Source organism: Cryptomeria japonica, chromosome 11 (assembly GCF_030272615.1).
Source record: "Cryptomeria japonica chromosome 11, Sugi_1.0, whole genome shotgun sequence".
Taxonomy (NCBI): domain Eukaryota; kingdom Viridiplantae; phylum Streptophyta; class Pinopsida; order Cupressales; family Cupressaceae; genus Cryptomeria; species Cryptomeria japonica.
The window spans coordinates 638,032,674-638,104,762 of record NC_081415.1 but is presented as its reverse complement, the minus strand read 5'-3'; the positions used below and the strand labels follow the sequence as shown (position 1 = coordinate 638,104,762).

General features: G+C 36.3%; 2 protein-coding genes across 2 annotated transcripts; one reads left to right on the top strand and one right to left on the bottom strand.

Moving 5' to 3' along the window:
• Positions 1 to 12,952: 12,952 nt before the first annotated feature.
• LOC131063119 (momilactone A synthase-like) lies at positions 12,953 to 13,612 on the bottom strand. The gene has a single exon (XM_057996886.2). The coding sequence runs from the start codon at positions 13,610 to 13,612 to the stop codon at positions 12,953 to 12,955; it is 660 nt and encodes a 219-aa protein (XP_057852869.2).
• A 9,020-nt stretch (positions 13,613 to 22,632) lies between these two features.
• Positions 22,633 to 28,879, top strand: LOC131063176 (putative leucine-rich repeat receptor-like serine/threonine-protein kinase At2g24130). The gene is made up of 2 exons (XM_057996961.2): positions 22,633 to 24,360; positions 28,413 to 28,879. Exons 1-2 carry the CDS (start codon positions 23,817 to 23,819, stop codon positions 28,790 to 28,792), a joined length of 924 nt encoding a protein of 307 aa, XP_057852944.2. The 5' UTR covers positions 22,633 to 23,816; the 3' UTR covers positions 28,793 to 28,879.
• The last annotated feature ends 43,210 nt before the right edge of the window (positions 28,880 to 72,089 follow it).

Sequence of the window (72,089 nt, the reverse complement as noted above, 5' to 3'; positions counted from 1 at the left end):
GGTCGACCATCAATATGATAAGTGCTTCATGAAAACTCCTAGTTGGCCTCCATATAACTATTTTAATTAATTTCTCCCATTCTTCTAGAAATTTATATTTATTTATGCCTTAGACAATAATGAATTAATAAATTTCCATAACATCCATCTTACAATCTCAAAAGGGCGAACCAATTAATGGCCTTTGACCATTGCAATTTTTTCTTCTTGGACTGATAAATTTTATTGTGGCATCCATAACACCTTTCTTGTCATCAATGAGAATAAACTTACTAACAATCTCTTGCACACCTTTGACATCGATGTCAACAATCATGAAAATTCCTTCTTGACATCAATGAAAACATTTGTAATGAGGAATGCTAAAGGAATAGTACCAAGGGATGAAAACTTTGAAAATATGAATAAAAAACACATGGATAAAATTGAATAATTTTTTAAATGGGCTCTACGAGCGATGGGAGAGAATTTTTTGGGGATGGTGCAAGGGATGAAGGTGTTTAGATGCAAGAGAAGGAAAGGGGTCTTGTGGCTCAAGGAACCTTCTTGTTGCCAGACGAGGATATGTTTTGTGTGAATAGTTTTCTTCTCTTCCTTGAGATCTTTGGAGGTTTGGGTGTTGGGAGTGGGGCCTCCATGGATGCTCCCCCTATGCAAAATTCCAGTGTGAATATAGGTGATTATGGGTCCTATCTTCCCTCGTTGGAGAGTGCAGAAAAATCTCCCTAGAGTAGTTGGAAGGACTTGATTAACAATTGTCGTTGCATTCCTATGGATGGGGTCTTCGTGAAGCGCTTTGACAAGGGCACTTTCTTGAATATAAAAGATCCCTCTCTTAACCCGTTCATTGGCTAAAATGGTACCTCTTTGGTTGGCAAGTTTTTGGGAAGAAGGTCGAAGATTTCTATGGTGAGGAAGTGGATGTCCGCAAAGTAGCTGTTGAAGGGAAATCTCTCAGTTTTTGTGCTTCCCAAAGGTATGTTCTACTTATCCTTCTATCTTTAGGAATATTTCTTCTGTATATTCACTTTTGGGCCATACTTATTTGGTAAGCAAAAACTCCTTTTGTGCAAATGACATCCGAGTTTTGACAAAGCATCTTGAATGGGCCATTCCCACCTGGGTCTATCTCCTAGGCCCTCATCTTTAATTATGGGATGAAGAGATCATTGTGGGTATTTCCAACTCCTTTATTTATTTTATTTATGTGGACTTTGTTACAAAGAACAACACTGTTGACAATTTTCAATCATTCGGTAAGGGTTAACGACAGTTTGGGTTGTCACTGATGGCAACTCACCTCCAGGTGTAGATATTGTCTATTCGGATTTATTGATTTATCATTTTGGGTCAGTCGGTATTCACCACACTCAATCGGTATTCACTTTGCTTCACAACCGATTAAGTCCTAATCCCGATAATATGTATTTGGCACCCAGTTAAGGATAGGACCCGACTAAGAGATCTTGTGGCCTCGTTAATATCTTTCAAGGAATTTTTGGTAACGTGTGAAGGCCGACATGATCATCAGAATTATGTATGAAATACCTTGTGATCCGGCAGCCGACAGGATTATAATCTTCATTGAAGAGGACATGGTAAAAAGTTAGAAGGGTATTTAAGGTGATCCTTTCAGCGATGGATATAACAGGGATTTGGAATGCAATTTTGATAGCGAATTAATCAGTGATCGATGGTATGCTTTTTGGTCAGCGAAAGGAAGCTTTTGTGTGCAATTTCACGTGCACAATCTAAACCGGTAGAAGAATAGGGCATAACAGAGCATCAACAAATCGGTACACAGTGAGGGTTAACAGAGATTAAACCGGAACTTATCCAACATGGTTAGATGCATCTTATGAGTTCATTTTTACATGTAATCACTTTGTAATACTGTGTAAGTTAGTGATACTTCTATTTGAGTAGTGAGCTCTAGGTTGTTGGCCTAATTTCATGTCCAATCCCCTCAATGTAATATTTGTATACCTTGATCAAGTATATAGATATTGTGGGTGTCAGCCCCAATGTGGTTTTTCCCTTTGCAGGGTTTTCTACATATAAATATTGGTATTATGGTGTTGCTTCTTTATGTGTTATTTGGTTTATGCAGTTTAACTTTATTTACTGTTAATCGGTTCAGAAGAAATCAATTCAAAATTAATAGCACTGGTAGAACACTAATACACCCCCCCTTCTCTCAGTGTTTTTGGATTCCAACAATTGGTATCAGAGCTAGCTCCTCGGAATAAGTTTTAACCACTTGAGGAAGATCCAAAATTTGGAATCAATGGAAACCAGTCTGCAACAACAACTTGAACTTTCTCTCGAGGATCTTGATAATGAGCAGATGGAAAATAGTAAACTAAAGAATGAACGAATGCAAGCCAAGGAACACATCATTTCGTTGCAAGGAAAGATTTCAGTTGTTCAAGCTAAGAGGAAGGAACTCTGTGATCAATTGCAAAATCAGAATAGTGATGAGGAAGATGCTATAAAGGATCAATGCCAGAAACTCACTCAAGAGAACACTATCTTGAAGAATGAGATGCAAGCCCTAACCATGAGAATGTTCAAGGAGATTGAAGAAAGAAAGAAGAATGAAGAAAGCCTAGCTCAAGCATTAAAGGAAATATTTGATGAATGCAACAAACTAACACATGAGAATGAAATGTTGAAACTTGAGTTGATCCAGGACCCTGAAACAATGAACAGGAACTTGAGAGATAGATTATAATCATGAGAGATGACTTAGTCACTGCAAATGAGTACAAGGACAAATTCAAAGCCAGCTCTGCAAAAATAATCATGCCAACAACCGAAACCAAAAATCACCGGTAAGACAACCTAATGCTCACAAATTCAATGGTACATGCTTTATTTGTAATAAATATGGTCATATAGAAAGTCAATGCAAAAATAGGAATAATCAGAACAATGCATCATTCATCGGTCTTGGAAATGTAAGATATCATACATGTAGCAAATTTGGTCATATGGCTAACCAATGGAGATCAAAAGGAAATCAAGGAAATCAAGGAAATCAAGGATTTAACAAAGCAATTCAGAAGAACAATATTGTCTGTTATGCATGCAACAAGATTCGACATATTGCTAAATATTGCAAAAGTAAGAACCCACTGGTAACTAATGGAAATGCACATGAGAAAGGAAAGGAAAAGGTGGAATACATCAGAAAACAACATGAGAAAATATGGGTAAGAAGATCGGATACACAACTGATAGAACACCCGATAGAGCCATTAGATCCTGCACCAGAAGTAGGAACAACCGGTAATTAAGGCGCTCTGCCTTAGGGGTAGGCAAATCATTGAAGATCATGCAAATACCCTAAATTAGATCTATAGTTCGAGAATTCTGATTGTGGATGGGTACTCAGACAATTTCAAGTGTTTACTAGAACCTACTGACAGACTATGTCACTTGGTCAAACTTACCGACAACATTTATGACAATAGAAAATTAGGGTTAACGGCGATAAAAGGGGAAAAGTTAAGTTGTTTTCTTCACACAATGATCGAGCATTCAAAAGACCGATTTCTAGAGTATTCAATTGTCCAAGGTGATTTGTGCAAGAATTTTATCTCAAAAGCATTTTCATCTTCCAACAGTATCTTGAGGTATTTACCATTTGCAAAAAGCCTAGTCGCGACACTTCTTTGAGGTGGATGATTTCTCTGAGAGGTTTCTAAAGGTTATCCCCAACTTAATCACCCAAGAAGACAAGATGTCCTTGGAATGCAAAGTTTCTGATGAGGAAGTTACAGTAGAAACTTTCTTCATAGGTTTGTTCAAATTTCTAGGTCCTAATGGATTTCCCCCTTTCTTTTTATAGGAGTTTTAGGAAATTGTGGAAAAGGATGTCACTTTGGATACTCATAAGTTCTTTTCCTCTTCAAGCATCCTTAAAGAAATTAACCATACTCATATAGTGACAATATTGAAAAAAATTGGAGCTAATGCTATGTGTTATTTTAGACCTATTAGCCTTTGTAATACCCTCTATAAGATCATTTCCAAAATTATTGTGAATAGAATCAAGCCTATGTTGAACAAACTGATCCATGAACATAAAAAAGGCTTTTCTCTAGGCCGTCAAATCTCTAATGTTGTTCTTATGGTTCATGAATCCCTTCACTCTATGGATAATAGTAAGAAAGAATACATGCTCTTGAAACCAAACATTTCCAAAGCATAAGATAAGGTCTCTTGGCCCTTACTCTTGAAGGTCTTAAATAGATTTGGATTTGATGGTAAAGCTCTAAAACTATTAAAGATATATTTCAGCACACCTATGTTCTTGGTTTTAGTCAACGAATCCCCTCAAGGCTATTTTGCTTCTTCAAGTGGTCTCAGAAATGAGGAGCCTTTGTCTTCCTACCTCTTCGTCCTCATGGTTAATGTTCTGGGTATATACATTGATAATGGTATCCTTCATGGATCATTAAAACTCATCAAGCCATCCACTACCTTTTGGTTATTTCCCATCAACAATTTTTTAATGACACCCTTTTGCTTGGTAATGCTTTTGTGGCTGAGGCCAAAGGCTAGTTCTTTATCTTGTTTGGCTATGCATCTACTTCGGAACAAGTTATCAACCTTAGTAAGAGAAATATTTTCTTTATGAATGTTCCTCTTCCTATTCAGAATTGTATTGCCGAGGTATTGAATTATCAGATTTCCTCCCTTCCTGCTTCATATTTGGGATTACTTCTCACTGAGCAAGCAAAGTTGATAACTCAATTTTTTCAAGCTTGCTCGAGAGAATCTAAAAAATGCTGGTAGGTTAGAAAGGGTTCCTTCTCAATAATGTAGGAAATCTTCAACTCCTTAGAGCCTCCCTCCATAGTACCTCGATGTATCTCATCCTTTTGTTCCATATCTTGGTTTCTTGGGTGAATAAATTGGATCAAATTCAAAGGAAATTCCTTTGGTTTGATGTGGAACTTAAAAAAAGTATCTCTTTGGTGGATTAGGACACAATTTTTTCTAGTCAAAAAAATGGTGGTCTTGGCATCAGAGATTCTAAATCCATTAATCTCAGTTTAATTGCTAAAATTGGGCAGAAACTCTCTAAAAGAAAAGAAGTCTAGAAGAATGTGATGTTGAGAAAATATATCAATGGTGGCAATAGTTTGTCCTTCCTTTTTCACGATGAACTCTCAAGAGGTTCATACATTTGGAACAACATGATCAAATCAAAAAATATGCTTCAAAAAGGTTTTCTTTGGCAGGTTGGTAATGTGAGGCACATAATATTTTGGAAAGACCCTTGGGTTTTAGCTTCCCCCTTGGAGTTCCACCTTATTTGCTTGGTTGTGGATAATGCTTTGGTTGATAAATTTGCGGCCTTTTTGGTTGACTACTAGGTTCTTGGTACCTTTTCACCTATCTGGAGCTTCTTCATGAAGGATTTCATTCCCCACCTTAGAAAAATTGTTGTTGAACTTCTTAGGATTATCAACCCTTTGAGATGTTTTAGAGAGGAGGTTATCTTTAACTTATTCTAGGCCCCCTCTAAGGATGGGCATTACATTATCAAATCTGACTTTGAGGTCATTTCTCCTTCTCCTCAACCCTCTTTTAATTGACCTTGTCGTTGTGGAACTCTAAAGCTACCCCTAAGATGATCTACTTTTTTTGGTGGAAGGTCTTCCACAGGATGCTCCTAACTATTGTTAATTTCTCTAGAAGAGGGGGTTCTATTTGGTGAATAGATGTGTTCGGTGTGAAGAGGTTGAGGAAAGCATTGACCATCTATTTTTTCATTGTACATATGTATTCCTTGTATGTTAGACATAAGATCACTAGTATTTTTTTGATCCTTTAGGTGTGGCACCAGTGCCCTAACTCGGCCTCTAGATAGCTTGGACTCTGCCTTCCTTTAATCCCCTCATCTGAGAGCTCTGCTGGCAAGCCTTCCTCCATACTAGGTGGTGTTTATCGAAATAACGTAATAACAAACTCTTCAGAGATCACAAGTCTCCATGGTTGACCCTAACCAAAGTGATTATTAATAAGGTGAAGCAGAACATGAAAGCCTTCAACAAATTTAGGCATTCACATCCCCCTCTCACTTCGATTGGTATGTGGCTAAAAACTGGGAACTGATGGACATTTTATCCATTATTACTTACCCTCCAATGGAGTTTAAAAATAACATTAAATGGTTTCCTCCCCCGACCTTGGTTAGTTGAAGTTAAATTTTGATGTGTCCTTGAAAGGGAACCCGGGTTGGGTGGGAAGGGGTGATGTCATTAGGGACTTGGGCAGCAAAGTGGTGCAGCTTATGTGGAAAATCTCAATACTCAAACCTCTAGCATGGCAAAGCTGATGGCAGATTTTAATGGCATCTCCATTTCCAATAATAAAGGTAGGAGGTTAATCACAAAAGGGGACTCCAGGAACATAATCATGATGTTACAAGACTTAGCCAAACTTGGGTGACAAGTGGTGGATACCATTTCAAAATGTCACGGTGTCACTGCCACATTGGATTAGGTGGTGTTTCAACACATCCTCAAAGAGGGAAGTAGGATAGCTGACAAGTTAGCCAACCAGGGCCCCTTCTCTAAGGGGATTAAATTTTGGAGGGATCCTTACAATTTACATACTAAAATACATACAATTATTAATGAGGATAATAAAATCTATGAGTCCTAAAGTTTTGAAAATCACCTTTTTGCTTTGGATTCTATCCATGGTGTACTTTTGTCATATCTTGAGGTGTACTTCTATCCACAGTGTCCAAAACGGTGTCAAAAGGGATGACCTACCTGGTATCTGGAAGACTACTATTGATGAAGTTCATTACCTTGGACTGACATTTTGAGTGGTTTCACTCCCAACTATTTTCAATGCTCAATCGCTTAAGTTATGGAGTTAAGATGAACTTTCTCTTATGAATTTTCTCCTCCATATCCCAGTTTGTGGTAGTGGCTAAGTCTAAGGGTACCCTCCCCTTGCACCAAGGTCTCATTCTACGACTTTATAACTTCAATTTGGGTTTAACCCCAACTAGTGGTTTGACCACAAATCATTGTCTCTGTGTTGAGTTACTGGTTAATCTAGCTGAGGACAATGCCTCCCCTAAAACCCTTAAGTTTCCCACCTAAGTTAACTCTTCTCGATCTTCTAAATCAAAAATTCCTCTGGATCCCCCTATTGGTGAATGCTCTATTTAGAAGCCAATTATTGTTGAAGAGGGTTCAAAGGAGACAAATTCTTCATGGTCTATTGGGTTTGATTGGACCTTGGATAATTTGGTGAGTAAAGCAACTACCCATCCCCCCCCCCCCCCCATTCGCCATATGACTCCCCTAATTCTTCTCCCTGGAGTGCTCTGATCAAGGAGGAATTTCCCCTCTTTGCAACCAAAGTGAACGAACTTTGTGAAGGATTTAATAAGCATGAGCCTACTATCCCCCAACTTCTATGATAATTTGAAGTGGTAAAAAAGAAAATTAATAGACTTGAAGCTATTGCTGATGTAGATGCTAGAGCCTTGAGTTGAGTTGCCGATGATAGGGAACATGGAGCTTAGATGGTGGTGGGAAAATTTGCTACTATGATTAAAAAGTGGGAAGCATTAGACAATTCTATGAAGGAGCTCAATGAGAAAGTTAGCCATAAAAAGAACATGAAGGATTTAGCACAGGTGGTGGAGGTGCTGCATGAAAGATAGGACTCTATGAAGAGGAAATGGGAGAGTATGTTTTCTCAAAACATGGAGATAACTAAGAGGAATTTTGTTTCTCTTCAAGCAATTCAAGATGAAATTGTGAGGAGGTGTGCCCAAAAAAGGAGACATTTGGAGTCTTCCACTACTACGAGGCTTGAAGCGTCTGTGTCTAAGGTGAAAGCCACACCGAACTCCCTAACTATCTCCTCAGGGAAAGGTTCAAATAGAAAGCTCTCCCTTTAGAGAAGGGAAAATATATTTGTGAGAATAGGAAGTTGGTGTTCTCTCCCACCAAGTAAGCCATTTTTTTGTGCTTTTGGTGGGAGAGTGTTGTGTTTTTTTTTTTATTAGTCTGTGTCTGGTTGTTCTATTTTTTGGGTTTTGTTGAAGCTTGCTTGGTTAAGCTCTTTTGTTGAAGTATACTTTCTGTCTTATGTTCTCACCCCTCATGAGCCCTTGGTTTTTATTGCTTGCTTGGTGTGGTTATGTAAAGGTTTGAGCCTCTCCTAGTTTAATATATGAAGAGCACATGGATAAATTTTAACAAGAACTCAAGTGGGTTCTCAATATTATGGGAAAAGTACATAGGCATGAACATCTTCAAAAGTTTGAAAGGCCAACAAACACATAAAATACCAAAAATAACCTAGACTTCATACTTTTTTATGGATTTTTTAGTCTTCTGATAACCTTAGGGACCCATTTAGGATGTCTCATATTAATTATAGACAATGGATCAAACATGACTAAAACACACAAAATGGAAGGACACAAGAAAAAATGATTTAAGTTAGAAATTTGAGTTTAAACACTTCCCAAGGATTGAACATGATAAATGAATAAAACTGGAAGTCTTTAAATATGAGGTTATACCAATAAAGCACCCAAACATGTACCAATTTAACTTAGGATGAGAAAAGAATAGGTAGGAGTCAGTGAAAATTTTAATTTTAATTTTAGGAGGTTAGATCTATGGGCATAGGATTGATATTACATGTACAAGATCGATATATTTTATGAAATTCTAATAATAGATGAGTACAAACTTCATTGATTTTTCCAACATTACGAATTGTGATTCTAAGAAATCATTCAAAACTTAAGATCAAACAACATACACCTATTTTTTAGCCATTATAGTCAAATAACTATATTTGTTTCTATTATTTTTAAGATTATAAAACATTGTTATATAAAAGATACAATAAATATAAAGTGTTTCAGAAAATATGTGAAAATGAATGAAATAAGTTTTATGTGTGAAAATATGTTTGAATGAAAATAGATAAAAAATTAAAAAATGAATCCAACTTCATAAAATATTATATTATTTATTATTATATTAAACAATTCTTTCAAAATGAGGTTCTTTCCATAGTGTGTTGGTTAAATGGTGGTGTTGTTGTTGTAATCACCAAGGTTCAAATCCCTGTTGATCAAATGTGCTCACATTAAAAAGTTTACTCGATATTAAAAAGAAAAAAAATCTTGTAAAATAAATTTAAAACTAAACAAAAATTTACATAAACATACAAATTAACCATTCAAATAATCAATATATCTATGATTAAACAATGTAGTTCATATCTCTAGATAAAAAATGTTTCACAAGGAAAAAAAAAGTCTCTCAAAATAAATTTAAAATTAATTCAAAAATTCAAATTCACTATTCAAATAATCAATATATCCATGATTAAACAATGTGAATGATTTTTTAAAAACTCTCTCCATAACATGACTCACAAAAGTGGAGTACACATATTAAAGAAGCAAAATACATTTCATTATTTCATTATTCCGTTCCCACTTATGTCGACACAATTTCTTTGACCCAACGAACTCATGTCCCCCACTACACGACCACTGACACTCATACCAAAATTTGATTGTTAGCGTACAAAAATATTTCAATAAAATAATAAGACCAATCGAATATTGTACTAGAAAAGAAAGTGTATTTCATATTAGTCTAAAATTTTCATAGCTCAAGATATGCATATAAATTAGGTTTGAAATTTGATTAAACTATTAATTAAAATATGATTTTTATAGTGATGGTTGAAGAGTTGTGGGCGTTCACCTTATTTTCTGGTGACTTTTAAGTGGATGCTAGATCATTAAATTAGAATTTTCCTTGTATATAAAAAAATAATAATATTGATGTAGAGGTATATAATGAGTGAATTAAATATATATTGGGAATAATTAATTTTGTTTGGTAAATATTAGTGGCATTTATAAGTGTTACAAAATGACATTAGTAATTATAATCTAATTAATCAATCACTAAATTTTTATATTCTTTAAGTCATTTCATCTAGTTAAAACTATAGAATTTATGCTATAATTTTTAAGATATATTTACAATAATCAAAATTTATAATTTCTTAAAACTTAAAACATAAAACAATGTTTTACTTAAAAATAACTCAACATGATATTGAAAAGGGAAGTTGAGAAAAACTTTACAACTTTAGATAGATTGTTTTGAGAAGAGGTAAAGGTAGAGGAAACAAGAGAATAAAAATGATAAAATAGAAACAAAAAATTAGGAAGAAAGAGATTTTTGATATATAGATAAATGTAAAAAAGAAAAAGATGTGAGAAAAAAGAAGAGAAAGATAAACAAAAAAAGGAAAATAGACAATCTAAAGACATTTTTGACATATACATAAATGAAAAAAAGAAAAAGATGTGAGAAAAAGGAAGAGAAAGAAAAAAAATAGAAAGCTTTAGTCAAATATAAAATATTACAATTTAATTTAAATTATATTTATTGTTGTATTTTATTTAAACTTTTTCTTGTTCAAATTATTCAAAATGTAATTTTATTTAAGTCAATAAATATGTCCGAGTCTTTGATTCTAAGACTGCTCTCCATTTTTCTAAAAACATAATTTTATTTCATGTATTTTAAAGCTATTGTCAAATTTGTATATGAATTTACAAATAGCTTATAAGAACAATATAAACAGCAATGTAAACCACACCTACTTAGCCTAGCCCCTATGTCCCTCCCTCTAAACATAATGATTTAACATAATATTAAGTTAGGCATATTGATATAAAATATTATATCAATGTGAGGTATCATTTTAAATTAATTTTTAATAAATTTTATTCTTTTAAAAATTATATCTATTTTTATTGTTTATTTTTTTTATGGGATCAAGAAATTTATTAAATTTTAATTGTGAGTAAAAATTAAATGTAATTAATATAAGTGAAATTTTTAGATATAGATTGTTATTAATTTATTTAAGTTTTATAAGTAGAAATAATTTGAAAAATAATTGATATCAATTTGAATAACATTTTATTAATCTATTGTACATTTTAATTTAATTATATTACCAAGAAACTATCATAAAAAAATGATAAAGAATATGGTGAATGCAATTTGTAATTTATTATTATTACTTTTTTTAATTTGTAATTTGTAATTTATAATAATATGAATCATTTGTGTAAACATCAATATATTTTAGTTATATTTTAATAATATTTTTTAATATTTATTATATTTTATTTAATAAATTTTTTAATTTAATTTTTCTTAAATTTTTAATATATTTTATGGTCTAGGATTTAGGGTTAGGGTTACCCTATTATTTTTTATATAAATAATAATATTTCATCTCTTTGACCTCAAAAATTGTTTACATGAATACGATTAAGTCATAAATTAAGGTTCTTGTTAAATTTGGCATACTATTAATTGTAGGGTTACTTCCATTTAGGGATTGGTTTATTGGTGTGGTTTAATTTCATGGTTACATTTTTGTGTTATAACATTTAATTGAAACAAAGGATAACATTGGTGAATTCATTAGTTTTCACTTTTAATCTTAAATACATTGTTTAAATACATTTAAATACTTTCATATATTAATACTTTTTTATAAGTTATTATATAAGTTTATTCACTGTTATAGAATTAAATATAAAAGTATGTATCCCCATTATATATTTAATAATTATTCACTTCTATATTTCATTTTATATATTAAATTTTAAGTTATATTATATAATTCATAAATAACTACATATTCTACATTTAATCATATATTATAAATTAAATTAATTTTTCTATGTACTTTATAGTATAATTTACTTTATGTACTTTTAATTTATACACTTTTAATTCAAAAGTGCATAAAGTTTATTATAATGTGTTGGTAAATAGATTTGTCATTGCGGTCGTTTACTTGAAACTGACCCTGTTTGCCCGATAAGCAGTGACAAACATTCCAATAGTTGGAGAGATCGTTCTGTGAAACACAATCTTCCTTTGCGTTTGAGAGGGGCAGCTCCCTCGTATGATAGGGGTGTTTAGGATTTTCGTGTAGTTTTAACCTGAAAGTACATAAAGGAGAAAACATAGAACTAAAAGGAAATAAAGATAGAAACCCCAACAATAGACATACGACCATCAACTGAGATTTCTCAACATTCGCAACAAATTACGAGGGGAGTTGTAACACAATATGCTTAGCCATGAGATGACGGCAAAGAAGAATGACAAATCTCAACATACGCAGAGATAAGATACTTTGACACATTCAAATTGAGATACCAAAGGTTGCTTGTGCATCATCACATCAATTGTACAAATCACATATGCATAAAAAAGACTACCAATTTGACATACGAGAAATCGACAATAATAACACATGAATACATTTAGAACATACGAACTAAGACGTATTCTTCATTATCCTTTTGGAAATATACAAGTCCAAAATCCTTTCTATACATAGTGCAAATCAAAATGTCATTACAAGTTTCTCCTGGAATTCCAACAGAGTTTTCCCCTCTGTAAAAGTCTCCCCCCCTTAGATTACCAATAGCCTTGTATTTATAGGCTTCCCAGAATAACCACCTTAGTAACTAACTCTATCCTGGGTTAATAACTAACTCTTTTCTGCGTGAATTTCAAAGAGTTAGTAACTTACACACTTATGCGTAGAAAAAGTCAACTTCCTAGCCTTTAGTTACAATGAGTGACAAAAAGTCACCTTTACCAAAATGGTAACCTAAAACCAATATTTCCAAAGAAAGTGCAAGTTACTTGATTTTTCAAGATGACCATTATGTCTTTTTCCAATACATGCCCGAATCATACATTCTAACTGCATTTGCTAAGCACCTTTCCTTTCTATGAACATAATGCATTCTTGAATAATAATGGGAAAGCTTGCATTAGGTATGACTAATTCTCTTTCCTTCATTTTCATTGTCACCTTTCATATCTCAACAAGCATCTTGGGAAAAATACTTGTCATCGCAAATCACCCCACACATTAGCCACTCCTCAATCATCTTTGTCACAAAACCAAAGGATGACACAACATTCACACATATTCCTTCCTTTGCCAACTCCACTGCACCACTCTTCATCAAACCCCAAAGAGTATTCTTGGAAACCATGTAACGATGAGAGGCATTATCAGTCTTCATCAGTCCCAAAACATTGCAATTGAAGAGTATGGAACCAGAGTTGCATGGAATCATGACCCTTGTAGCATGCTTCATTCCTAACATAGCTCCTGTAACATTCACAGCTATCACTCTTTCCCAAGTCTCAACAGAGACCTGTGCGATGGAATTACCATGAGCGTGCAATATACCTGCATTGTTCATCATGATATCTAGACACCCCTTCTCCTCCATCGCTCGATCTACGACCCCTTTCACATGGGTCTCTATTGCCACTTCACACTTCACAAATGAAGCATTCCCATCAAGCTCTTGACAAACTTTAACCCCTCCCTCTTCATCGATGTCAACAACGTACACATAAGCACCTTCTACCACAAATTTCCTAGCTGTGGTTGCACCTATACCATTTGATCCACCTGTCAAACTGTTCACATGCGTTGTTCGCACTCTCCCTATGCCCACAGTCTGCATTTGGTAGACATCCAACAATCATCGCACTTCATGAGACCACATTTCTTTGAGGAATTCTGTCAAACTATTCACATGCGTTGTCTGTGCATTTCACATTTCCCACGATTTGCAGCAGCATAAAAAAAAAATGATATCAAAGACCAACTCTGCTAGAAACAACGTTTAGTTCACACACCTTGTCACATTATCATGCCTTGAGACCACACAACTGTGAGGGATGACGCCAAATAGTGTATGTGCACTGCTGATAATCTCGGTATTCTTTGAGGAACTTATGCCAAACAGTAACAAGCATTGTCAAATGCATTTCCTATGCTTCCCCGGTGCATTCTTATCTGCCACGATATTCTATCAAATAGTTCACATGCCACGTCAAGGCTCCCATGATTTGCATTTGACGTGTTCCATATCTCCTTGAGGCGGTCTTCCAAATAGTTAAACTCCTGTGAGCGGCATTAATCCAAACACTTTGAGAGCTTCCTCGCAAACTCCATTCCATGCATATCCTGTATTCATCGCATTCCATGAGACCACATTTCTTTGAGGAATTATATCAAATGGTTCACATGCATTGTCTGGGCTACCATGGTTTGCATTCGTTGGTGACATTCTCTTCCTTTGTGATGGCTTGTCAAAGAGTAAATTCCTTGGTCTATGGTTGCATTATCACATGGACTGTGGTGGTCTCCCAAAACAATTTATGTACATTTTCTCAAAACAATAGCTACGCCCCTATATTCTGCATATCAATCATACCAAGCACCTGCAACTCCACGCATGACAAAGTTCTTTGATCCTCTATGCTATGATGAACATCACGGTAGATTAACTCAACCTCAGCTAAAGGCATTCATTCATTCTGACAATCTATGCCTTTCAGACTTCGCATCTATATTCCATTTTCGGTATGTCTGTGCTTCTTTCAGTACATTGATGAATGTTCATAACCTGCCAGTTGAAGCTCTCTTTTTTTGTTTTTAAAACTCTTATTCAAAAAGGTTAAGAATGCTCACTTTTTGAGCATTTCTAACCTTCTTTGACAATGTGGGACCCGCAAGGTTAAGATATGAGGTTAGAAATATGGGTTAGAAATGCTCAAAAAGTGAGCATTTCTAACCTTTTTGGCAAAAGGTTAAGAAATGAGGTTAAGAATGCTCAAAAAGTGAGCATTTCTAACCTTTTGCTTCAACGAGCTATCCTTTACACTTTGGAAACCATTTTTCATTGAGAATGAATCAAGGAGGAATGCCACTGATGTCTAAAGATGATTTTCTTATCGCAAATGACCAAACATATTGAAATAATTTAAAATATTAAATTATCATTTGAGAAATAATTTAAATATTTTAAATATATCGCTTTGGCTGAAGAAAAATGGCATAACTTTCAAACGGTAGGGAGTTAGGTCCTGAAATTCGAAACACACATTAATGAAAGGGAAAAAGGTCCACACAATTATTTACACCTCATGACGAAGCCTTAAATGAGATATTTTAATCATTTGGGAGCAACATACACCAAAAATTGAAAGTTTAAAATATGACAAAGTATGAACTGGGTTCAGGTGAAAGTTGGCCACATGATATAAAATGACGTTTAGATTCTGGCTATCAAGCGATTTCCCTCAATTTGTGGTAATTCTCAAAATTCTTCCATTTTTCAGATTTTAACTAGTAATGACCTTGGACATTGCATTCATTACTTACGCGTAAACACTCATTGGACCTTTACTCGACATTGATCAATTTGAAGTTAAAATTTTATGTAGGACAAATATGGGGGCAACATAATGTAACTTTATATACTTTATATTATATTTCAAAAGTGAATAAGCTTTCACAAAAGTGAATACAATTTATATTAAAAAATACTTAGGGGTTTTTGGATTAGGAATCTGGAAGGATGGTGATGTCGATCTGCACTTTTCAGTGCCTACATCCGCGACTTGAAGCAGGAAGCAGAACCAAGGCTTGCAGGCGCCGTTAGAGTACCTTGGCGTCTACATGGAGGAGTTAATCTCCTCCACTTGGTTTTCTTTTCTCCCACTTACTCCGTTTTTACTCTGTCTTTCATTTATTCTGCTCTACAAAATTTATGACATCTAACTCCACCCTTCCGCCCACCTCATGTGATCTTAACCCTGGGTCACCATGGAGCCGGAGTCAGACAGACTTAGTGTTAATAACCCTAAAACCATCCTCCAGACATTACCAGCCTTAGCAAAGTCGTTCGCTGAGACCGTTGCCCCGCTTGCAAATGGAGTCCAGTCATCGGCGCACTTCCTTACGACTCCTGCAGACAAAGGACCCAGTAAGGATGGTAAGTCCCCTTGTAATACCTCAGATCCTTTCTACATTTCGCCAAACATTGAAATGTTGAATGAAATTGCTTTAGAAAAGCGTAGGTTATGCGACACTACCATCTTTTTTGCATGTGTGGATGCTAAAAAATGCCCACCTAGGAAATTCGTAGGTGGCTGGTTTCACAACCTATGGAATCTCAAACTAGGGCTTAAAATCACGTTTTGTAGACAAATACAGAGAGGTCTCTTTCTCATTTTCTTTAATTCACATAATGCCTAATTGGAAGCACTTAAATGTCAATATTGGACGGTTGGGAATACCTCCTTTCGAACCCTAGCCTAGTCTCCAGAAGTGGTTAATGAGGAAGTCCTCGCATTATCCTCGCCCAGATGGGTCATCCTCAAGGATGTCCCCCCTTTTTTGTGGCTCTTCCTTCCCCAATATTGGAACCATTTGGCAAAGTTATTCGGATAGATGAAACTGCTCGGTTGGTGCCCAATCTAGATGCAAGAATGCTTGTCACAATCAAGCTCGAAATCGACATTCCACCATCCTTAAATTTAGATATCAATGGAGACACATTCGTTTGCCCGATTGAAATGCTTAGAGGGTTGAATGCATGTTTTCTCTGCAAAAAAGAAGGGCATATTCGTAAAAATTGCCCAATTATTAATCGTAGGAAGCAAAAACATAACTCAAGGGAAACTACTGAAAACCCTAAAACTGTTAATGATCTACAATCTCCCCCTCCCCGCTCTGCTAACGAGAGGTCCATAGATCCTGATCCCACTCCTAATAAGGTTAACCCTCTCAAGACCGATTTTGCACCTGCAACACCTGAACTCCTCATCCCTGTTTCTGACCCCTCTCAAAATCTTGTAGAAACCCCCTCGGATGGTTTTCAACTTGTTTCTTCAAGGAAAAGAAGACGTAAAGTTACCCCTCCTAATGCCCTGAGTCTTAGCCACTCCTCCAATAACCATTCAGCCTCTGCTCTTAAACCCCAGGACCCTGATCCATCACCTGTTAATTTTGTGGTTAGAAATATGGTTAAAAACCTGGGAAACCCCAATTGTGGGGAGGATGGTGCTAGCATTAGTAATAACCCTGCGATGATGCTCAGTTCTAATACCCCCATTCAATCGGTCTCCTCTTCACTTGCAGGGCTTATTCCTGACACTAACACCATCATTCCCTCAACTACGTCTACGCTCAAAGAACTAGAGGACAATCATATTATAGAAGTTATCTATGCTAATAAGGGTCTAGAGGAAATTAGAACTAGCACTATGCTCCCTGGCTTTCCAGGCTCCCAGTTGTCTGGGTCCGACATAGTAGGAAATACAGATAGTAGAGCTGAACTTCCCGAAAGCAGTGCAGATGATGAGGACCTTATGAAAGGGCTCTCCCTAAATAAATAAAAAGGTAGCCCGTGGGCTCCAAAAACAAGAAGAAATCTAGGGACCAGCAACGGTCTCCCTACCAGCCCCCCCCAAATCCCCCACTTTGATGAAATACATATCTTGGAACATTCGAGGCCTTGAGTCACTTGACAGGAAATTTGTGATTAAAAGATTTTTGGATCATCATAAAAACTTAGATTTTCTGATGTTACAAGAACTTAAATTTGTTGGATTCTCCCTCGACACCACACTTAACTTCATCTGGAGAGATGCAATCAAAGTCTATACCAACCACCCGAGAGGAAAAGGAGGAGTTGGTCTTCTTATCACCCCTAAATGGACAATGTACCTCAAGGATAAAGGGACCCCCCCTTGTAATAGAGTAGCTTGGGTTACCCTAGATATTAAGGGTTCTTGCTTTGGCATATGTTCCATTTATGCATCCAATGATTATAAGGAAAGAACTTCCCTTTGGAATTGGCTAACCTCCCTCCCAAACATCCCCTGGATCATGGCGGGGGATTTTAATATGATTGAATCTCAGAATGACAAGGCTGGGGGTCTTCTGTTTGAATGGAAAAACTCAGAAAGACCTCATTGGGATAGATTGAAGCAACATTTTCAATTGTTTGACCCCCTGGAAGGCACTAAAACTAACACCCCTAACCTATGGCACACCTGGTGCAACTTTCAGCAAAACACTAATAGGATCTACTCCAGGCTAGATAGATTCTATGCTAATAAGGACTTTTTTTCCTTTTCCCCCAATTAGTTTGGGAATGTGGTTGCAGTCTTACCAACTACCCTATTTGACCACTTCCCTATTCTAGCCATCATTAACATCAAGAACTCCATCACCCCTAGCCATCCTCGTTATAAGAAATTATTGCTTAACACCACTTGCTGCAAGATGAGGATGTCCTAAATGCCATCAAACTAATTAGACTCTTCAACTTGTAGCCACATTTCCCCCAATCCCACATGCTCAGATGGCAGAGGAACATTTCCTCCTGGCAGAGTCTTCTCCAAACCATTGGGCAAAAAAAAGCAAAGGATTTTAGATTCATAGAAAAAACTCTTACCCATCGGCTTCACTCCCTAGAACATAAAATTCAACTCCAACCTTCTTCCCCTATCTTGGCCAAGAAGGTCTCTGAGGCTAGAGATATTCTCAGGAAGCACCAACAGGTTAAAATCAGAGGTGCCTTCATCCGAGCCCGCAACCACTGGCTCCAGTTTGGTGATAAGGGCTCCAAAATATTCTTTAAAATGCTTAGACAAAAATAGACCAGGGAGAAAATAGATAGAATAACTATTGATGATAAGGAACTCCTGGATATAAATGACATCAAAGAAGCCTTTGAACTATTTTACAAAACCTTGTTTACCTCTGAGGATAATGAGTCCTCAATAGAGGCCCGTACCAAATGTAGAACACTTATTCCTAATAGAATCTCCGAGGACGAAGACAACCTCCTCAAAGCTAAGATAACCATGCAAGAAATCAAGGATGCCATTAAGTCTCAAGGATAGCAAGGCCCCAGGCCTTGATGGACTTCCTACTGAATTCTACAAAACTAACATTGACTGGATCTCGCATGACCTATTGGACATCTATGATGAAGCCCTTGCCACTAGCACCCTGGAGGAGTTCATAAATAGGGGTATTATTAAGCTTGTACCAAAGGAAGGGGACAAAGCCCTAATTAAAAATTGGAGACCAATTACCCTCCTCAACATCTCCTACAAAATCCTGGCCAAAGCCTTAGCCTCTCGCCTTGAGAAGATCCTCCCCAAATTCATCTGCTCCACCCAAACAGGCTTCATTAGAGGTAGATACATCTTGGAGAATCTTGTAACAAGTTGGGAGTCCATGGAGTGAGCCAGAACCTCAAACCAAGACGCCGCCATGTTCCTTGTCGACTTTGAGAAAGCGTATGACAGGATGGAGTGGGACTTCATCCTCATGATGCTCTCAGCCTTTAGCTTTCCTAGAGAATTTTGTAACTATGTTCGAATCCTCCTCAAGGATTCTTCTACCCTGATTGAAGTCAATGGGACCCTTTCCTAGCCTATTCCCCTATCCAGATCAATTAGGCAGGGCTTCCCCCTTGCCCCTGCTCTATTTGTCATTGCTTTCAATGCCCTGTATTATCTCCTTAGATATGACACCCTATCCCCCCATGTCCAAGGAATTACTATGCTTGACAACTCTGAACCGATCAACATCCAGTTTGCTGATGACACCTCGCTCTTCCTGAAACTCTCAAAGCACAATATTGATTCCCTTAATAAAAAACTTGACATTTTCGGTAAAGCTTTAGGAGCCCGGATATCTAACACCAAATCCATTCTACTTGGACGGAAAGATAATCCTTCGGACTGGCTTCACCAGTTTGGCTATGCGTGGGGAGGACCTAATAAATTAGTTCATTACCTTGGCATTCCCTTCTCTATATCTGGGTAAGATAGATAGTAAACTCAACAAGTGGGACAATAGGGTCCTCTCCCTTGCTGGTAGGATTCAAGTCTGCCAAAAGATCCTATCCTCATACAACATTTACTACTCCTCGGTATGGATGTTCAGTAATTACCAAGTCTTTGAAATCCAAAAGGCCATCAGACGATTCCTATGGTCTGACGGGAAGGGTAAAAGGAAAGCTCACACGGTCAAGTGGTCATGGTGCCACTTGGATAAAAAGTTGGGTGGGCTGAGCCTCAAGGATATTAGGTTGCAAGGTATCTCCCTTGCTGCCAAATGGATTTTTCACTCATTGGAAGGTCAAGAACCTTGGAAAATCCTCATTAGAAACAACATACAAAACGGTGTTCCTAAAAAAGCCAAAACTTGGAAAGCCCTCCCCTTCAGTGACTTAATTGCAGGTGGTTTCCCTGTGTCTGTCCAAGGCACCTGGGTGTTTAAATCCATCTGGAAAGCTTGGGAGCATGTGCGTGGTCTCATTAACAACTCGAGCTTCAATTGTGACAATACCCTCCACGGTGAAAGGTCAATATGGTGGAACTTGCATCATAACTCCAAACCCCTTGCCTTAACCCAAGGCTGCTCTGCTAAGCTCTGGCATAATAAAGGAATCAAGTACATTATGGATATTCTAGAACATGATAATCTTATCAGCTAGGAGGCTCTTAGTACTAAATATGATCTCCCTGCTTCGCATAAGAAGACATACAATATGATTAAAACTGCTTGCGCTCCCCTTGATCTCCCAAAGAGCACCCAAGTAGATGCCCATAGGTACCTAACATTCCTTTGGAAGGATGGCTCCACCCTCCCTCAGATCAAAGCCAAATCTATCTATACCCTGCTCAATAGTGACACCACAATAATTGAACATATCAACACTCTGTGGTATGTAAATCATACCTCGCATACTTGGCAGAAAACGTTTGAGAAGCTTTGGCAGTCCCCCATCCCCCCTAAGATCAAATGTTTTAGATGGCAATTTATGCTAGATAGATTACCGATTAGGAATAAATCAGCTGCATATGACTGGTGTTTTGTCTACAAAAAACCTAAGACTGCGCGTCACATCTTCTTTGACTGTCCCTTTGCTAAAGAAGTGTGGCTTCTGTTTGGAATTGCTATCACAGAATCTGTTTTCACTTATGATATAGTTACTGGTTTTATTCATGGATTGAGGAAGGATACTAATCTAGTGTGGAAAATTTTATCTTCTTACATTCTCTGGTTTATTTGGAAACTTAGAAATGAGGAGATGTTCCAAGGTATTACAAGGGAACATACTGAGTTTTTTAAAAAACTCACAGATTACAAAATTGTTGTGCAGGTCTATTTTCTGATGAACCTCGAGAGAAACAAGCTACTGTGATTTTTGAAGGATGGCAGAGCAACCATGTTTGTCTACAAGATGCAAGACGGCTACGAATGGGCTAGGCTCGCCGAGAACCAAGTCTCCTTTGACAAGGTAGTGAAGAAACTGATAAAGGATCTACAGGACAATAGGCCCCCTCCCTTCAACATGATTGAGATGTGCTCCCAGATCCTAGCAACAAAGAAGGTGGGCTGGATGGAAGGAGAACAAGGCTGGACCACATGGATGGAGGACCTGGATGAGGTTCTCCAATAGGGATTTACTCTAATATGTCTCCTTTTTTGGTTATAAGATATAATTGTATATAACCCTCTCTTTGGCTCCTCATTTTGGCGGTTGAGGCCTTGGCCCCCATCCCCTAGTCTTGTATAAACGTTTGGTCTAACTTTTTTTGGACTCTCGATATCTAATATAAAAAAAAAATTACTTAGGTATTTACTAATATATAAATAATCAAGATATAAAAAAATATATACAATATAATTAAAATTTATTAAAAAAATAAAAGAAACATTATATAAATAAAATATATTAAATTTAAAATATATTAAAAAATAAAAAAAATAATATAAATAAAATATTTTGAAGAATAAAAATGTAATATAAATAAAATACATTAAAAACTAATAAAAAAATAATATAAATAAAATATATTATTAATTTAAGAAAATTTAAATTAAAAATTTATTAAATATGATATAATAAATATTAAAAAATATTATTAAAATATAACTAAAATATATTGATGTTTACAAAAATGATTCATATTATTATAAATTACAAATTACTAATAATAATAATAATAATAATAATAATAATAATAATAATAAATTACAAATTACATTCACCATATTCTTTATCAATTTTTTATGATAGTTTCTTGTTTTTTACATAATAGAAAATAAACTTTTTTTTCTATATTTTTGAATGCATATATGATGTTTATATTAAGAAAAATTATTTTAATATAATTAAATTAAAATGTACAATCATATAAATTTGATTTAAAGATTAATTAAATATTATTCAGATTGATATCAATTATTTTTTAAATTATTTCTACCTATAAAACTTAAATAAATTAATAACAATCTATATCTAAAAATTTCACCTATATTAATTACATTAATTTTTTACTCAAAATTAAAATTTAATAAATTCCTTATTCCAAAAAAAAATAAAAATAATAGAAATAGATATAATTTTAAAAAGAATAAAATTTATTAAAAATTAATTTAAAATGATATGTTACATTGATATAATATTTTATATCAATATGCCTAACTTTATATTATGTTAAATCATTATGTTTTTAACGGCACCATTTTTGTTTGGCATTGTTTACCTGAGCCTGCTGACGATGGTGGCATGGCACAGTTCAAATTGTACCTGTTTGCAGAGGGAGGGACTAGGCTAAACAGATGCGGTTTACATTGCTGCTTAGCCAGTGCCATAGAAAAGTAGGCACCTAACTATATTACAAATTACAAATGAAACAATATACCTTACCATTTTGAACCAATAACATCTCAACCACTAAACTAGAAAGCCGTATGGATCGGAGAAACTTTTATTTCTAGGGAAAAATAAGTCCGAGAGACTTAGACTTTTGAGAGAAAATAATTCGAAAAGAGAGACTTTTACTTTCTGAGAGCGGCCTTTTATTGCCTGAGAAAATATTTTTAGAATTGTGAAGTAGATTTGAGCTTCAGAATCACATGGCTTGCCTCGTCATGTTCCTGTTTGTGCACTGTGTTTTACTTGTGTTAGCACCGCTAGATGTCTCAGCTCATGAAAATACAGTGGCTTCTCTTATGGCACTCAGACTTGCAGTAACACACGATCCTTTTTCGGCTTTACACAGCTGGAACGAGAGCTCCCGCCATTTCTGCAACTGGACGGGTGTAAAGTGCCGTGCTTTCAATCAGCGGATGGATGTTGTTGCAATCGACCTCAAAAATCTCAGTTTGGGAGGGTTTATACCTTCTCAGATTGCCAATCTCTCCTCTCTTCAACTCCTCGACCTCTCCCACAACAGTTTTAGCGGCCACATGCCCCCGGCACTCGGCCGCCTGCAGAAACTGAAGCAGCTTTACCTTTCCAAAAACAATCTTACGGGAAACATTCCATCGGAGCTTGGAAATTTAGGCAGCCTGCAAATTCTTTCTTCTTATGGCAACAATCACAGCGGCAGCATTCCTGAGGCGCTGGGAAACTGTACCATGCTGCAAAAGATGGATCTTTCGTATAACCAGTTGACCGGAACCCTTCCTCCGGCAATGGGAATGCTCTCTCGCCTTGTGCACATCTCTCTGGACTTCAATTATCTGACCGGACCCGTCCCACCTCGTCTCTTCAATTGTACAGCCCTGCGGAATTTGTCGTTGAGCATCAACGGATTTTCCGGTCTAATACCTTCAGATATTGGAGCTCGGCTGCCTCACTTGGAGTGGCTATTTCTGGCCGGAAATAAAATCAGTGGCGGCACCAGAAGAAGAGGAAGACAATACTAATCGGTGTATCTGTAGGTATAGTTGGAGCATTAATCACCACAGGGTTTGTCCTCTGGATAATATGGAACTGCATTCGGAAAAGATCATCTCAAACCACTTCTGTAAAAACAGCAGGCAGTCTGAGGATTTCGATGGAAGAACTGAAGAGAGCAACCGGAGACTACAGCTGCGATAACTTAATCGGTGCTGGCAGCTACGGATCTGTTTACAGAGGGGTTCTATCGAGCGGGGAGAGCGTGGCCATAAAGGTGTTCAGGGTTTCGAATTCGGAAAGGGCAGAAAGAAGCTTCATCAGAGAATGCAAGAGTCTGGGGAAAGTCAGGCACCGGAATCTGCTAAAGATAATAAGTGCGTGCTCTTCAACAGACTTCAAGGCTCTGGTGCTGCCATTGATGGCCAACGGAAGCCTGGATCGGCATTTGCAAGGGGACCAACCGCTGAGTTTGCAGAGACGGTTCAGTATTTTGTGTGACGTGGCGCAGGGACTGCGTTACTTGCATCACGACTGTTCACCTCAAATCGTGCACTGTGATTTGAAACCGCAGAATGTGCTGCTGGACGAGGACATGACGGCTTACGTGGCAGATTTCGGAATTGCGCGGCTCTTCGGTCCAACCGATGACTCCGCCAACACAAGCTCAGCACTGAAAGGAACCGTGGGCTACATCCCGCCAGGTCAGTCAAATTGAAAAAATTAAGTTTGTTAATTTGAAAATAAAAATAAAAATTCACCTAGATAGCGCTTATGTTTAACTTTTCACATTTTAACCTTTCAATTATTATCTTTATAAATAACCAATTCATGATAATCAGAATGTTTCATATGTATCAATATTTATTCATTTATACATTCAATAATTAAAATTAAAATAATTTGTAACATGTATTTATTATGCAACTTAAAATAACAATTTTAAAAACAGAAATGGAAATTAAACTTGCAACAACTATTTTATATATATTTTTTGAATACAACAGTGAAATTGAAATCATAAACTTTTGATTAAAACAATAATCTAATCTAGGAAGATATATTTTAGTGCATAAGAAGATTTAACACAATTTAAGTAAGAAGAGAGGTTTAGAGATTATAGTTTTTCCTCAAGTACATTTTGATCTTTAAAATAACTTTACCAATGATTTGGAGGAGGGAAAGTATCATCAGGGCTAGTCCCCTGTGCGTTTCCAACTAGAAAGGCTCAACCTTTCATAGGGAGGTAACGAGGAGTTGAACTCATGTCATCTAACACTAGTGTTTAACCCTACACAATTGTTAGTTGGTCATACACTATAGGCTACTCCTAACTAGTATGACCTCTGACCCGGTTGTGTAAGTAGATTAACGAACTGATTGACACTCTTAGAAAGTAGCATCACCATGGACAAAGGTTTTAATTGAATTGCAATCATGCTAATGCATGAAGTCAATGTTCATCACCCTAATCGATTGCAACTTGAACTCTTAGGTCTTGCTCTTTGCAAGAAATATTTAACTCAAAGATGACCACTTGTTTTACGACTTGGTAAACAATTACAACACGTACAAAGTATAGCATTAATTCTCTATTGAGTATTATAGCTTGTTCATATTGGTAGAGATTTCTGCCTCTTCTTGAAGTTTGGAAGCCTTCTTAAATTAGTTTAATATATACAACTTGTTATTTTTTAAAGGAATTGATGTAACCCTCTTGGTTCACTACTTCATTTTCCTAATCATGCATTAAATACCTATGCATGAATGAAACTAGATAGGAAACCTTTTCGTTAACTTTCATGGGCAAGATAAGCTGTGCTATACACTGTGTATAGTCGTGCTAACTCTGCTCTGAATGAAGGTATATATATACAATTCTTCTTTTACAGAGCTTAGAGTACATACTATTTCCTAAGAAGTCTTCTTCATGCTAAGGTTAAATTCATTCACATAGACTTTGTTTTAAGAGCTAAGAACTTTTCAAAAATTAGACTCTGTGTATATATATATATATATATTGAGTTTTTTTAATAATTAATAAATAATAATAAATAATTATCATCAAGAAGTTCCATAACTATAAGAACATAAAAAGTAAATATAAGGATCTCAAATGGTTTAATTGCAAGAAAAAAATACCAACTCCAAGACTACGACGGTAAAACCCTAATCATCTATATTGACCAAAATAGGGTTACATAACACATGTTGGTTAATGGTTACATGGTTAATGCAAATCAACACGATTCAACTTACAGATAGGGTTATAGATGGCATTGAGTTCTTCTTTCATTATCTTGTGACCTGATGATACTTCCCCTCCCTCCTCGGAGGATAACGATCTCTTACACACACTAGGTCAAATTCAAGTAGTTAGTTTGAAATCCTGACATATAACAAAAGAAAACATCTCATATTCCATCATGATTTAAACTTAATCATCTACATATGTTCTACAAAACATCATTCCATTGTACTAAACAACAAGTATTGATGCGTAAAATAACATCTAATATATAGGGCACAAGTGGGATGCAACATAATTAATTAGAATAGTTGTGCAATTTTTTTATTATTACTGAGACATTTGTGCACAACTATTGATCAAAACATTTATTACAGGAATATGCATAAGATTAGTAATGTAATTATTTTTGTGGTTATAATGTATGATTATTGGAACATATATGAGCATCACTTTGAAATGAACACCTTTTGACCTTTGTGCACATAACATGAATCCTCTTGTATTCATCGCAACTACCCAAAAGCTAAACAATAGATTTAAGCTCTTAAGTCATATACAACGAAACTAAAATTAATTGTTGAAATGTAACATATCATTTAAGAGATTAGGCGCATAAAGTTAGGTTGGCTTCCTATTAGATAATTGTCCCCAATATTTAAGATAAATGTAAGCATTAATCCTAGTATATCAATTTTGTTTTTAACTAAACCAGTGTAATATATTTATTATGATCAATAAATTTATTTTTTAATAGTTGATATGATTTAAATATTTTATAAATTAATATCTTTATATTTGAATTTAATTAATTTATTTAATAAGTATCTATTAAAAATTTAAATATTATGTTTAATTATTTTTTCTTACTAAACCTCATCATAAATTTATGTTGTTGATAATATATTAACACTATGATTAATAAGTATTTAGTGAAAAGGTTGCACATTTGAAAAAGTTCAATTAAAATTATAAAAATAAATAAGTTATTTTTTATGATGTTTGAATATCCATTCATTTGTACACATAATAGTTTAAATTAAAATACTTAATTAGACTTGGGCATTTTTTTGGTTACTGAGGCATTTGTGAGTAGGTAGGGGAAGAGACTAGTTACCACCCATGTTCCAATTAATGTTCACTTCTTTCTCACCCAACCCCCCAATGATCAACTTTAAATAAACAAAAAAAAATCATAACTAAAAGCCCATTAATAAATTTCATATGTACCAATAGCCTCCCACTTTATCCCAGTAGTTAGAATTTTTGGAATTTAATTAGAGGAGCTGCATAACTTTATTGGTACCCATAGCACACAACTACTAGGGAATTTGTGCATAAGTATCGACCATTTTTGAGGTGGTTGTAGTGCACAATTATTGGGGCATCTTTAAGTAAGTATTGGGCGACACTTTGATATGACTACTTTTTGACCATTTTTCATGCATAACAAATCCCACAATGTGTGTCATTACTACCTCGAAGCTAGAATAATAATAAGTAGTTAAGTTGAATGCATAGACAACAAATTATTTTTTTGTCAAAATATGATGTATGATTTAGGATTTGTGGGTGAGCAAAGTTAGCTATAATGAATACCGGTACGCTTCCCCTATTGGTCAAAAACATTTATTAGAGGAATATACATCAAATTAGTCGTGCGGATTTTTTTTATGGTTGTAGTGCACGATTATTGGAGCATATATGAGTATCACTTCTAAATGATCACCTTTTAACCTTTGTGCACATAATGAATCCTATTATGTTCATTGTAACTACCCAAAATCTAAAACAATATCTTTAAGCTCTTAAGTCACATACAAAGAAACTCAAAAAATATTGTTCAAATTTGATGTACCATTTAGGAGCTTAGGGTGTGTGGCCATCGGACCATTTCCCTAATATTTAAGATGAGTGTCATCATTAATCATAGTATATCAATATTTTTAACTAAATCAGTATAATATAATTATTATGATCAATAAATTTATTTTTTGATAGTTGATATGATTTAAATATTTGTAAATTAATATGTTTATATTTGAATTTGATTATTTATTTAATAAGTATCTATTAAAAATTAAAATTAGTCTTTAGGGTGGTCTGATCTGTTATCTTGCTTGGACTATCTTTGACTTTTGGGCTTGGAGTAGAATCATAGGGATTGTTCTCTAGATTGGTATGGTTTTGTCGTATTTTGATTTTTGATAGATCTTATATATATATATATATCATGGCTTCTGCCTTTTATTGAGCGAAAGAAAAATTTAAATTATGTTTGGTTATTTTTTCATAATAACGTAAATAATATATTAACATTATAAATTTTAATAAATATATCTTGAGGAAGTCATACATTTGAAAAAAATTCATTAAAATCATTAAAATAAATAGGTTATTTTTTATAATGCTTGAATTTAAATTGTAATGCATTTTAAATATTCTTAGTCATATTTGTTGTGATTAATATTTTCTTACTTATTGATTATAAGGGTTTTGTTTGTGCAGAATATGGATTTGGGGGATTAATTTCAACAAAAGGAGATGTATATAGTTATGGAATTCTAATGTTGGAGGTGATTACACAAAAACAACCAACAGATGACATGTTCACTGGGGAATTGACTTTGTCTCAATGGGTTTCAATGATAATTCCAAGAGTATTAGAAAATTGCAGTCAAACCATTCCTTTAGATGATATATATGATACAAATGAAGAATTCCAACGAGCATTAAAACATTCAACACTAGAAGATCTCATACAACTTGGTTTGTGGTGTATTGATAAAGTTCCTAATAATCGACCAAGCATGCAACAAGTAGAAAACACACTAGCAGAGATGTCACACACAATTCATCATAATCATCACAACTTAACAAACATTTAAATTTGATTAACTATTGTTAACAGTGTGAATTTTGTTGATATTACAAGTTCCTCCAAATAGAAATTTACTTTTGTTCCAAAATTTAAATTTGAAAAATGTAATTTTTATTTTCCTTTAAACATCAATTAGATTTAAGTGAATAAAATCAAAATATTTTGTTTACTAATGAAGATATGCAAGTGGAGTTTACAAGCATTGAGATTTTAATTTTAGTTATAAACACTTGGTTTTAGATTAGAATTTTTGTGTAGAAGTGCCTAGTGACAATTTTACCCTTAAAGTTTTTTCTTAAAATTAAAAATAATAATATTTTTTTCAATAGATATTTGGAATGCCTTTAACATGGATATATTCCAAGCAAACTCCAAGCAAACTTCACTTATATTGGGATTGAATTGTAATCATGAATTAAGTTAAAAATTTCCATGGATTACATATTCTCTATTTTTAATACTACTTACTAGTATTTAAAATCTTAGAAATTTTAAGGTATACATCTTTAAGTTCTCAAATCATGAAATTAACATAAATGTGATAAAATAAGAATATAATCAAAAGAGATAAGTTTTTATATCGTAAGGAAGAAATTCATTAAAGATTTTTATTTGAAGTATTAGATGAAGTACTAAGATAAGATTTGTAAAATAATATATAATAAAAAGTATTTATGATTGATGATAAATTAAGACAAATTAATTATAATATCTAATAAAAATTAAAATCTTAATAATAATGGTAAGATAAAATTGAGTGTAAAATATATAAATTAAAATTTGAAGATCTATTTGTTGGCATTCTACACTCAATGAGAATGGTTGATGTTGTGATTGATGGCAACCAATCGATAACAGGTTGTATAGGTTCACCGACAACACAGACATCATACACCGGCAAGCATATTCACCAACATACAGATTACACCGACAATGAAGTATACCGACACTCAGACCGACATGAGAGAAAATTTTACTTATATGAATTATATTGTAAATGTAATTAATTATTTGTAAGCCAACATGATGTATTGTAAAGACTCATATACGTATGAGATCTTATAGGTCAATTTTGATATAGCATAGGATAGAACAATATTATGTAGAAGATAGCGAAAGGATTTTGTAATAAGGTAGATAGGTTATGTGAGTGAATTTGATTCACCAGCAAGGTTTTTGGTTAAGGTTTCTGACAAAGCTTAAACCGGTACTGAATCAAGAATTGCAGATGCTAATTTGAGCAATACATTATCTTGGATTTAATTATCCATTTGTAGTCAGTGAGACTCTTTCATTGAGCAGTGAGCTCTAGGAATTTAATAAATATATCAAAGGTTAAAATGTAGGGAAAAATTATTGCTAGCCTTGATGGGGGAGTCTATATTTACAAAAACAAGTAATGGTCAATGAAACAACAAATCAATTTTTATTTTTTGGAAGCTCTACATGCTTCAATTTATTAGGAGAATTTATGTTGGCAGCAAAGCGACAAGAAAATTATGAGAGGGGGTTTGGGGGGGTGAATCGGTTTTCACCAGACTCATCCAAAATAACCTTAACTTCGGATCTAATTATGTATAACAATAATAGAAATAATCACCACATCAACAACACACATAACACACAAATTTTTGACATGAAAAACCTAGTTAAGGGAAAAACCATGGTGGGAACCTACCCACAATAAGATGATACTCCGCAGTAGTATGTATAAATATTACAATGGGGAATGCACATGCATTCAGGCACACTACCTAGAGCTCACTACTTAGAACAAGAAAGGGTAACAACCGTAGGAAGGCTCACTGCCTTACAAAGACCGGACAACAATCTGGATTACATGAACTAAAAGAATAGCATCTCCAAATGCCTGATTACAGTTTCAGTTAAACACACTATCTACACAACAACACTTCTCTGCTCTTTGATGGTATGATGAAAGAATAAGTATCTAGTAGAATACTGAGAGGGGGGGGGGGGGGGTGAATCAGTATACTGAAAAACTGATGCAAACTCCCAAACTCAAATTCAAACTCACAAAGTAAACTTTCACTTATCAACAAGTAACTCAGTCAAGATAATATCTCAAATATTATCAACATCAACCAACATCAACTAATATCAACTGATTTAACTGTTATGACAACTTAACAGTAAACAACTTCAATCTTGTAAACTTAAAAAATGCTTAATCATATGTCAACATATTCATCTCTCAATGCTTCCAAATATCATGCCTTATCAGAATAGTTAAGTAGTTGATCAAATCTACAAATAAGATCATAACCACAAAAGCATTCACCAGTTGACATAAATATTTATACTTGGAAAACCCAAATAGGTAAAAACCATGATGAGATGAGACTCATAAGGATAGCTATCTGAACTCTTCTGAAGTTCGCCTTGTTAGGAGCCAAGCCTATTAAAGCGTTTACAAAAAGTCTTGTTAAGAACTAATTCTAGTTAGGAAATCACCTGGTTAAGAGATTTACAAATATGCCTTGATGAAAAGCACAATACCCTATTAGGAGTAACCTCGATGGAGGATTTGAGAACCCAAACTAATGGACAACCTTGTTATAGGATTTAGAAAGTAACCAATCTTGTTAAAGCTTACCCGGTTAGGGGATTTCAATTTCTGCTGTAATTGTTAGAAAATAATAGGTTTTCTTGATCTATTTGAATAGCACTACATCTACTTGATCAAATCCTTCTTAAGCTTCAATCTGCCTTTACTCAAACTGCAGATCCATCCACCGGTTAGGCAACCACACACTCAACTGGTTTCTCCCAATCTTGTCAATTTGTCAACACTTAACAAAACAATATCATCGAACTTAAATATAAACCAACTAGGTCGGTAACACAACAAAAACCTGATTCTCATCGTCGAGATTACAAACAAGTCATCGGTACAATCTTGACCGTTAGAAATCAAAACAATCTCTTCACGTTAATCAAGAAAATTCTAACCGCTCCATGATCACGTGCTATGCATTAGATGCAATCCACTTTGCTCTTTTCCAAGATAACAAACACGCAAAATCAATCTGAACTAATCCTCATTCAATAATCACACGTGTCTCCATCATTACTGCTCAACGTTAGATCTTAAATCAACAAGCTTGATCAATTAGGGTTTAATAGAAAACAAATGGTAGGGTTTCGGTTACATAACATAGAAAGGTTTGACCCTTTAGACCGATTCATCTTACAAACTACCATATACCGGTTTACAACATCTTCCTTAAAGTTTATCATATCGGTTTCAAGACAATACCAATAACAACAATAACATCAACAATATCATGAATATCATTCACTAGTTCAATTGACATCAATGACAACATATCAAAAATGCAATCTATATGCAAAATGCCAACAATCTCCCCCTTTGGCATTGATGACAATATAAATATCAACGCCTCTGATTGTTGTTGTGATTAGTGAATAGGAATCCTAGTTTACATTACCAAGTATTCACCATGCTCTGTCTGTATTCAGTCTATCACTGGTTCACCTAACCAGACACATAATTCTTCTCCTCAATCACATAATTCTTCTCCCGCTTTGACAACTATGCCAAACTAAAAGTAAAACATGTGATTCCAAATTCTCATTGTGCATCAACATACTACAACTTGATGCCCCCCCTATGGAATACATCCACTTCCAAAAACAATCAATCCATGTAAGATTTTGCAAGTAATTAACGACCTGATGCAATTAGCATCATGGTCAACTAACTTCATGAAGAGGGACAACCCCCAATTGACTTCTAAGATACTCAAAAGTTGTCTTAGGCAGAGGTTTGGTAAAGATATCTGCAAGATGCTCGTGGGTAGAAACATGCTCTAAGATAACATCTTTACTTTGAACTTTTTCCCTAAAAAAGTGATACTTCAATTCAATGTGCTTATTCCTTGCGTGCAAAACATGATTCTTAGAAATATTTATTTCACTTGTGTTATCACACAAAATCTTTATAGGTTTTGAGATCTTCATCTTAAAACCTTCCAAAATGTGCCTCATCCAAATAGCTTGTGCTCAATTCATGTAAGCTGCTACATACTTAGCTTCCGTAGTAGATTGTGAAGTACAACTCTAGTTTTTACTACTCCATGAAACTAGCCTTCCTCCTAGAAATAATGCTCCACCAGTAGTACTCTTCTGGTCATCGATATTTCATGTCCAATCAGCGTTAGTGTATGCCTTCAAGTCAAAATTGCCTCCATATGGATAGCATAACCCATAGTCAACAGTACCTTTCAGATATCTAAAAATTCTCTTGGTTGCTATCAGATTTGCTTCCTTTGGCTTTTTATGAAATCTAGCAACTATACCAATTGCATGGGCAATATTCGATCGACTGTGAACAACGTAGTGTAATTTGCCAATCATTGACCTATATTCCTTTTCATCTAGAAACTTAGATGCATCTTCCTTGGACAATTTACAACCTATAATCATTGGAGTTCCAACTGGTTTACAATCACTCATGCCAAAAGTCTTCAAAACCTCTTTCACATATTTAGATTGAGTAATGAAAATACCATTCTTCATCTCCTATATCTGCAAGCCTATGAATTTTTTATTTCCCCTACTAATGACATCTCAAACTCATTCTTCATTTCATCTGCAAAACTATTGATCATGATATCATTACCTCCAAATATAATGTCATCAACAAATACTTCACTAACTAGTATTTCATCTCCTTCAGACTTGAGATAAATGTTGATGTCATCATTGGTTCTTGCAAAGCCTATCTTCATCATATGTGTATGAATCCATTCATACCATGCTCTGGGTCCCTGCTTTAATCCATACAAAGTTTTATGTAATATGCATACCATGTTTTCCTTATCTATCAATGCATAACCATCAGACTGTTCTATATAAACCTCTTCTTCCAATATCCCATTCAAAAATGCAGACTTAACATCCATCTGGTATACCTTGAACTTCTTATGGGCTGCAAATGCAAGTAATGTTCTAACTCCTTCTAGTCTTTCTATTGGTGCAAAAGTTTCTCCATAATCTTCTCCTTCTTCTTGCGCATAACCTTTGCAAACTAATCTTGCCTTATTGCGAACTACAACACCATCTTCATTTAACTTGTTTCTGAATACCCATTTAGTACCTATAACATTCTTGTTTACCAGTCGGGGTATAAGGGTCCAAGTGTTGTTCTTCTTAATTTGATCTCGATGCTCTGCAAAAAAGGACAAGGTTAGGATAAACAAACACCGAACAAGAAACAAAAGAAGTCGATTGTTAGATGTTAGAAAATCATAAATTAAAAACTATCCTAAGCAAGCATATCAAGAAAGACACTACTAAGCAAAAATAAAGCTTAAGGAATCTACAAAAAATAACTACGCTCCTCCAAATGCTCTCTACCATGCTGGTAGCTTCTCCTTCCTTGTTCCTCTCCTCTCCAAGTTCCAAACTAGTGTAGCTCTCAACAGCTTTTTGCACTATGGATACTTATGGAGGTTTGAGATTAAAGTATTTGCTCTAAATGTGAATGAAAAACTAATACTGGATGCTATAGATACTAAGATGATTTGTTTTAAACCAAAATGACAATTATATGAGTTTATTATGCTAAAATGCTCTCTAGAATTCACTATAGATTAAATGCATGCAAGTTTTCAGGATTATGACTATGAATGCTAAATACTTGAGGATTTGAAAATGAGGAATGTGAGCTCTATTTATAGGTAAAATGGAGCAATGGATGGTTGAGATTGAGTAATCTCAACAAGGGTTAGGATTGAATGATTTGAGATCCATGTGAGGGATTTCAACCTAATCCCTGGTTGACAAGTGTCAATGTGAGATAGGTTGAGAGGAGAGGGAATAAGCATTAAATGCTTGACATGACCTGAGAGTTAACTTGGGAGTTAAGGTCAAGGTTGGGTTGAGTGAATAAATTCTTTTTTCAAAGAATAAAGCTTTTATCCAGTGGATAAACTCTTGTGCAAAAGGCAAAAGGGATAACTATGGTCAAAACAATAAATGCTTGAGGAGACACATGAGTGCAAGTTGAAATAACCATAAATGGTTATGTAAGAGCCATTAATGGTCATGTAAGAGCCATTAGTGGTTTGGAAGACTTTGAAGGTTAAATTGTTGAACACACAAAGCAATAAATGTTTTTCAAAGACTTTGAGGTCTTTGAGAAGTGACTCCAAGTTGCTTAGGATTGTGACAATAATTAGGGGATGGATTAGGCTAATTAGGAAGGGTTTTTAGAAGAATCTAGAAGGGGTTAGGATTGCAAGTGGATTTGGTGGGTGAGAGAAAATAAGATTTTTATTTAAAATAAATTAATTTATTTCAATAAATGTGTGCAAGTTGCATTTGTAGAAAAATGCAAGTGGGGGGTGATAAATGATTTAAATAAATGTTTGATTTATTTTATTTAAAAGAGGAAAAGGGGATTAAATGAAATAAATATGATTTAGTCATTTAATTGATTGTGAATTTGGTTTAATGAATTAATTAAAATAAATTGAATAATTTATTTAATTAATAGGAGAATGTTTGAAGATGAATTAATTAGATATTAATTTAATTAACTGATGGCTAGTGGATTTTTAATCAAATAAATAGCAAATATTCATTTAATTAAAATGGACAGATTTATGTGACTACATTTGCCCCTCTTTGAGACGGTGTGGTTTATTGCATCGTTTCAAAGAAAGAAAAATAGGTGCGTGAGAAATGCCCCATAAAGTGTTAATTTAATGGGTGGTATGCCCCCTCGAGAGATGGGCTGAAAAATTTAGAAAAATCGGGCGATCTCTCGAAAAAGAATGAAAATTGGCAGGGTGATAGAAGAGAAGAAGTGAGCAATATGAGTGAAAAATAGAAGAAATCGGAGATAAAATGGAGAAATGGAAGGCGCGGGAAGTTCATGGGGACCACGGTGTTGAGTGGGGGAAAACTACGGTGACGGCGAAGGGTTTATATGGAGAGAAAGGGGTGAAAATAGGATCATTTGCAACCGCGACCAGTGTGAATTCAAAGCTTTGATAGTGAAATTTTAGAGGAGCGAGCAATAGTCAGGATGCTAGTACCCATTGCAGAGCACCGTTTCGAGCGAGTCCGACGATTCCAGCAGCCAGACGACTATGGACCAGCGGTACGCAAATTTGAAATTTTGAATTTTATGCATTTTTGTCATATTTTTTGCTGAGTCTAAGTTGAGTCAGGACAATAGTGCTGAAACTATGTTTAGCACTTTTGTCCAATTAACTAGCACTTTTGTGCCGCAATGGTGCTATTGAGCTGTTGTTTGAGCGCTTTTGAGAAGTTGAGCACTATTGTATGCATGTTTAAGTGCTATTGTTTGTTTAGCGCTATTGAGGGGTCAATTGAGCGCTTTTGTCTTTAAGTAGCGCTATTGTATAGGTCTTGTAGCGCTTTTGCAATTTGAGCATTTTTGTAGGGTTGATTAAGCGCTTTTGTTAGGGGTTTAGCACTATTGTGAGGGGTTTAGCGCTATTGTTTGCAAGATAGCGCTTTTGTTTAGAAAAATAGATGCCCTAGTTTGTGTGAACAAAATCTTCGGATGCCAATGATGGATGAAAAAGGGATGTGAAGTGAGAGTTTTTTTGAACCATAGTAGCTCTGATGAGACTTAGGTCATTAGGATAAATGCTTGTTCAAGTCTAGGTGTGCCATGATTGCTTACCTGTTGAGACTTGAAGAAACTTGATCAAAGTATCTGTTGATGGTCTAGGTTTAAACTTAAGAAAGTTTGAAAATAAAACAACTGATAATGATTGATTGATGCTCGTGTGCAGGAGGATCTACGCATGTTACAGTTACACGAGAGACATCTAGCGACACAGGGGTTACGGGATCGACTGACAATGGTCAAGATTGACTGCATTGTAGCGACTGGGCTATATGATATGATGCATATGCCCTTGATTCGGATGAATCATGGGTTGATTACAACCTTGGCAGAGCACTGGCACAGTGAGATGTGCACGTTTCACCTAGCATAGGGGGAGATGACGGTGACATTGGAGGATGTGTGGCACATCCTGCATATTCCCATTCGAGGTGAGCTAGTCACTTATGATAGATCATGGGGGACTCTAGCGGTGCAATGATTCTTTGAGGAGGATGTGTACATTGATGATGGCTCCATAGCCTGGGAGGATATTACGACGTTGTGCAATCCATTGCTCGCAATTTTGTTTGAGATTGTGGGAGGGCTACTGTGTTCGGATAGGCGCTCGCATGGTCTGGTCATTGGATGGGGACAGGTTATAGAGAAGATGATGATAGAGGGGATCCGATTTGCCTAGGGACCATGCGTGTTAGCACACATGTATCAGGAGCTACATGAGATAGCATACTGTGGGAGAGGCTCTTTGGCAGTGGGAGTGACGCTGCTGCACATTTGGGCATGGGAGCACTTATCGGTGACTCAACCAGTGAGTTTGAGATTTTGGGCTGTTGATCAGTGCTATATGTTCATGTACAATGACATGATGAGTCAGCCCCACTTGGGGAAGTTATAGTGGTGGTGGCGGGCACTAGATGATCTTGATGCAATGATCTGGAGACCCTATCTGGAGTGTGAGCCTTGGGAGGATGATGCAGAGGCCTTGTCGTATGTATTCATGACCCGATTCCTCATTGGACAGACATCCTACGATGTAGAGAGACAGGTGTCGGGTAGGGTTATGAGGCAGTTTGGATAGCAGCAGGGATTGTCGAGGGGATCAGGAGAGTACGCCAGAGTGGTCCAAGAGAGATATGCATGGGGGCCAATACTTCCATATGATCATGCATTGGCAGAGTTCCGGATGCTTTAGGCGAGGTCATGGGATATACGACCGAGGGTGGTGGATGCTGGGGTGTCAGATGAGTATACACAGTATAGGGTAGCTCATTCGATTTTGCGAATATCAGATCCAACAGAGCCTATTCCTGATTTTGAGGAGGAGAGGGCACAGAGATGGAGGAGGGGAGGAGGTCGAGGACCGATGATAGGTGGATGAGGAAGGGGGGATGGTGGTCATGGAGGAGGAGGAGATGGTGGAGGTGGTGGAGGAGGTGGCTTAGGTGGTCGAGTCCAGTGGAGAGGGAGAGACAGATTGCCACTGCGGATATCACAGGGGCTGTTGGTGCTGGGCGGAGTCAGATTAGGTGGTCGAGGTATGGAGAGGGAGATACCGATGGACAAAGGGGAGGGAGCCATTGGAGAGGCACCTATGGAGATAGGAGAGGGAGCGACAGGGGGTGGTGATCCTCAGGAGCATATGCTATCACATTTGCATACTTAATTGACAACAGCCGCGACACGAGCGGAGGATCTGGAGGCAGAGGTTGTAGCGAGAGATGTGCAACTATTTGCACGAGAGTCAGAGCTGATTGTAGTGCTGCAGGAGAGAGATCAGGCCGTCGACAGGGTGGCCCAGTTGCAGGAGAGAGTGAGGGTTTTGGAGGGAGTACAGGGACAGGGGCCATCTATGGAGGCATTGGCTAGGAAGGTATGGAGGGCAGGTGGAGAGGTTGATTATTGGCGAGGTCTATATGAGCAGGTGGTGTCAACTAGTCAGCGAGCACTTAGCTATTCACATATGCGACAAGCTAGATCAGAGCGATCTCAGAGGATGTAGAGCAGTGGGGGTGTGGTGGGTCCTCTACGGAGAGATAGGTCAGGGGGTGCAGGAGCTAGTGGGGGTTTGATGGGGCCGCCACAGAGAGATAGATAGGATGGTGTGGGGACTAGTGGTGGAGTAGGTGGTGATGGTGGTGCAACATCTGGTCAGAGTGGCATCTGAGAGAGCATTTTACCTGCATGAATGTTATCATTATTATTTTGGACTATGGCTTGGATGGCTCTCGGTAGCCGATTTTGTAGACTTCATTGTACTCTGATACATGAGATGATATATATGAGGAGATCCCATATTTTGATGATATGCATTTTGTTATGTATGGATGTTATGCAGGATGGTGATTTTATGAGTTTATGCTTAGATGGATACATGTATATGTATGCATTTATGAGATTATTCCTATATGCATGTTTTTATGATGATTTATGATGTTGGATACTGACATATGAATGCAGGTTTATATATCTGTACATGTTTTGTTTGATGTATTGCTTTATGTATGTAATGCCATGATGATGATGTATGTTTATGATGATATGGACAAGATCTTGTGCTTCATGTTTGATATAATGATGAGATAATGATATGCAATGATGTTAATGCAAAGTTTTGAATGAATGATTCTATGTATGTAAATGCATCTAGATGTTTTTAGATGAATGAAATATGGATAAACAAATGTATAGTACAAATGTTTATATGATGATGTCTAAATGAATGCATACGTATAATGGATATATAAAATGGTATGAACCAATGTTTGGAGACAAATGGTTTTATGATTCTAAATGCCTAAATATGACTAAGTAAGAATGATAATGTGATGATAATGCAACTTTATGGTTTAATAAATGCACCTTAATGCAATTAAAAAAAAAGAAAAAAAAGATAATGAATGCAATGTAAATGAATCCTAAAATGAGCATAATAAGACACTTAATGATGGATGAATGAATGCACTTTTTAACTAATGAATAGATAAAGGAATGTATGCAACAATAAATGATAAAGGATAATAAAGGATGATAAAATGATAATTGATAACTGACACTAAATGAATGCATAGTAAATGGCTAATACAATCAGGGACAATTGGTTTATATGAATGAATCTAAACATCTTGATTATGCAATGATGGGATGATATAAATGTTTAATAAATGATAATGAACTATATGCATTTTAACCAACTAAAATGATATGAAATGTACTTGATGCAAAATGCAACTAAATGTAATGATGATAATATGACCATGATGAATGCAAGGTATTTTAGACTTTGCATGATGCATTGATGATGTATCAGAGTACTTGGTCGCGATTGTATCCAAGACCAACTCAATTGTCGCAGAACTTGCTCATTTTAACTTTGTTCACATTGGCATACAAAAATCGTACATATGAATGAGTGAATGGATGGGCGATATGCAATGGAATGCAACATATAAACAGATGAGATGAAATGACGATCCATAGTGCTTTATTTTTCATCATCGAGCTTTAACATGTTGTAAGAAAATACAAGCATCTTGACATAATGATTCAAGATGACCAGAGTATTTCTTACATGGATTTGATATAGCAAGTTAATACAAAGCAACTTGATATAATGGGTCAAGTTGACCAGAGTATTTCTTACAGAACAGACAAGGATCATCTCCATTCATGCATGACTTGGATCGTCCTCCTTGATCTTGGGCTGATCATATCCTGAGACAAGTGCACACCTTAATAAGAGACAAAAACCTTTATCCAAATTGGATGAGGAGGAACCAAAGAAGGAGCATTGTTCATGCAAACAAAACAGTATATACATAAAGAATAAAGAATATGGATCCTTGGTAATGGTTCATGCTCATATGGTTGAGGTATACGCTGTAGTCAGCAAGCCGTAGTGATCTATGACTGCATTTTGCATAAGATCATGTAGCTTAGTGAACTTCCCACGTAGACACCACTAGTACATGCCATAGAACTTCATTAGAATAATGCGCCGAATATACACAAACAATGCTGTAAGATCCTGATATAGATAATCCACAAATCAACCAAGTATTTGATAGCTTAACACATAATTTTCTTGTCAAAGAAAATGTCATTTTGTCTTTGTTTTGGTAAGGAAGGATGCATCCTTGTTTGAAGATAGTTTTGAGTGTTGATGTTGATTGTTTGGTCAATTTTGAGAAGTGATCATTGTGCGAGTATTTTTCAATGCTTGTTTGGTATCTGCGTGGATGAGTATGCACAAGGTGTTGCCATTTTTTTTTGTTTGATTTTCGATGTTTTCCGATGTTTTTTTTGGATTTTGATGATTGTTTTGAATGTTTTTGGATTTTGTTAGATAGTTTTGAATGTTGAACCCAACGAATCATAAGAATAATTTATAATCCACTTCCATCAATAGGTTAAGGGCATTGCCCCCAGTTTAGATATGACTATGAAAAAGTGGGATGCAAGACGCATGAAGTACTTTCTTGATTGTAGATTAATAACAAGCCATAGTTTGGATGGATGGATGTGTGTATGGAGTGGATGTGATCGCAACAAGTCTGAAAGAAAATGGAGCCATAGCTTTTATGAGTGGTGCCTGTTTGCCAAGTTTTCACCATCGCACTTACCCAAAGTGCCACCGGAGTGGTTGTTCACCGTTTGGATGCATGCTTTTTCTTTACTCTTTTGATGTTTTTGTATTTTCTTCAGGACCATTATTTGGATGTTTTTGGTATTTTTTCTAGTATATATGGGAGCATGATTCTCTATGCATCTTATGTACAAAACCTTTTGAGGTGCATGCTGTTGATCAGATCTGCTAGTGGTTCTCCTTCTGAAGTAGCCAACTAATATGCCCCGGACCCAAATACAACAACGATAACATATGGACCTAGCCAATTTAATTCAAACTTTCCTTGATGTTCTTGGTTGGGTTGGTTACGAGGATTTTCTCAAAGAACAAGATCATCTACCTTGAATGTACGAGGTCTAACTCGATGATTATAGCTTCTACGCATGCGCTGCTGATAGGCCTTGAGGTGATTGTATGGAGCTTGTCGTTTCTCATCAAGTAGCTCTAAGTCTTGGAGATGGGATACTCTGTATGCTTAATCATCGATGATATTGTGCAAGGAAACCCGTAGTGATGGTATCTCAACCTCAATAGGTAAAATAGCTTTGGCACCATAGACCAATGAGTAGGGAGTTGCACCTGTAGGGGTTTGAATGCTAGTTTGATATGCCCATAGTGCTGGATTCAATTGAACATGCCAATCATGACTGGCATCATTGACTGTCTTCTTTAGGATCCTTAATATGTTTTTGTTTGACACTTCGGCCTGACCATTGCCTTGTGGGTAATAGGGAGTGGAAAAGCAGTGTTGGATGTGAAACTTCTCACAGAGTTCACGGACATCCTAATTTTTGAAAGGAAGACCGTTATCTGTGATGATGGACATGGGTACACCATACCGACAGATGATGTAATTAAGGATGAATGAGGTGATTTGCTTGCCAGTAACTTGGGTAAGTGGAACAACTTCGATCCACTTTGTGAAATACTCGGTGGCGGTAATAATGAATTTGTGGCTGTTAGATGAAGATGGATGGATTTTACCCACAAGGTCAAGCCCCCATTGACAAAAGGGCCATGGTGTTGTGATTGGTTGTAGTTCCTGTGTTGGTGCATGTATCAGGTCTCCATGAACTTGGCATTTCTTGCACTTTTTTACAAAGTAGTAGGAGTCTTTTTCCATGGATGGCCGATAGTATCCAGTGCACAGGAGTTTCTTGGCTAGTGACTGACTTCTTGCATGAGTGCCACAATGTACCTCTTCCAAGGCCTTTGTTATCTCATCCTATTCCAGACATCGAAGGAGAGTACCATCAAGACTGCGTCGGTATAGGGTTTCGGCAATAATGGTATATCGACCAGTTTGGTGAATGAAGGTTTTACGTTGGTTATTTGACTGGTTAGGAGGAAGGGTGTGATTGCGGAGATAAGTGTAGAACTCATCGTACCATGAGATTCAGAACCGACAAGGTGACATATCATCTCAGATTCAGGGATATCATAAGCGGGAATCCAAAGCTATTCTACCAAGAACTCGTAGCGTGTTGAATTCTATGGAAGATCTAGAAGAGATGCAATGGTAGCCTTAGCATCAGCAACTCGATTCTGATCTCTTGGTATCTTCTCAAAGGTGATAGTAGTAAATGATGCCTTTAATTTGTCCACCATTTGCTTGTATGGCATGATTTTATCATCCTTGGTCTGATATTCATCTGTTGCTTGTCGAATGACTAGTTGGGAGTCGCCATATACTTGTAGTTCTTTTAATTTCCATTATATGGCTAGCTTGAGTCCTGTGATCAAGGCCTCATACTTTGCTATGTTGTTTGTGCATGGAAATGCAAGCCTATAAGACTTTGGGATACTGTCACCTTGAGGTGTGATAAACAAAATGCGTGCCCCCGAGCCATGCCTAGTGTACGAACCATCAAAGTATAGTTTCCATGGTTGTGTTGTTGTGATCATGAATATCTCTTCATTTGGAAAATTGGAAATGAGAGGATGATCGCCTATGAGTGGTGCCTCGGTCAACTGATCTACAATAACTTGTCCTTTGATAGCCTTATGGTCCACATACTCAATGTCAAATTCACTGAGAATCATCACCCATTTGGCCAAGTGGCCTACCAATGCTGCTTTGCTGAGTAAGTATTTGAGTGGATCAATCTTTGCAATGAGTTGTACCTTGTGTGTTAATAGATAATGCCTTAGTTTAGTTGCTGCCAAGATTACTGCTAGGCAAGCTCGCTCAATAGGGGTGTAATTGAGTTCATAGCCAACCAGTGTGCGAGAGATGTAGTAAACAACACACTCATTCCCTTCTGCATTATGTTGTGCCAATAGTACACCCAATGATGTACTTGTTGCTGAGATATAGAGTAATAGAGGTCTGCTTGGATCTGGTGGGATCAACAATGTTGTATTCATGAGATAGTCTTTAAGCATTTGGAATGCTTGCTGGCATCTTGCATCCCATTGAAAGCGAATGTTTTTGTGTAGCAGATGTGTAAAGGGGTGACACTTATATGCCAGTTGTGCAATGAATCTTCGGATGGATTGTAGCCATCCTTGTAATGTCCTTAGCTGATTGATGTTCTTTGGAGGTGGCATGTCCATGATTGCTTTGACCTTTACTGGGTCGACCTCAATACCTTTGCTTGAGACAATGTATCCTAGAAGCTTCCTTGAGGTTACTCCAAAGAAACATTTCTTTGGGTTGAGTTGAACATGATATTATTCCAGTCTATCAAAGATTTTATCTAATATGTCGAGATGCCCTTTTCTGGTGAGTGATTTTGCTAGTAAGTCATCAACATAATCTTCCATCATAGTATGCATCATGTCATGAAAGATGGTGGTCATTGCTCGTTGATAGGTCACTCCTTCATTCTTTAGACCGAAAGGCATTACATTCCAGCAGTATGTGCCCCATGGACATGTGAAGGCTATCTTATGTTGATCCTCTGGTGCGATCTTTATCTGATTGTATCCTAAAAAGCCATCCATGAGTGAAAGCATGGCATGTCCTGCTGTTAGGTCCACTATGATTTCGATGTTTGGTAGGGGGAAGTCATCCTTAAGACATGCCTTATTCAGATATTTGAAGTTAGTGCAAATATGAATGCCCCCATTTGGCTTGCCAATAGGCACAATATTGGATATACAATCTACATAATCAATTGGTCTAATAAAACCAACATCTAGGAGTTTCTTGAGTTTTGCTTTGACTAGTACTGTAATCCGAGGATGCATCTTACGAAGCTTCTGCTTGACAGGTTTGGCTCCTTCTGCTATGGTGAGGTGATGCATGACTAAATTAGGATCAAGCCCAGGCATGTCTGCATATGACCATGCAAAGTTGATCTGATGCTTTTGAAATAACTCTACAAATTTAGGTTGTTCCTCTGGAGTTAGAAGAGATTCCAGGTGTATGTGGTGAGGAGTTTCAGGAGTCCCCACGTTGTATTCTTTTATTTCCTCGATGAGAATTGTTGATCATTCTTGTTGTGTACTAGAGGGGAGAATGTCAAACCTTTCATCCTCAGGCACCTTAGAGAGGTTTTCACCATTGGATACACTCTTTCTTTTTACTTTTGTGGGATCAAATAGTGCCACGGTGTGGTTTTCATTAGAAGATCCATGTTTTATTGTTATATTTTTGCAGCTGAAAGGTTTGGCATCCGCCCCAAAGTATGTTGCACTATTAAGTTCAATGACGAATCCAACTTTGTGATCCCCACTTGGTATGTTATCCCGTAGTTCCAAAAAGTCAATGATCACCTCATCATTTTGGAAAAGGTCAATACATGGGGATTAGGTTGGTTCCATTCGATGAGTTTAGGATGGATAATGGGTATTACCTCATCAATTAGGTTAATTTTGTTAGATGTGTCAGTGAGGGTTAAGACGTTGTAGTGAAGGTCATTGATAGTACTCTCCCTATCAGAATCAGGCGTAGGATGTGATGTAGGGTCTGTGGAAGAAGTTTCCAACTTAGGAACCCAAGAGGTCTTTATCTGTGCTTCTCCATAAATAGGGATGCCTTTGTGAGGTGGAGGTGGTGATGTGTCTTCCTCATCTGAAGTGTTAAGCTGTATGGAATCAAATTCCCATTCATGTGGGTCAGTCTCTAAGTCACTTTCTAGTAGCCGGTTACTATACCATACTGGGATATCTTTTGAGTTAAACACTGCAGGTGTGATTGGTTGATGTACCATTGTAGATGAAATGATTGGTGCTATAGGAAGGATTATGGGGATCAACGAATCCGATACAGGGAGTATTGGTAGTGTTGACTTTGTTGCTACTGTTGGAACTACTGGTGTTGTAGATACCATTGTGGGTTCTAATACAGTTGCTGCTACTAATGGTGTTATTGATGTTATTGTTGTTGCTGATGAGATTGCTAGTTTGATTGGTGGGATGAAGGGTGTTGTAGATGGTTTTGTTGGGATGGTGTTTGATGTTTCTTTTATAATCAAATGTGACCTCTTTGTAATAGGCTGATATAGAGGTTGGTTGGGTTTTCCTTTGAATTCTGGCTGCAGCAGTTCATGTTGTCCTTGCTTGCAAGGTCCTAGAGCACTCTGACCATCATAACCCATTATTTGCATAATGAGAAGGCCTTTGCCATACTGATATGTGGGAAGCTTAGCTTGTGGAATATCAGTGGTGATGGGATCTTTATAGATCCATTCTACTAAGTCCTCATCTCTGGTCTCTTCTTCTTGACTCTTTCCAAGGATGAATGGCATCAAAGTACATGTCAGATTGTCCAGTGGTGTTTGAAGTAACCATTGAGGTTTGCCATGTATTCTAGGAGAAGTGGGCATTTGTCCAACACAAAATAGTTGGCACAGATTGTACTCCCAAGGACCTTCCTCTGCTATTTTCATTTTGAGCTTTTCTTGCTTGGGTATAGTGGTGTTTGAACTGGAAAGAGAAGCTGGACTTATGTATGATGTGGAGGAGATGGCTTCTCTGTTGTTGGGAATGGTAATCTTTGGTTGATGACTGATATTATGACAATATGCAAAGGGGTTTGCATCGCCTAGGATTGTGATTTATACACCATTATGTGGGAACTTGATACACTGATGGTAGGTGGATGGAACAGATTGCATGGCGTGTATCCAAGGTCTTCCTAACAATAAATTGTATGGCAGAGGAAGGTCCAGAACTTGACAGATGATGTGTTTCACCATAAGGCCTACTTGAATTGGTAGCATCACAACTCCTTTTGATGAACGCTTTGCATCATCATAGGCTTTGATTGTGATCCTCTTGCGGGGATCCACTAATTCAATCGCATATCCCAATGTTGTGACCAATTGCAGTGTACAGATATTCAGGCCTGCTCCATTGTCGATCAAGACTCGCTTGATCCTATGTTGGTTGATAAATCCTTCAATGTGGAGTGAGGTGTTATGAGGTTGTTGGAAGGATAAGTTGTCACTTTCAGAGAAAGTGAGACAAGGTGATGACCTTAGATTTCTAATCATGGCTTGGAACTGATCTGTATTTAGGTTTGTAGGGAGTGATGCCTCTTGGAGAGCTTGATCCAAGATTGTTTTATGGGATGGAGATAAGCGCAATAGCTCTAAGATAGATATTAGTGCGGGCATTTTGTCTAATTGGTCCACAAGGTTATACTACTTTGGGATAGATGGGGTGCCTTGTGGAGCTTCTTTTATGGTAATCTTGCCGCGACATGTAACAACATTGCAAGTGGAGCTGGGTTTTTTTATGGTAATAGTTACAATCTGTTCACTAGCGTCATATAGGTGATTCATAGTGTAATTATACGCAGCTTGCGTATAATCAGTGGTATCTATGTTTCTCCCTGAAGTGGAAGGACCCCTTTGATCCTGTGATGGAAGTGGATTTTTAAACATGAGATGATCATTGTTTGTTGTTTTTGGGTCATGTCCTTCGATTTTGATTTCACCTCAGTCAATAAGATCCTAAATAAGATCTTTCAATCTGTGACAATTGCTTGTCTTATGTCCCTTCCCTTGATGGAAATCACAATGTTCAGTATCCCTCCACCATGAAGGTTTGACTTGAGGTTCATAATTTGATGTTTTGGGTAAGGTAACCAGATTTTGAGAAACCAATTGACATAACACTATCTCGATGGGTTCCCCTAAGGGAGTGTATGTTCGTTTTGGTTTAAAATTTTGTTGACATTGTCTGGGTTCCTCTTGAGATGTGTTGTGTCCTTGATTTGGAGGAGCAACTGTGTTATTCTTGGGTGGGGGATTTTGTCTTGCAAATCAAACCACAGGTTGTGCACTTTTGATTTTTGTTTTTGTTCCAGAAGTTAGGCTTGTCACTATTGAAGCATGGACGAGGGTCATCCTTTGGTTCATTGTAGATTTTGATAATTCCTTTCTTGATGAGAGCCCGCTCACATTTCAATCCTTTTGTGATCATGTCATTGAAAGAATCTATTTCTTTCATGTCTAAGTGAAATTCCATTTCTTCGTTTAAGTTAGAAATAAATATTTCCACTAGTTCTTGTTCAGGTAACTGAAGAGAACGTCTGCTAGACATTTGACACCATTGTTGCAGAAAGACTGAAAATAGTTCACCTAGTTTTTGTTTAGTGTTACATAGATCAGCCATTGTGATATCGCGTTCAATGTTGTGTGAGTAATGTGCCAAGAACTTTTGGACTAGCTCTTCGAAGGTCCTAATGCCACCGTGTAATCGGGAAAACCATGATGTGGTTGTTCCCCCCAAGCTTTGGGGAAAAAGTCACATTAGGTATGTGTCTTCGTATGCCACTTCGAGGCAAGCTGAATGGAATTCTCTAACATGATCACGAGGATCTCCCTTTCCTCTATACTTTTCAAACTTGGGTGTTTCAAACCCTCACAAAAAAGGTGGCATATGAAGATTCCTATCAAAGGGATAGGGACAAATGTCATTGAGTGAAAATTGATTGGTTTTTACACCACTATGAAGTTGTTGAGCGAGATTCTCAACTTGTTGTTGCAACATTTCTATGTCATTCAGAGGAGGAGGAGGTGGGGGATTACCTTGATGAAAGTTGTATCTAATGTGTTCTCGACCTCTTTCATCCTCATTACGACTTTGGCGTTCTGATGCTTGTCTTAGTTGTGCAACATCAAAGTCAGAGGGTAGTTTAGCTCCTTCTTGAGCAAGTCTTAAAAAGTGAGCATCAACATTATTCTTGAGTATCTCATCCAAAAGTCTATTGAAGAGAGGGTTGTGTTGTGCCCTTTCTATTGTCGCAGGAGTAGGAGTGCCTGGATTTTCATCATTTACATTTCCTCCAAGGGCTTCTTGGAACTCATTGATATTTTCTTCCTCTTCCTCTTCAATTTCTTGTTGTCTAGATCTAGACCTGGTATGAGCCATTTTGTTTATAAGTTTTTGTTGAAGTTTGATGAAAATGATGATGAGTTGGTGATGAAATGAAAGATTGATGTTTGGTGAAGTGTTTTACATACAGATCTCTAGTACTAAAGGTAGATGGTACCAAAGTTCTTTCTTGAATTGCTTGTTGTGTTTGATTGACAAAGTTTGATGTGATAAGGTTTAGAGAAATTTGAGATGTGTTACAGACTCAACTACCTAGTAATGAGAGGATTCACTCATAGACTAGTTTTAACCTATGTAGAAATGTCTCTTAGGATGAGTTTATCCTAGATGTAGAGACACTCTAAAAAGTGATTTATTGTGTTTGATTCAAGCAATGTTTTGAAATAGAACTTAGGACAAAAACCTTTCAATGTTTTGAGAGTTGGAATGGAGTTGATGAGATATGGATATGATAATGGATGAAATGTTTAACTTCAATAAAAGCTTTGTGTCACATATGAGACAAATTCTTTCTCTTCTCTTTCAGGAATTGGTGGTTCTTCCCGAGCTACGTTATATGTGATGCAAATGTCGGGAAAGAAATTGGGATTGATTTTACCTCCTTTCTTCTTGGGATAACTCAAAGCTCGATATTGCATTAAAGCTTTGAGGTTCAATGACTCTTGATCAAATTTATTTGATTTCCCTTGAAGGTAAAGACGCATGTGATGTAAGAAGGTTCTATGAGAGACAAAGACTTGTCTATTAAGATAGAAGAATTTCCTCCTTTTGATTAAATCTTTTGAGCTTAATGGTATTCTCTTCAAGTTGATGTGTTGATGAAGATTCTTCTTTCTCAAGATGTGAAGAATGGTCATGTAGTTTAATACTTTTTTTGTTTCTCTTGGTTTTGGATCTTTTGTGTTTTGAAAATGTGTGTGTTGGATGAATACTTGTGTTGGATTTTGGATTCTTGTGATATTTCTTTGACAAGAAAACAAAGCAAGCACACAAACACAAGAATGTTGCCTCAAATGGCACAAGTAAGTATGGGTCTAAATCAATCGAATCTTTTGAACTTTTAATGATCCTTTCCTTCAAATGTATTTTAGGTATTTTCCAAAGCCTCAAGTTGACTCAATTTGCACTGGGCTTGACTAAAAAATGAAAACACTTCAAACACTTTTTATCCCTAAGGTCAAATGGCCAGTTGCGATAATTTCAGCCCACATCTTGATATTTCTTCGACTTTGGTACTACATACCTTATGAATCCCGCCGTGGCAGGTAAGGATGTGATATAATAAGTCTTGCGCGAGTATAACAAATAGATGATCCCTATGATGGGGGAGTCACCACTTTCATCAAGCCACAAGTGACTTTTCAAAAAGATATGTTTCTACTCAAGGAAATATATATGGTGAGTATCTTGGGAGCAAAACCATCTATGCTCTTGCACTGAATTTTTCACAAATATCCTCAATCAATAGAACGGGTGGGCTACTACTTAAAGGTGTTTAGTAATTTTAGATGTCTTTGGACATAAGTTCATTCTGTAGTGACTCACTTAAGAGCCTTGTAACTTGTGGTGGGGCCCATTTGTCCTTTCGGCAAGTTACACTTTAGGAAAAACTATACCCAAGGCTACAGCTTTCGCTCTCACCTGATTTCTATAGCGGCTCTAAGGATTTACCGTGCGAGGTCATTCCCAAGAGTGATGTGTCTCTTGGCAGGCCTCTCTTAAAAAGATAAAACTTGAGTGTTACTAACACTTTTCTCTTGCACCTAGGACCACGAAAGCCAAGGGAGAGGATAGTGTGTGTTAGAAATAGGACCACTCGACCAAACTCTTTTGCACAAGTGTGCCAAACACAAAATACACTTGTTCTTTTTAATTTGTCATTTGCAAATGGTTTTCTATCTAATTGGAGATGTTGCTCCAACAACCATGATGTTCTTTTTAACTTCAAAGGCAATATGTTTGAGTAAACTAGAACTTGAAATCTTGGTCAACTTAATGAAAAACAAGTTTGCGTGAAGTAAAATCATTTTGCAACAAAGAGTGACACAAATTGATTGTTCTTTTTACTTGCCCAAAAATTGAAGTGTGGATTGTGATTTTTAAGTTTGATGCAAGAAAGAAAAATTTGTTTTGTTTTGTTTTTTAAAGCACCAAAATAAAGTGTATCCCTAACTTGCAATGAAAACAAATTTGTGTTGTTTAGTTTTAGAGCACCAAAACAAAATGGGTCCTAACTTGCAAGAAATGAAATTTGTGTTGTTGAGTTTTAGAGCACCAAATGAAAGTTTTTGATTTTAAGTAACAAATGGAGTTAGTTTAAAACCTACACATGAACCAAAAGGTTAGTAAAATCCGACCATATGGTGGGCTTCCACAAGCCTAAGAAATTTTATTTTATCGGTTACATGGCCTTTTTTACAATGTTCTGTTACAATAGTGCTACTCTATGCGAAAACAGAAGCTCTACTTAACACAAACGCGCTAAAATGATGACAAAAGCGCTAAACTAAAAATTTTAACAGCAAAAACAAGTGCGCTAAAACATGGACAAACGCACTACTTAAGACTCAAAAGCACTAATATATGAACAATAGCACTAAATTTGAGACAATAGTGCTATTGTAAATACAATAGTGCTAAAGCGTGAGCAAAAGCGCCAAAGCACGACCTGTGTGTCAAGCTAAACAGTCAAAAGTTAGTTTTAAAAATAAAACAAAAAAAGTTGTTGGGTGTTGGATTCATGTCGGGTTCACCAAATGATGCTTTGCAAAATGGACAAGTGTTAGGTTGAAGCCTATGGTGGAATAACTCACAAAAACAACAAGAAACAAGGATCAAAGTTAGTGTTATTCAACCAAAAACTAATCTAAGCAGACATATCAAAAGAGACACTAAAAACATGCTAAAGTATTTAACTAGGGAAGCAAATATCACAAGGCATCTTCAAATGCCTTCTAACATGCTCTTAGCTCTTTCTCCTTTGTTCCTCTTCTCTCCAGGTTCCAAATTAGTGTAGCTCTCAGTAGTTTTTTGCACTATGGATGCTTATGGAGGTTCGAGATTGTAGATGATTAACTATGCTATGCAAGTGTAAAATAAACTAATTATATATATTATGAAATGAACTAAGATTTATTTTAGTCCAAAATGACAATATATGTGATTTATGCTAAATACTCTCTCTAAAATTCACTATAGATTAAATGCATACAAGTTTTTAGGATCTGGATTATGAAGAAATGAGCTCTATTTATAGGAAAAATGGAGCAATGGATGGTTGAGATTGAGTAATCTCAACAAGGGCCGGGATTGAATGATATCAAATCCATGTGATGGCTTTCAACCCAATCCCAGGATGACAAGTGTCATTATGAGACAGGTTGAGAGGAGAGGGAATAAGCATTAAATGCTTGACATGACTTGAAGGTTAACTTGGGAGTTAAGGTCAAGGTTGGGTTGAGTGAATAAATTATTTATTCAAAGAATAAAGCCTTTATCCAATGGATAAACTCTTGTGCAAGGGTAAAAGGGACAACCATGGTCAAAGCAATAAATGCTTGAGGAGACACATGAGGGTTGAGTTAGGGGTTAACCATAAATGGTCATGTAAGAGCCATAAGTGGTTTGGAAGACTTTAGAGGTTAAATTGTTGAACACACCAAGCATTTAATGCTTTTCAAAGACTTTGAAGTCTTTGAGAAGTGACTCCAAGTTGCTTAGGAATGTGACAATAATTAGGGGATGGATTAGGCTAATTGATTAGGATTAGATAGGTTCTAGAAGAATTTAGGAAGGGCAAGTGGGAGATGTAGGAAAATGCAAGTGGGGGGGGATAAATGATTTAAATAAATGTTTTATTTAATTTATTTAAAAGAGGAAAGAGGATTAAATTGAATAAATAGAATTTATTCATTTAATTGAGTGTGAATTTGGTTGAATGAATGAATTAAAATAAATTGAATAATTTATTTAATTAATAGGCAAATGATTGAAGATGAATTAATTAAATATTAATTTAATTAACTGATGGCTAGTAGATTTTTAATCAAATAAATACGAAATATTCATTTAATTAAAATGGACAGATTTATGTGACAACATAAATCATTATTATCATTTTAATGAAATAAATCTCGATCAATTAATTAATAGATCATATTTACTTAGTTATATCAATCATTTATTCAATACATTCTACAAATCAAATAAAAATATAATATTTATTTGATTTATCTAAAATCTCATACATCATTAGTTGAATAAACTATGGCATCGTAAATTATATCCGCATGTAATTTTTTCCTTTCCTAGACCTCACCTTGGTGCTTCATCTTTTGATGCCCAATGCATGTTTTGATTATTTCTCACACCATTTACAAACTTGCAAATTCATCACCTTCCCTACCTTCTCCCCAAACTTGATTCCTAATTCTCGGGACGAGAGCACCTAGAACCCTGGTCCTCACAATTGTCACCTGAAGTGAGATAGAAATTTGAACCATTGTTGGCCTAGTCTAGAAATTCAATTAATTTTTGGGTAGTCAAGTATAAAAGGAGGTCTACCCCTCTTATTTGAAGACCTAATCTAAGACCTTATAAGAGCCTCATTCAATAATTCAAGTTCAAGTGAGCAAGAAATTAGACATTCATCAAGCATTGGAGAAAAAGTGAATTCAAGTCAAGTTCAAGCATTCAAGATGGCATCTATGATCACCTTCCATGAAGACATTCCACATGAAACCCTAAAACCCTTGTGTGAGGATTCAAGAAATCTACATCAAGGTATACATTTCAATTACATGCATTTAATTTCAATTTTTCCCTTTCCCTTATAAGGAAAGCATCTTGTTGCAATTTCCATTTCAATTTCAAGGTTAATTCCTAAACCGGAGTTTGACTCAAGGAAAATCCCTATCCATAAAACTTTCCTCTCTCTTTATATGTGTATGGAATAAACTTAAGAGTTTTACTTATATATTTCGATAGAGTTGATGATGACAAACATTTTCATCTTTTGACGGAGCAAAATTCAAAGGACCAAGATGAATCTCTACTACCTAGCCTTAGAAAATCAGGTTGAACTTTTAGGTACAAATTCTAAATTTCCTCTTTTTACTAGATCCTTGTGTTTGGCTCTATTGGAGAAGGATCCAAAAGGAACCCTTTTCAATCCTCATCATCCATAAAATACTAGGAAACTATACATCCTAGACATCTCCCAATATTTTCCCTAATCATGTGCACCAATCACAAGATACCACTTATCAACTTCCCATTCACCCATTGCACAAAATCAAAATCACATCCTTCCATAATCCTCATCCAGAATGTATATATCAACCATTCCTTAATCCATTTACAAAAGAAGGAATCAAATGTAATGCAAGTTCATGTTGTCAAAATAAGCAACCATATCACCTTTCAACCATAATCAACCATCTCGACCACATCACATGGTCATTAAGTTTATTTGCAAGAATTATTTTCATTATCATCAATTTTATTAACTTATCTCAATTGAATATTTAACTAGGAATTGGATCTAGGAAACTTTTTTAATGTATTACTTTATTATTTTATTACAAATTTTGGAACGACACTTGTAAACCTTGGATGTACTAGTTCTAGCTTTAGTTATTTAATAATTTTTATTATTAAGCTGGTGAACTAATATAAACAAGTTCTATTAATACATTGGGACTATTGCTATCCCTCTTTGAAAGGATCTTGATATAACTCTATCAATACACTTTACCATGTAACATCAATTTTAATGATTATTATAATAATTTATTAAATGGGAGATTACTAGGTGGGCTATCATTGGAATCTTCAACTAGCTAATTTAGCTATGTGTAAGAGGATGTAAGATATAGTTTGTGGTTTAAATTGGAGAACTTAAGAATTACATGGACTCTCCTTGGTTAGAAAATTTAAATTATCAAATAAAGAGTTACTTTCAAGTTGTTGAGGAGTTAAACTTTGAACTTAGATGCATGAGTCTAACTTGGACTAGTTGGACCAAGGTTTAGCTCATAATTTTGATTCCATGGATTGAGAATTGACTGTTTGTTTCTTGGGTTTATTTGCACTATATATTTAGTGATTAGTATGGTGATTGGGTGTATTTTTATTTATGTTATATTATTAGAATTCCTCTAGATATATAGTAATAATGTTCATTGAAGAACTATAACTCAAAGAGTATATTGTAACCTTATTTCAATATTGATACATTAGGTGTTGTAAACAATGATATATTTTTCCCTTTAGAAGTTTTTCCTAGGGTATATCTTATGTTTCTTCCCATTACTCTAATCGGTTTATTTTAGGCTTAAATCTTATCTATATTTACTTTCATTTGGTATTATAGCCTAGCATTATCTTATTAAATTTATGTGAGGTTATATTGTATTAATACTTTATTGAGTTTGATCTGTGTATTATAATCAAGTATTCTTCCAGAATATAAATGTTAAACACATCTATAATGGAGGTTGAGAAGTTTAACAACATTTATAATAAGTTTTGGAAGCTCAAACTGGAAGATATTCTTGTTTATCTACAGACTTGTGGTTGTATTTTTTAGTTAAAAGACCTTTAACATGACTGCAAATTATTGGTGAGTGTATGACATAAATGTTAAAATATTGTGTACCTATATATTTTTCAATCAATGCTCCTAAATGTTTCATAGAAAACATGACTCAAAAGATGTAGGTGAAGTTGGGGAATTCATATAAAGCAAGGTTCATTGTCAAAAACAATTTTATGAAAGAACATATATTGATTACGGATGAATAATGAATACATTATGATTGAGAATGTGAGTTTATTGAACATTATGGTGAACCAATTGATACCTATCAATGTTATTTAATGGAAAATGAAGTTAAGTGTATTGCCCTCCTGTTTTATTTGTTAAATTAATGGGATAACCTTGTTATGGAAATAAATGTACATTTTCAATCCAAAGCTTGATGAGGTGATTGATCGCTTATATTAAAAGATGATGAGAAAAAAATATCAAAATTGGTTAGGGATGCTTTGTTTATTAGAGGCCATTTTATGGACAAAGTAAATAAAAAAAATATAGAGAAGAAACATAAATCTAAAGGTAGATGAAGTCTTATGAGAGACATGAGATCAAGCATTAGAACTATGTCAAAACTAGTACACTAGTGTTGGAAGGGGAATAAATCTTAAAATTATTTTGATGATGGTTTAGACTTAATATGCTCTAAAGATTATAGTGAACTCATGTGTTCATTGTAACCCTTTCTATGCATATATTTGAACATGCATAAATGCTTAAATTTGGAGCCTTTTTTGCATGTCCTACTACAAAGAATGGTTTTATGAGTACACATAATTGATGGTGAAAAGATATACTTGGGAGATTAATTTCATCTCAAGATCATTAGTCATTATAGAGACATGCTCATTTTAAAGATGGGATGACTTAGAAAACTCTTTATAGTGTTCTACACAATCTATATTTGGCAAGTAACTTCATGGCAAGAAAGATGATAAGGAAAGTGTATAGGTGACCCCTCTAGTAAAGAAGGATATAATAGTGTGTGGAGCCTTGGTATTGGATTAGATTTTATTCTCAAACTCTATTTCACATTGATATGAGCATGATAGGAATAAGAGTGTTAAGGTTCTTGATTTAGGAAGTAACAAGTTTTCCAAATGGGAAGCCATGGAAATCCCTTTATTCTTTTGATGAAATTGTTGGATATTAGAGTTGTTGGAATGTGTTGTTGTCATTGATGTCAACATATTCTTATGTTGTAGATAATTAGTTTGTTGTAGAGTGTCAGTTTGGGTGATCTTTTGTAGATGTGTTGATGTAGTTTATTGGGTTTTGAGATGTTTATCTCTAGTTGATTTAGTATGAGTTTCAATATTCCAGAAGATGATTTGGTCGAGTTGTGTAATCTAGTGTAGTGGTTGGTTTTTCTGTTGGTTCAGTATTGTAGAGTTATGATTTATGGATTGGTTTTCTCTGGAATTGATTCCTTGTGTGGTGCGGATTTCAAAGAGTATTTGGGATGTTCATGTGTGTCCTTAGATCAAATGGTTCATGATTTGGAAATTCACAAGCATATATTTCGGTTTGTCAATTGGTGTTCTTGATCTTCAATGATGAAATAATGATGAGTCTTATTATCTGAGTTATTGCAATGATTGTGGTGGAATTTGCATTACTTGTTGATGTCCTCTAATCATGTCCTATGCATTTTGCTGATTGATGTTGATCGTGGTGTGCATTATTGAAGATTTTATTGGTCTGATGGTATTCTTCATGTTATGTGACATATTTAGTGGTGTCGCATGTTGCACATGATCTTGGTGAATTATTTGATGGTGTTGCATATTCGAGGATTTTATTTGGGTCCATGATATGTCCTTGTTGACATTGCATTGGTCCAATTATTGATTTATGTATAATTTGGTATAATTTTGTAATTAGGTCTTTTGTGTTGAGCTGACCTTAAGGTTAAGGTTGATGATTTGTATAAATAGGTGATGTATTCATGTAAGTTGTGTGTCTGCAATTGTGTTTATGATCTGAGAGTGTATTGTAAGTGTGAATAAGCGAATTTATCTTTCGGTAGTGGAGAAGAGCAAAGAAGTGTTGTTGTGCTCATAGTGTGCTTAATCAAAACTATAATCAGGGATTTTGAGATGCTATTCTCTTACTTCATGTAATCGAGATTTTTTTTTGGCCTTTGTAAGGTAGTGAGCCTTCCCAAGGTTGTAGCCCTTTCTTGTTTTGAGGAGTGAGCTCTAGGCAGTGTGCCTAAATGCATGTACATTCCCCTTTGTAATATTTACACATACTACTGCAGAGTATCATCTTATTATGGGTAGGTTCCTGTCGTGGTTTTTCCCTTAATCAAGTTTTCCATGTCACAAATTTGTGTGTTATGTGTATTGTTGATGTGCTGATTATTTATGTTATTGTTTTACATAATCAAATCTGAAGTTAAGGTTATTTTGGATGACTTTGGTGAAAAATGATTCACCCCCCCTCCCCTCTCAGTTTTCCTATTGCTTTGCTGCCAACAATTAGTATCAGAGCTAGATCCTCTAGAAGGATCTTGGATGCTTGAGGAGATCCGAGATGGTAATTGTTGTTTTAAAAAATGAGAGTCTGAGATTCGATGGAACTAATTACTCTATATGGAAGAACTGGATGGAAGTTCACTTGAATTGACCTGGAGAAGATTATTGGAAGATTACAAAGAATGCATAGAGTTTTCCTCTGAATGGTCGTGTTACTACACCTAAGATCAAGGATGCTAAAAATAATATAAGAGCTAAGGAAGCATTGCTAAGTGCCCTAACTGAAGCTGAGATGACTAATTTGATGGGATTGTAGACTACACATGAGATTTGGAAGAAGCTGGAAACCCTATATGAAGGAGATAAACATGTGAAAGTTGCTAAATTGTAGAGCTTGAAAGGGAAGTATGAGTTGTTGAGAATGGGAAAAGATGAGAATATTACATCCTTTATGGCTAAAGTGAATGATTTTGTGCTGGACAACAGATGTGTTGGTGGATTCCTTCAAGAAGATGAGATTGTGGCTTGAGTGTTGAGATCTGTGCCTCCTACTTATAAACATAAAGTTGTTGCTATTGATGAGATTCTGACTATGACAACTGTGACAAGAGATATGCTATTTGGTAAGTTTTTTGCTTTTGAATTGAGCAAACTTGGTGAATCACATGGTAAATCTGAGACTGCATTTAAAGCTACTGTATCCAGAAAGAAGAAGTATGATCCCAGAGAAATTTCAACTAGGGTGTCCAGATATGAAAGAGAAATGAGAGAGATGGAAGAACAAGAAAGAGAATTGGAAGAGCTTGAAGTGCTTATTGCCACAAGATTGCCTAAGGGAGTCGATAAGTATGAAAGGAAGTTGCCTTTGAAATGTTTTTCTTGCAATAAGATTGGTCATTTTTCTTCTAGGTGTCTTGAAAGACCAAAAAAAGTGTTAAAGTATGATAAGCCTTACAAGCCTAATTGGAAATATAGATATCAGAAGAAATGTTATTATGTTGTTGATGAAGGTGTAATAGATGAGGAGTCTAAGAATGGAAATTCATAAGATGAATTTGTGTTTATTGCTATCAAGGAAGATGATCTGATACCTATCGATTCTACAAGATATATTGTTGAAGATAAAGCTTTGGCTACTAAAATTGATGAGAAAGATGAATGGGTGATTGATAGTGGTTGTTCACATCATATGATAGGTGATAAAGGTAAATTTGTGAATATGGAGAAGTTTGATGGCATTGTAGTGAGATTTGGAGACAAGAAAGCTTGTGTAATCTGTGGTAGAGGTTCTATTTCTCTTGATGGTAAGCATAATACCAATGATGTTTTATATGTTAAAGGTTTGAAGCATAATATTTTGAGTGTTGGACATATGGTTGATAAGGGAATGATTTACAATTCAAGAATGGTAAATGTAAGATCTTGAATAGCTCTAGTATAGAGATTGCATCAGGTACTAAAACTAAAGGTAATATTTTTCACCTGAATGCTGGTGAGAAAAGTTGCTTGATTTCTCAAATTGATGAGAGTTGGTTTCAGCATGGGAGAATGTGCCATGTTATCTTTGACTGCATGATTAAAATTAGTTCTACTCAAGCTATTAGAGATCTACCAAAGATAGTGAAGCCTACTAATCCGTTATGTAAAGAATGTCAATTGGGAAAGCAAACAAGAATTTCATTGAAAAGAAAATTGTATACATCTAATGGATTATTAGATCTCGTGCATACTAATTTATGTGGACCTTCTAGAGTGAGAAGCTTGTAGGGACACATATAATTTATGTTGTTGATTGATGACTATTCTAGGATGATGTGGGTCACTTTTCTAAGGGAGAAATCTGAAGTGCTGGAGAAATTCAAAATATTCAAAGCTAAAGTGGAGACAGAGACTGGATTGAAGCTGTAGTCACATAAATCTGTCCACTTAATTAAATGAATACTTAGTATTTATTTGATTATTTAACCATCAATTAATAATTAATTAAATTAATATTTAATTAATTCACCTTAACCCTCTTCTCCTATTAATTAAATAAATTATTTGATTTATTTGATTTAATTCACTTAACCAAATTCATACCATTAATTAAATAAATAAATCATATTTGTTTAATTAAATCTTCTCTCACATTTAAATAAATTAATATTTATTTAAATCCCCCAAAATCCCACCTCTCACATTTAAATAAATTAATATTTATTTAAATCCCCCAAAATCCCAGCTCTCACATTTAAATAAATAAATCATTTATTTAAATCACCTTTATCCTCCACCCACTTGTATTTTCCTACAAAAGCAAGTTGCACAATTATTTTAAATAAATAATTTATTTAAATCACCTTTATCCTCCACCCACTTGTATTTTCCTACAAAAGCAAGTTGCACAATTATTTTAAATAAATAATTTATTTAAATCACCTTTATCCTCCACCCACTTGTATTTTCCTACAAAAGCAAGTTGCACAACTATTTTAAATAAATTATTTATTTAAAATCCTATTTATCCTCACCCACTTGAAACCTTTAATGGTTTCCCTTAAAGTATTCAAACTTGATGGCTTTAAAGTCTTCAAACTTGATGGCTTCCTTCTATAGTCTTCTTAAGACTTTAATGGTTTTTCTTAAAGTCTTCAAGCCTTTAATGGTTCCCCTCAAAGTCTTCAAGCATTTTAATGCTTTATCTTCCTTTTTCTCATTTAAATAAATTAATATTTATTTGAATATTTATCCAAATACAACTTGCACACATTTATTGAAATAAATGAATTTTTATTTTAATAAAATCCTATTTTCCCTCACCCACCAAATCCACTTGCAAAATCTAATCCCCTTCTAGATTCTTCTAACCCCTTCCTAATTAACTTAATCCATCCCCTAATTATTGTCACATTCCTAAGCAAAATGGAGTCACTTCTCAAAGCCTAAAAGTCTTTGATAACCATTAAAGGCTTTCAACCTTCAACCACTAAATGTCTCAAAGTCTTGGATAACCTTTGAAAGCTTCCAACCTTCAACCACTAAATGGCTCAAAGTCTTTGATAACCATTGAAGGCTTTCAACCTTCAACCACTTAATCCCCAAAGTCTCCAATAACCATTAATGGTTACCTCAAACCCTCCCACATGGTTAAAACATTTGTTTTGACTCAACCTCTACCCAACCCAAGGGTCTCATCAAGCCTTTAATGGTTTGACCATGATTATCTCTTAATCATTTGCACAAAGGTTTATCCTTGCATTAACTCCTAATCCAGTGGGTAATCCTAATTTAGGCTTGACCTTTACCTTCTAGATAACCATGAGGTCTCCTCAGGCATTTAATGCCTCCAACCTCTTCTCTCAACCCAATCTTATGTTGACACTTGTCACCATTTCATTGGTGCAAATTATGTACATGGATCCCCAACTTTCAAGCTTGACCCTTGATTAAACCTTTCAATCCTGGCCATCTATTGCTTCATTTTTCCTATAAATAGAGCCCATTCCTTCATAATCCAGATCCTGAAAACTTGTATGCATTTAGGCTATAGACATTTTTAGAGAGTATTTAGCATAGCATAACTAAAATCTTGTCTTTTTTGGTAAAATCAATCATTTTAGCATCAATAGCATAGTATTTAGCTTTTCATTTCATATTTGAAGCTTAATATTAAATCTCAATCCTCCATAAGCATCCATAGTGCAAAAAGCTGCTGAGAGCTACACTCATTTGGGACTTGGAGAGGAGAGGAACAAGGGAGGAGCAACTATGAGCATCTTGATTAGCTATTTTATTCTATGTTTATATGCTTTCTATTTCATGCTTAATATCTCTCTTGATATGCCTGTTTAGGATAATCTTTTGTTGCTAACACTAACGTTTGTTTCTTGTGCTCTTGTGTGTGTTGCCATCAAACAGATTTTCTAATCCTTTTTGCAGAGCATCATTTGGTGAACCCGACGTGAATCCAAACACCAAAAAGATCAACTTTTTTTTTTTTAACCAATATCATGTTTGAATGTTGAAAATGTCACACAAGTTGCGTTTTTGACACTGTTTTGGCGTGTTTGACATTATTTTGGCACTATTCACCCCATTTCAGTGCTTTTGCCTTCTCTTGTCTTTCCCTTTCTTTTAGTGCGTTTGTGTTAAATAGTGCCTCTATTCAAACGCAGACTAGCGCTATTGTAACAAAACGTAGTACAAATCACCTTGTAACCAAAAAAAAAAAAAAAAAAAACCAAAAAAAAAAAAGAAAAAAATTAGGCTTGTAGAAGCCCACCAAATAGGCGGATTTTACTAACTATTTTTCTCTTTTGTGCAGATTTAAATTAGATTAAAAAGTAGATTTATATTTTTTACTAACTTGTTTTTGAAGTTGGTTTTAAAAATGAATTCACTTTTTATTTTGGTTTAAAATTAACTTCACATTTCAAATTTGGGCTTTTAAAAAAGAATCACACATTTGTTTGGGGCTCTTAAAAAGAATTTCATTGTTTCAAGGTAAAAAGAACCACAAACTTATACAAAAACAACTTTATTTTTTTGCAAGTTAGGAAACAAACTTCGTTTTGGTGCTTAAAATCAACAAGGCAAATTTTATTTCTTGCATCAAGATAAAACTCACAATCCACACTTCCATTTTTGGTGCAAATAAAATTCACAATCAACTTGTCTCATTTTTAAAGCAATTTTACTTCAGGCAAACGTGTTTTTCATTAAGTTGACCAGGATTTTCAAATTCTAGTTTACTCAAACAATTGCCTTTGAAAATTAAAAAGAACACCATGATTGTTGGAGCAACATCTCCAAATAGTTAGATCACATTGCAATGGTAGATTAAAAAGAACAAGTGTTTTTCGTGCTTGGCACACTTGTGCAAAGAGTTGGTCGAGTGGTCCTACTTCTAACACACACTATCCTCTCCCTTGGCTTTCGTGGTCCTAGGTGCAAGAGAAAAGTGTTAGTAACACTCAAAATTTTATCTTTTTAAGAGAGGCCTCCCAAGAGACACATCACTCTTGGGAACGACCTTGAGCGGTAAATCCTTCGAGCCGCTATAGAAATTAGGTGTGAGCGAAAGCTGTAGCCTTGGGTATAGCTGTTCCTACAGTGTAACTGGCCGAAAGGACAAATGGGCCCCACCACCAGTTACAAGGCTCTTAAGTGAGTCGCTGCAGAATGAACTTATGTCCAAAAACATCGAACATGACTAAACACCTTTAAGTAGTAGCCCACCTATTCTATTGATTGAGGATATTTGAGATATAATTTAGTGCAAGAGCATAGATGGTTTTGCTCCCAAGATACTCACCATACATATTTCCTTGAGTAGAAACATAGCTTTTTGAAAAGTCACTTGTGGCTTGATAAAAGTGGTGACTCCCCCATCATAGGGATCATCTATTTGTTATGCTCGTGCAAGACTTAGTATATCACATCCTTACCTGCCACGATGGGATTCATAAGGTATGTAGTACCAAAGTCGAAGAAATATCAAGATGTGGGCTAAATTTATCACAACTGGCCATTTGACCTTAGGGATAAAAAGTGTTTGAAGTGTGTTCGTTTTACAGACCTAGTGCAAATTGAGCCGACTTCAGGCTTTGGAAATACACCTTAAAATAAATCTAAAGGAAGGGTCAAAAACAAGTCCAAGGATTGGGTTGATCTAGACCCATACTCATTTGTGCCTTTGAGGCTACAATTTTGTGTTTGGGTGCTTGCTTTGTTTTCTTGTCAAAGAAAAATCAGAAAATCAATCCCAAAAACAAAGTATTCATCCAACATCTGTCAACACAACCAAAAATACCAAAAACAAAGTGCAAACAACACAGAGTCACAACTTTTATGACCATTCTTCACATCTTGCGAAAGAAGAAGTGTCATCAGAATATCAACTTGAAAAGGAGACCATTGAGCTCAAAGGCTTTGATCAAAAGGAGGAAATTCTTCTATATCAATCGACAAATCTTTGTCTCCCATAGAGTCTTTTTACATCGCATGCGTCTATACCTTCAAAGTAAAATAAACGAGTTTGATTCAAAATCATTGAACCGCAGAGCTTTTATGCAATATAGAGCTCTGAGTTATCACAAAAATCAAGGAGGAAAGATTAATCCCCACTTTTTCCCCAACATCTGCATCACCTACAACACAGCTCGAGAAATACCTACAACACCTGAAAGGGAAGAGGTAGAGTTTGTCCCATTTATAACCCAAAGTTTTTATTGAAGTTGAAAAACAAAAACATCCATCATCTCACTCATACATCATCACTTCATCATCAATCCATCCCAACTCTCAAAACATTAAGAGGTTCTTGTCCCAAGTTCTCTTTTAGATATTGCTTGAAATCAAACACATCACATCACTTTTTAGATTGTTTCTACATCTAGGATAAGCTCATCCTAAGAGACACATCTACGCAGGTTAAAACTAGTTCATGAGTGAATCTTCTCATTGCTAGGTAGTCAAAATCTGTAACACATCTCAGATTTCTCTACACCTTATCACATCCAAACTTATCAAACAAACAAGCAATTCAAAGAAGGAATTTCGGTTACATCTACCTTAAAGTGCTAGAGATCCCCATACAACACAAATCACCAACCATCAATCTTTCATTTCATCACCAACTCATCATCATCTTCAATCAACTTCAAACACAAACTTGCAAACAAAATGGCTCAAACCCGATCACAGTCGAGACAATGAGAAATAGAAAGAGAAGAAGAAGAAGAGGAAAATCTCAATGAATTTCAAGAAGCACTTGGAGGAAATGCAGATGACGAAAACCCAAGTACTCCCACTCCTGCAACAATAGAAAGGGCTCAGCATAACCCTCTCTTTAACAGACTTTTTGACGAAATACTCAGGAGCAATGCGGATGCTCACTTCTTAAGACTTGCTCAAGAAGGAGCCAAACTCCCCTCAGACTTTGATCTTGCCCAATTAAGACAAGCATTAGAAAGACAAAGTCGCCATGAGGAGGAAGGGTGTAGAGATCCCATCAGATATAACATCCCTCAAGGTAACCCACCACCTCCTCCTCCAAATGAAATGGAGATGTTGCGGCAACAAGTCGAGAATCTCGCCCAACAACTTCATAGTGGTGTCAAGATTAACCAATTCTCACTCAATGACATCTGTCCCTATCCTTTTGATAGGAATCTTTATATGCCACCCTTTCCACGCAGGTTCGAAACACCCAAATTTGAAAAATATAGAGGAAAGGGGGATCCCCATGATCATGTCCGAGAATTTCATTCCGCTTGTCTTGAAGTGGCATATGAAGACACCTACCTAATGCACCTTTTTCCCCAAAGCTTGGGAGGAACAACCACATCATGGTTTTCCCGACTACCAGGTGGCATTAGAACATTTGAGGAACTCATCCAGAAGTTCCTATCTCATTACTCTTATAACATTGAACGCGACATCACCATGGCTGATCTATGCAATACCAAACAAAAACCAGGTGAACTATTCTCAGTATTCCTGCAACGATGGCGCCAAATGTCTAGCAGACGTTCTCTTCAGTTACCTGAACGAGAACTAGTGGAAATTTTCATTTCCAACTTAAACGAAGAAATGGAATTTCACTTGGATGTCAAAGACACAGACTCTTTTAACGATATGATCACCAAGGGTTTAAAATGTGAAAGGGCACTCATCAAGAAAGGACTCATCAAAATCTTTAATGAACCAAAAGATGGTCCTCGCCGGTGCTTCAATAGTGATAAACCAAACTTCTGGAACAAGAATAAGAATATCGTCAACGATGGGGTTGTGGATGCTCGAACTATCCAAAATGCACAACCTGTGGTTCGGTTTACAGGACAAAATCCTCCACCTCACAATAACACAAATGTTCCTTCCAATCAAGGTCGCATCACGTCTCATGATGAACCAAGACCTCGTCAACAAAAACAAAAATGAACATACACTCCCTTAGGGGAACCCATTGAAACAGTGTTGCGACAACTCCTCTCTCAAAATTTGGTCACTCTACCTAAGCTATCAAACTATGAGCCTCAAGTCAAACCAGCATGGTGGAGAGATACTGAACACTGTGAATTCCATCAAGGAAGAGGACACAAGACAAGTAATTGTCACCGATTGAAAGATCTCATTCAGGATCTTATTGATCGAGGAGAAATTGAAATTGAAGGACATGACCCAAAAACAACCAATAATGATCATCTGATGTTCAAAAAATCCACTTCCATCACAAGATCAAAGGGATCCTTCCACTTCCAGACGAGGCACTGATACCACTGATTATACGCAGGCTGCGTATAACTACACTGTAAATCACTTGTATGATGCCAGTGAACAAATTGCAACTATCACCTTCAAAAATCCCACCTCAAATTGCAATGTTGTTACACGTCGTGGCAAGGTCACCATAAAGGCAGCTCCACAAGGCACCACCTCCATCCCAAAGCAATACAATCTTGTGGAACAATTAGACAAAACCCCTGCGCTTATATCCATTTTAGAGCTTTTACGTCTATCACCATCTCATAAAACTATCTTGGATCAAACACTCCAAGAGGCGTCAGTCCCTGCAAACCTAAATACGGACCAATTTCAAGCCATGGTTGGAAATCTAAAGTCATCACCTTGTCTCACTTTTTCTGAAAGTGACAACTCTTCTTTCCAACAACCTCATAATGCTTCGCTACACATTGAAGGCTTTATCAACCAAAACAGGATCAAGCGAGTCTTGATAGATAATGGAGCAGGCCTAAACATTTGTACACTACAGTTGGTCACAGCATTGGGATATGCAATAGAATCAGTGGATCCTCGCAAGAAGATCACCATCAAGGCCTATGATGATGCAGAGCGTTCATCCAAAGGAGCTGTGGTACTACCAATCCGAGTGGGCCCTGTGGTAAAGCACATCATCTGTCAGGTTCTGGACCTTCCTCTGCCATATAATCTATTATTAGGGAGACCTTGGATACATGCCATGCAAGCCGTTCCATCTACCTACCATCAATGTATCAAGTTTCCACATAACGGTGTAGAGATCACAATCCTGGGTGATGCAAATCCCTTTGCATTTTGCCATAATATCAGCCATCAACCAGAGATTACTGTTCCTAATAATAGGGAAGCCATTTCCTCCACATCATATGTAAGTCCCACCTCTCTTGCCAGTTCGAACACCACTATACCGAAGCAAGAAAAGCTTAAGATGAAGATCGCAGAGGGAGGTCCTGGAGAATACAACTTGAGTCAGCTCTTTTGTGTGGGACAAATGCCCACTTCTCCTAGAACACATGGTAAACCACAGCAGTTGCTCCAGCAACCACTAAACATACCAGCATGTGCTTTGACACCTTTCGTTCTTGGAAAGAGTCAAGAGGAAGAAACACAAGATGAGGACCTGGCGGAATGGATCTATAAAGATCCCATCACCATTGACATACCGCGAGTTACACTTCCTACGGATCAGTATGTTAAAGGTCTCCTCATTTTGCAACGAATGGGGTATGATGGTCAGAGTGCTTTGGGATATTGCAAACAAGGGCGACATGAACCTCTACTACCAGAATTCAAACCCAAAGGTAATACAGGTCTTGGCTTTGAAAAAGAGATCTTCCCTAAATTAAAATTCAAAGGGAAACCCAGCAAACCCTTTTGTCAGCCTACGACCAAAAGGCCACCTTTCATAATCAAAGCAGCATCAAGCACCATCCCCACTGCCCCATCGAGGCTCACAACTCCATCATCACCAATGTCACTCATCCCATCAAACGAACTCGTAATCCCATCAATAACACCCATAGCAGCCGCAACTATCTCAGAACCCACAGCAACATCTATGGCACCAGTAGTTCCAGCATAAGTCACTGAGTCAACACTGCCGATACTTCCAGTAACAAATCCTTTAATCCCCATCATAGTTCCTGCAGCACTGATCACTACAAAGATACATAAACCAATCACACCTGTCGTGTTTAACTCCAAAGACATCCCAGTATGGTATAGCTATCGGATGCTGGAGAGTGATTCAGAGACCGACTCACATGAGTGGGAATTTGATTCTGTACAACTTAACACTTCAGATGAGGAAGACACATCACCACCTCCACCACGCAAAGACATCCCTGTTTACGAAGAAGCACAGATAAAGACCACTTGGGTACCTGAGCTGGAAACATCTTCCACAGACCCTATGTCTCATCCTACGCCTGATTCTGACAAGGAGAGTACCATTAACAACCTTCACCATAACGTCTTAACCCTCACTGATACATCTCCCACACTTAACCTAATAGATGAAGTAATGCCCATTATCCACCCTGAACTCATCGAATGGAACCAATCAAATCCTCCATGTCTTGACCTCTTCCAAAATGATGAGGCTATCATTGACTTTTTGGAATTACGGGATAATCTACCAAGCGGGGATCACAAAGCTGGATTCGCCATTGAACTTAATAGCGCAGCATACTTCGGGGCGGATGCCAAACCTTTCAGCTGCAAAAATATAACAATGAAACATGGATCTTCCAGTGAAAACCACACTGTGGCACTGTTTGATCCCACAAAAGTAAAAAGAAAGAGCGTATCCAACGGTGAAAACCTCTTTGAGGCACCTGAGGATGAAGGGTTTGACATTCTCCCTGCTAATGCACAACAGGAATGATCAACGATTCTCATCGAGGAAACCAAAGAATACAATGTGGGGACTCCTGAAAATCCTCATATCATACATCTGGCATCTCTTCTCACTCCAGAGGAACAACCTAAATTTATAGAGTTCTTCCAAAAGCATCAGATCAACTTTGCATGGTCATATGCAGACATGCCTGGGCTTGATCCTGATTTAGTCATGCATCACCTCACCGTAGCAGAAGGAGCCAAACCTGTCAAGCAAAAGCTTCGTAAGATGCATCCCTAGATTGCAGTGCTAGTCAAAATAGAACTCAAGAAACTCCTAGATGTTGGTTTCATTAGGCCAATTGATTATGCAGAATGGATCTCCAACATTGTGCCTGTTGTTGAAAAAATGGTGTCTCAACCTTGCATTTATGCGAGGTTACTATTTATAGTAAGTTTTCATTTGAGCATGAAATGGTGCAAAACTCTCCCTGAAGCTTCTAGTTGGCTATATAAGCATTCCGGTAAAGTTGTGTCGCAAGGTCACAACTAGTTTTGAAGATATTAAAGTTTTCATCTTGGAGGGGTGCGATAAAATGTTTAAACTTAATTTTGGGGGCTTTAGAGGCTTCGAAACATCTTGAAAAGTGGCCGTAACCAGCGCAGCGGGTTACGAGGTGATAGAGCACTTCGCGAGCTTTCCGACGCTTCAAACGGTTCGTCAATCGGACACCCGGTTCTCAAGTTATGGCCTCCGAAAGTTTGTACTCCTGAAATAGGAAAAATAATTTGTATCGGATACATAAATGAGCTGTAAAAGGGAGTGACACATGTTGATGTGTGCTTTAACATGTCATAGGGCATCTAGAAGGGAGATAAGGTTGGCTACACCTTATTGGGTGGTTTTAGCCCATGGTTTTGTAATACCGTTTGACAGTTTCTTGTATTGTATCTCCTATTTATGAGGTGTGTGAGATAGAGGTTGGGTGTAAGAGTCTCATGGCTATTGAGTTGCCTCTGAATCTCTGATTAGTGGTACTCCTGTGAAGAGCTTGCTCTGCAAGTATGTTGTAATCTGTTTTTGATTGCTGAATAAAATATTGAGCTGCTTTTGGAGTGTGGGGTTTTTCTCCCGAAAGGGTTTTCCCCACGTAAATCACTGTGTTGTGGTATGAATGCTATTATATCTATTTCTATTTTCTGTAACTGTTGTAACGATCTAAAAAAGTTTTACATTACCCTCCTCTCAAGGTTAGCGTAGGAAGTTGTTTCCGCTACTTAACTTCCTTACAAGTGGTATCAGAGCCTGATCCCCTTTGGTTTCAATTGTGGGCAGTTGGGTTTTTTGAACTAATCCAGATTTGAGTGGGAGCTTGTGCAGAAGACATTTTTTGATCTTGTTGTAGGAATATTTAGATGGCGAGTTCGTCAGGGAGAATAGAGGTGGAGAAATTTAATGGAAGTAATTTTGAGATGTGGAAGCTGAAGATGGAAGATCTGCTAATAGATCGAGATCTTTGGGATGCTATTGATGCGAATGTCCAAAGGCCCTCAGATCCTACTGCGGTAGCTCAGTATGATGTTATGGATCGAAAAGCCAAGGGTCTAATCAGACTGTGCCTAGCAGACTCTATTCTAATCAATGTCCATGAAGAAAACTCTGCAAAGAAGCTATGGACTAAGCTTGGTGAGATGTATCAAGTGAAATATTTATTAAATCAAATTTTCTTAAGAAAGAAATTGTATTCCTTGAATATGGAAGAGGGTGGACGAATTGCAGACCACCTAGAAGCATTCAATATGTTGGTGGCTCAATTAGTATCCGTCGGTGTTAAGATGGACGAGGAGGAGAAATGTCAGATCTTGCTTTGTTCTTTGCCTGATTCGTGGGATTCTCTTGTTATGGCTATTGGTAGTACTTCTGTTGTTTTGAAATTTGAAGACGTGGTGGGTGCCCTACTCGGTGAAGAGATGTGAAGGAAGGTATCCATCAGTTCAAAGGAAGCCCTAACCGTTCGTGGAAGACCTAAGGAGAAAGGCAAGAAGAATGAGAAGTGTGACAAGTCCAAATCCAAAGGGAGATCGAAATCTCCTGGAAAGTCCAAAGTCATTTGTTGGAACTGCGGTAAACCGGGTCACATCCGTAAGGACTGCAAAGAAGAAAAGAAGAAGAAGAAAAAGAAAAGGTTCGATTCTGATTCTGAGTCCGACAAGGAAGATGGCAATGCATTTATTGTGGCTTTGGCGACTCATGCAGGTAATGATGCCTGGCTAATTGACTCAGGTGCATCTTTTCATATGACTTCCAATAGAGATTGGTTTTCTGAATATGAAGGATTTAATGGAGGTAAGGTGTACTTGGGTGATGATTCACATCTAGACATTGTTGGTCGAGGTAAAGTTAGAATCAGGTTTTCTGATGGTAGAATAAAAAGGATTAATGGTGTGCTGCATATCCCTGGATTAAAACGAAACCTGTTATCTGTGAGCAAACTGATAGATGCGGGTGTGCAGGTAGTCTTTTCTGAAACAGGATGTAAGATGATTAAGGGTGCTATGGTAGTTGCTAGAGGTGTCAGGTTTGGCACTTTGTATAAGCTTGATGCATACACTGTTGAGTGTAATAGCACTTCTGTAAAAAGTAAATCTGTGGATACTTCGTTGGAAGATTTGAAGGTTTCACCTTCAGCAGATGGAAATGGTTTTTGGGTACCTAAGGGTGCTCTTTCGTCTGAAGCAAAGTTACCTGCAGAGAAGACTATGTTATGGCACCAGAGACTTGGCCATATTGGAGAAAAAGGTCTAAGGACCTTGAAAAATAAAATCCTTGTTGAAGGTTTGAATGACTGTAACCTTGACTTTGATTTCTGTGAGCATTGCATTTATGGAAAACAAAACCGCGTTCAGTTTTACTCGAGTTCTCATAAAACTTGTGGTGTTTTGGATCTTATCCATTCTGATGTGTTCGGTCCAGTAGATGTCTCTTCAATTGGAAAATCCACATATTATGTTTCATTTATTGATGATTTTAGTAGAAGGACATGGATATATTTTCTAAAGAGTAAATCTGAAGTTTTTACTCATTTTAAAGAATTTAAAGCAATGGTTGAGTTGCAGACTGGAAAGAAAATAAAATGTTTGAGAACTGATAATGGCGGTGAGTTTTGCTCTAATGATTTTGATAGATTCTGTAAAGACTGTGGAATTAACAGGCAGAAGACAACTCCGTATTCTCCACAGTAGAATGGAGTTGCAGAAAGAATGAACAGGACACTGATGGAGAAGGCTAGGAGTATGTTGAGTGGTGCTGGTCTCGAACAAAAGTTTTGGGCTGAAGCTGTTGCCACTGCTTGCTACCTGATTAACAGGTCTCCTACATCAACTCTTGTTGATAAAACGCCTATGGAAGCATGGTCAGGTCACAAGCCTTCATTGAGACATCTTAGAGTTTTTGGTTGCGAGGCATATGCACATGTGCCAAAGGAGAAGCGAACAAAGTTGGAGAACAAGGCTGTGAAATGTATCTTCATCGGGTATAGTTATGGTGTGAAAGGATACAAGTTTTGGGACCCTGTTGCACAAAAGGTAATTCACAGTAGAAGTGTTATTTTTAGAGAAATTAAGTCTCCTTCTATTACATTGCAGCCAGAATAGACTAAAAAAGAAGATGTGATTCAACTTCCTTCTACACCTGAAAGAGTTGAATCGAGACCCCTAGATAGGCAAGAAGTTGAGGAGAGCTCGTCTAGCTCTGAATCTTCAGAAGAGGAGGAAGAACCTCCAACTCAGCTTGTTCGAAGGTCTACAAGACATAGACAACCACCTGAGAGGTATTCTCCTGATGATTGGAGATGTATTTTTGCTCTGAATACTAGTGTGGATGAACCGAAATCTATAGAAGAGGCATTAGGTATGAATGATGCAGAATCCTGGAAGATTGCTATGGAGGAAGAAATGGCAGCTTTGAAAAAGAATGATACATGGGATCTTGTACCATTGCCTGAAGGACGAAAACCTGTTGGTTGTAAATGGGTGTTCAAGAAAAAGATTGGTTCAAATGGA

Bases quoted from the DNA above. Each gene is read 5' to 3' on its own strand.
- LOC131063119 (XM_057996886.2), bottom strand. From the start codon at position 13,612: ATGCAGACTGTGGGCATAGGGAGAGTGCGAACAACGCATGTGAACAGT.
- LOC131063176 (XM_057996961.2), top strand. From the start codon at position 23,817: ATGGAAGAACTGAAGAGAGCAACCGGAGACTACAGCTGCGATAACTTA. The intron at 24,361-28,412 runs GTCAGTCAAATT...TTGTTTGTGCAG, and splicing joins CGTGGGCTACATCCCGCCAG to AATATGGATTTGGGGGATTA.